The 71434-nt window shown below is 46.1% G+C and overlaps 2 protein-coding genes across 2 annotated transcripts; both read right to left on the reverse strand.

Annotated features, from left to right (window-relative positions):
• Positions 1-1451: 1451 nt before the first annotated feature.
• LOC135506606 (homeobox protein HMX3-A-like) lies at positions 1452-4240 on the reverse strand. The gene is made up of 3 exons (XM_064925935.1): positions 4141-4240; positions 3320-3820; positions 1452-1654 (listed from the first exon to the last, which is right to left on the reverse strand). Exons 1-3 carry the CDS (start codon positions 4238-4240, stop codon positions 1452-1454), a joined length of 804 nt encoding a protein of 267 aa, XP_064782007.1.
• Positions 4241-8737: 4497 nt separating this feature from the next.
• Positions 8738-20702, reverse strand: LOC135506607 (homeobox protein HMX1-like). The gene is made up of 2 exons (XM_064925936.1): positions 20351-20702; positions 8738-9357 (listed from the first exon to the last, which is right to left on the reverse strand). The coding sequence occupies exons 1-2, from the start codon at positions 20700-20702 to the stop codon at positions 8738-8740; spliced, it is 972 nt and encodes a 323-aa protein (XP_064782008.1).
• Between the last annotated feature and the right edge of the window lie 50732 nt (positions 20703-71434).

Raw genomic sequence — 71434 nt, forward strand, 5'->3', positions numbered from 1 at the left:
ACTAATCACATTAGCCTACTTTAGCTCAACCTCATACTAATCACATTAGCCTACGTTAGCTCAACCTCATACTAATCACATTAGCCTACTTTAGCTCAACCTCATACAAATCACATTAGCCTACTTTAGCTCAACCTCATACTAATCACATTAGCCTACGTTAGCTCAACCTCATACTAATCACATTAGCCTACGTTAGCTCAACCTCATACTAATCCCATTAGCCTACTTTAGCTCAACCTCATACTAATCACATTAGCCTACGTTAGCTCAACCTCATACTAATCACATTAGCCTACGTTAGCTCAACCTCATGCTAATCACATTAGCCTACGTTAGCTCAACCTCATACTAATCACATTAGCCTACGTTAGCTCAACCTCATACTAATCACATTAGCCTACGTTAGCTCAACCTCATACTAATCACATTAGCCTACATTAGCTCAACCTCATACTAATCACATTAGCCTACTTTATCTCAACCTCATACCAATCACATTAGCCTACTTTATCTCAACCTCATACTAATCACATTAGCCTACGTTAGCTCAACCTCATACTAATCACATTAGCCTACGTTAGCTCAACCTCATACTAATCACATTAGCCTACTTTAGCTCAACCTCATACTAATCACATTAGCCTACGTTAGCTCAACCTCATACTAATCACATTAGCCTACTTTAGCTCAACCTCATACTAATCACATTAGCCTACGTTAGCTCAACCTCATACTAATCACATTAGCCTACTTTAGCTCAACCTCATACAAATCACATTAGCCTACTTTAGCTCAACCTCATACTAATCACATTAGCCTACGTTAGCTCAACCTCATACTAATCACATTAGCCTACGTTAGCTCAACCTCATACTAATCACATTAGCCTACATTAGCTCAACCTCATACTAATCACATTAGCCTACGTTAGCTCAACCTCATACTAATCACATTAGCCTACTTTAGCTCAACCTCATACTAATCACATTAGCCTACGTTAGCTCAACCTCATACTAATCACATTAGCCTACTTTAGCTCAACCTCATACTAATCACATTAGCCTACGTTAGCTCAACCTCATACTAATCACATTAGCCTACTTTAGCTCAACCTCATACAAATCACATTAGCCTACTTTAGCTCAACCTCATACTAATCACATTAGCCTACGTTAGCTCAACCTCATACTAATCACATTAGCCTACGTTAGCTCAACTTTCCCTACCATCCTGTAGAGGTTTTAAGTCAATGTAATGATTAAATGTCTTATCCCATGTCAAAATAATAAACTGCTCACATTTCAAAGGATCAAACCTTATTAGAGCCAATGTCTTTTTTTTGCGTTCCCATTTTACATTTAGTCACCTTAGTACACACCTGACATAGCCCTCCCTGTGTAGGTTGGCCTTTAAAAGAAAAACATCTTGGCCAAATACAGAGGTCGTTATTAATTGATGGTGAAAGTGCGCAGGCGCGTTCCCATGGGAGGCCCTTGGGCGTCGAGCAGATATAGCGGACAGGGGCGGATAACCCGCGCGGACCTATAGTGCGCCCTCGGCCAGGGCTCGAGCAGCTCCATCTGATCGCCGTTTCCCTGCGTGGAGACTGCGGCGCAAGGCGTTTTAACCAAGACTGTGAATGACGAGGCTTCTAGGCAGAGAATTAGAACGTCACGGCTACGTTCTGATCGTTCTAATTCTACAACTACGTGGCTAAATGAATGTGCGCTGGTGAAATTGACACTCCTTGTTGTAACATCCTGCTGTTTTGATTAAACTTAGCCAATTTGTTTGTGCATAAAAGTGCATCTATGGGGCCTCACTCGGGCACATTATACATGTCAAATGAATTAAATACAGACCATATTGTGTTCGCTGAATTTAGCCAGCTCTCCTTGTAGAATAGTTTACAGCGTAATTGTATATTAAGGTAGTATAATTGGAGGGCGGAATACATCTCTCTCTCTCTCACGTCGTTGCCGATAATCAGATTCACATGCTGTGTCTTGAGATTAGTTACACGCCAAGCGTAGTGAAAAATAGTGAAAAATGCCACATTCATCACGTGTTTCTGGAACCGTACTAACAGTTAGCACACATGTTGTTATTTGATTGTGTGACATTTTTGACATCTCTACATGAAACGGTGTTTAATAAGAGTAAATGCGGTTTGTAAAACAACTCCAAACTGCATTTATACATCCGTTCCCCATATATCCTACAACTGAAGGCTTTAAGGCGCAGCAACACATAGTTTACATAAACCTTTGGTACAAACAATGTTTTTTTATATATACAGAAAAACATATATTTTTTTAATGACAGATTCAGTCAATTTTATAGTGTTGGGAAGAAATAAGAATGTTATACTTCTAATTGAAATAAAGTTTAAACATGCGTAAAAAAAATCATTACATTCATTTTAAATACATAGTTAATTTATACATTATAATACAGTACATGCATGCAAATATTTAATTTTATTTTACTAGGCAAGTCAGTTAAGAACGAATTCTTATTTTCAATGACGGCCTAGGAACAGTGGGTTAAATGCCTGTTCAGGGGCAGAACGACAGATTTGTACCTTGTCAGCTCGGGGAGTCAAACTTGCAACCTTTCGGTTACTCGTCCAACGCTCTAACCACCCGGCTACCCATCTTTGGCCGTGTTTAGACTGCTGGAAAAAGCTGTTGTTAATAACAAGTTCATAATAATAATAATAATAATTTAATAAATGATTATTAGACCCACGGTTTTAGGCCTACGCTGGTACTCTGCGTACAGAAACAACTATCTATTATTATAACATAAAACTCAATATGGAGTTATTCTGCATGTCTTTGTGTGATAGGATATTCTGCAAATTTGGTTTTATTTGTAGTATTGTTTTCTTTTGGTTTATATCAACATTGTTGATGTCTGTCAATAAATGCAATTGGCGCAGGCTATCGATGTGACAAGTAGGCTTGAGCGGGGCCTTAGTAGGTCAACAGGCTATCCTTACAAGTAGCCTTTTTAAAGGCCTACATGGGCCAGACTCGACCTTACGTTTTTTAACACAATGATGATAGGGGGGGAAAAAACGCTAAATGCGGAAGCTGAAATTGGCATGATATATCACTTTGTAAACAGTGTCTTTTTGGCGATGATGCTAACCCTACGCCTCCTTCGAACAGACTCGGTCGGGTTTAAATAGGACTACGCCACAATAGGACTACGCCACACAGTCGCCACACAGTCTACTACAGGACAACGTCTCCCTCGAATAGACTAAAGTATTTGCTGGCATTGGAAAAACATAAATAATGCGTGCTACTGCCAGGGTATACGATGGGCAGGGGCATCGGCATCAAGCATCTCCCCAGCAGGTTATTGTCTTTGTACAAGGCCGGGAGCTGCAGAGCCTTCCCCGGACCCGCGTCGGAGAAATCACCGTTGGGACCATCTAGTGCTGTTGAAATCTGTCTTTTCAATTTATTCCTTCGGTTCTGGAACCAGATTTTGACCTGCGTTTCCGTTAACTGGAGAGAACTGGCGAGGCAGGCGCGCTCGGCGCTGCTAAGGTACCGCTTCATATCGAAAGTAGATTCCAACTGAAAGATCTGTCTCTTGGAGAAGATTGTGCGAGTTTTTTTCTTGGTTATTAACAGTTGTTTTTTCTTGCCGCTGCTATCACCGTCTCCGGTGTGATGCGTCGAGGAGCAGTCGTCGCCGCTGTCCCCGCTTTCGAAGCATTTGTCGGTGATCTGTAACGAGTCTTCCCGGGTGATAGCGACGGCCTTGGGTCCTCCGGTTGGGCTACAGTCGTTATCCGGCTCTGAGAACAGAAATGGGACAGAAATTGTATTCCGCAATATATATATAGCTTGACGCTGACAGTTTATCAGGCTACAATATTATGCTACACATATAAATGCATTAGGCCCGATGTGTTGAATCAGGCTACAAAAGCGCAGTTTCGTCTGCTACAGTGCAGTGTTTAACATTCATATTATACCATATTAGGCAACAGTTGCCTACCTGCATCGTGTAGCCTTGTGGCGGGGTCTATTCTCCGTTGATGGTCATCGAACCAGAACAGTCCCGTGCTATTCTGTAGCCTGCTACCGGAATGACAGCTGTCAACTGTCTTCCTACCGTTGTTACCGCTCGAGTATGTCTGCAGGTTCAGAATATTGTCTATGGTGAATTTGAGAGACGCGGCAGTCGGCTTGCATGACGCGTCCACTTTGCTCATCATTTTAGAGAAATTGTCTCTTTTCTCCCGCAAGGGATTTTGGAACCAAATGTTCCTGCGCTCTAGAAGTGGAACTTGGAACTCTCTTTCTCTCTTCCTAACGACGTCTTGACGCTCCACGCACCATTTGCTCCATGCGAGGATGATGAGGGGATTGGACTGGGGCTTTCACGGCGCGCCTCTCCCTCTCTCTGCCTCGCCTGTCACTTCCACGGGCCGGATGGAACGTTGGTGCGCCCTCGTCCATTGGACAAGAGGAGTGTCTGCGAGGGGCCAATTGCATCAAGGGGAGGGGAAGAGAGAGAGGGGAGTAGAATGTTATCGTTTCCCCCTTCTTTTCTTGAGCCTGGCATCTGGTATAAAGGCTACGAAATGAAGAATGGAAATGATTCATTAGAAATAATTTAATTTGAGGTGTTCTGCATTTGAGGAATTAGCCTATTTTATTTTTCCGCAGACATGGCTTTGGGTTGGTGAATATATAATGTCTAGCTATAGACCCTGCAGTTCTGCCTTAGAAGGTAGGCTACCTAATACATCCTTTTTTAGACTTAACACCTGGTGCTGACCCGATCAAACCCGACCGGGTCCACCAGAAGGTTTTGTCGTTGGGAGAAGCGGAGGTGGATTACGGGGTTTCAGCGTTTTCCTTTTTTTTTCAATAACTGGTACGCGTTTTAATGAAGTTCACGTTTTAATGAGGCCTTTTCGACGAGCTGTAGTTTTCAAAGTAAAAAAAACCAAGAGAAACACCAATATAAATATATTATAAATAGTATTGACATGAATGTAACTGGAATAACATATTGAACACAACATTTACTGTAAATTAAAATAGCCTAGCTCCATTTCTATGTGTAACCGTTTCCATTCCATGTAGGGCTGCATTGCAATTCATTAACGCATATTTATTTCTTTGCATCTTATAAACTCGTTAACTGATAGAAGGGAACGAATAGAATGGAACCCACCAGGCTTCTATATTCAGCCCGAGGTGGATAAAGTCCCCAAACGTCATACTTGAGTCATAGTAAAAAAAATATACCTTCATAGAAAATTACTCGAGTAAAATTAAAAGTCACCCAGTAAAATACTACTTGAGTACAAGTCTAAAAGTATTTGGTTTTAAATATACTTAAATAGGAAAAGTTATTGTAATTGATAAAATAGACGTATGTATTGAAAGTAAAAGTATAAATCATTTCAAATTCATTTTACTAAGCAAACCAGACGGCACCATTTAATTATTATTATTATTTTTTACAGATAGCCACGGGGCCACTCAAACACTCAGACATATTTTACAAGCGAAGCATTGGTGGTTAGTGAGTCCTCCAGATCAGAGGCAGTAGGGATGACCAGAGATGTTCTCTGTTTAGTGAGTCCTCCAGATCAGAGGCAGTAGGGAGGACCAGGGATGTTCTCTGTTTAGTGAGTCCTCCAGATCAGAGTCAGTAGGGAGGACCAGGGATGTTCTCTGTTTAGAGAGTCCATCAGATCAGAGGCAGTAGGGAGGACCAGGGATATTCTCTGTTTAGAGAGTCCATCAGATCAGAGGCAGTAGGGATGAGCGGGGATATTCTCTGTTTAGAGAGTCCACCAGATCAGAGGCAGTAGTGATGACCAGGGATGTTCTCTGTTTAGAGAGTCCATCAGATCAGAGGCAGTAGGGATGAGCGGGGATATTCTCTGTTTAGAGAGTCCATCAGATCAGAGGCAGTAGGGATGAGCGGGGATATTCTCTGTTTAGAGAGTCCATCAGATCAGAGGCAGTAGGGATGAGCGGGGATATTCTCTGTTTAGAGAGTCCACCAGATCAGAGGCAGTAGGGATGAGCGGGGATATTCTCTGTTTAGAGAGTCCACCAGATCAGAGGCAGTAGTGATGACCGGGGATGTTCTCTTGATAAGTGTGTGAATTGGACCATTTTCCTGTCCCGCTAAACATTCAAAATGTAACAAGTACTTTTGGGTGTCAGGGGAAAATGTATGGAGTTAAACGTCCATTATTTCCATTAGGAATGTAGTCAAGTAAAAATCGAAGTGATCAATAATATAAATAGTAAAGTGAAGTACAGAAACCTCCCCAAAATAAATACTTAAGTAGTACTTTAACGTATTTTTACGCCATTGTGTTTTTGCACAAGGCAATGAGGCCTATAATCAATATGATGACTGAAGGAGTACACGCTGTAGTGGAGAACAGAGGCCTGTTTAACTCGGCCTGTACATCATTATTTACAATGGCAGCCTACAAACCCGGACGACGCCGGGCCAATTGTTCGCCGCCTTACGGGACTCCCGATCACGGCCTGTTGTGATACAGCCTAGACTCAAACCAGGATGTCTGTAGTGACGCCTCTAGCACTGAGATGCAGTGCCTTAGACCGCTGCGCCACTTATTCATATAGACCTAGACTGTGTTTAGGGTAGGCTATTGTTATCCACATGATGTTGAGCGTTATATTGATGACTGTTTATCGTCCGGAATAAAGTTAGAACCTTCTATTGTGTTGTTTGTTGAGATGATGATCGTGACCATATTTTTGTTGTTGTCCGTTTTACAGATAAAATCATAGCAAGACGGAATTTGAATTCGTGTACGTTATTTTACCCAGGAAACCCCACGGCCACACGTTCTCCCAAATGCAAAACGTCTATCGTCTTCGATAAGGATGTGGTTGTGAGGAATATAGTTAGCAATGTGTTGTTTTACTCCTAAATATGTGTTGTCCTCGAACGTTATCTCAAGTATCCTTCTCCCGAATGAATGGCGGCTCCCACGTACAGGCAGAGGCTACTGAATGTTTAATAATAATAAATACATATTTATGACAACGAAGTAAAAGCGTTGTTAAATATAAATAGTTATAAATATAAATATTTATAAGCTATAATCCTATTAGTTCGGATTATAAGAGAGGCTACTTTGGTGGGTCCGTGAATCCTCTGAATAAAACGTCTCCCTGTGTTGTAAATAAATAACATATTATCATAGTTTTATTTATATGTATTTCACCTTTATTTAACCAGGTAGGCCAGTTGACAACAAGTTCTCATTTACAACTGCAACCTGGTCATAGTAGCCTACTATGCAGTGTTGCAAGTTCAAATTCCCGAGCTGACAAGGTACAAATCTGTCGTTCTGCCCCTGAACAGGCAGTTAACCCACTGTTCCCTAGTAGGCCGTCATTGGAAAATAAGAATTGGTTCTTAACTGACTTGCCTAGTTAAATAAAGGTAAAACTACCGTATAGGTCTATTAACCAACTAACTATATGGTTCAACTGTTTCTTATACAGTCGTCTCGTCTACTGAGGCTCACAATCACAACTTGCCAGCTGCCAGCCAGCTCAGACCTGGTGTTGCAGTAGCTTAAGGTCATATTTATGTAATAGTGCCTATAATTCATTTGTTCTCACCAACGTCCTGTCGGTGACCCCGTGTGTTTTATAAATATGAATGATGACATCAGAGCATATTTCCTCTAATGGAGAGACGCGTGTTCCCAGGTCAGATGCAGGGCAGAGAGCATGTTAGGCCTGCATGCCGGGCAAGGCCATGTTCAAAATAATTCAATGAAGTCAAATGTTTTTTTCCCCATGGAAACGTGTCGCGAGCTTCTTATATATATATATATATATTTTTTTTTCAAATAGGCATTTTGTTTTTTCTTCTCCGCTCCCCTACTACTTTCGGCTACACATTTCATTTTTTAACTTTTACAATGAACTTGTGTTAAGAAATGAAGATCTATACGCTGATATGTGTGAGAACTATCGCTGGCCGGACGGAGGACTTGTGCAGTTCGCTGCACACTACGGCTTCTGTCCTCGTCCGTGTCTATTTGACGGAAGTAAAACTGGCGAAATAAAATATACTAGTCTATATTTGTAGCTTATAGTCAGGGAGGAGCCAATATATTGGGTAAATTCAGATCAAATTACTTACAATTGCACGTGGATTAATCAACTGTAGGCTACAGATTCAATCGAATCTCATGCAGGTTCAACTCTGGACTTTAGTCGAAATAGCTCGAAAATTGACCCCGAAGCACGTTGCCCGAGGACACACAGGACAACAGCAGACAGACACACACACACACACACCACATCACTCATATCTTGTGATTAGTTTATTTAGAGCTATATTGTGGGGGAAAAAAGTTACGTTAGAAACGGGCTTTGAATATAAAATTATTTGCACAAATAAATGTATATTAAAAAAACATAGCAATGTGGACCGGCATAAACACTATCATTATCTAGTGTGGCGATAATATAATAAGAGTAGCTATGTAAAGTAGTACATTTACAACATTTAAAAAAACACCGCGATCAATTGAAAATCTAAAGGCCATGTCTTCAAACTGTTTTACTTGTATAGTTTTCTGCGGTCATTGCAGTTATTGTTATTGCACGATTCGCTATCTTCAATAATTGAATAAATTAATGACATGACGTGAACAAAAAAAGTAGTGGAAGCTCGGTGACGGTCTTTACACCAACCCGGTGATTTGCGAGCGTAGTAAACTCATGGAGTGCGCAAAGGAGGAGAAGGGATAGTTCACAGGGTTTGAGAAACTCATCAAAGGTGGGGAGACCTGGGACACGTTGACGTTGAAACCCAACGTCGAGGGCGTGGAGCTTTCGTGATATAGAATCGGAACTCGTACTATCCGTTGGGACGAGTGGGAAACGTTTACGGCCTCTAGATCCGCCGCCATCTGTCTCTTCCATTTGTTCCGTCGATTCTGGAACCAGATTTTCACCTGCGTTTCCGTTAGCTGGAGAGAGGCCGCGAGACCTGCCCGTTCAGAACTGCTCAGGTACCGTTTCATATCGAACGTCGACTCCAACTGAAACACCTGACTCCGACTGAAAACGGTTCTAGTTTTCTTCTTCCGGATAGAGCTCGGGTCCAGAGGGGCTTCCAGGTCCGACTGGTCGTCAAACGCGTTCTGCGTCTCGTCGTTGTCTTCGGTCAGGCTGCTTTCTGCCGTTTTCCGTCCCGTTTTGTCGCTGCCTTCAGTGGATTCTTCTGACACGGCGGAAGAGACGGAGTCTCGGTCGCTGGCTGAGTGGGAGCAGCAACGGCCCTCTGAGCATCTCCCGTCCTCTTTGGGATCAGTGGGGAAAAAATACAACATGAATTAAATGTGAATCGAATATGGACACATGGCATCAAACTCTGAATGATTTCAATAGGCTGTTGCTGAGGAACAAAAGTTGGCCATAAAAACAGAGTTAAAATATAGGCCTGTACCTATAGTTAATCTTTGAGCTTAAAGAGTAATGTAAAGATAACTGATGCAGAGATAACTGATGCAGAGATAATATGATGGAGAGAGAACTGATGAAGAGATAATAGGATGGAGAGAGAACTGATGAAGAGATAATAGGATGGAGAGAACTGATGAAGAGATAATATGATGTAAAGATAACTGATGTAAAGATAACATGATGGAGAGATAACATGATGGAGAGATAACATGATGGAGATATAACATGATGGAGAGATAACATGATGGAGAGATAACATGATGGAGAGATAACATGATGGAGAGATAACATGATGGAGAGATAACAGGATGTAGAGATAATAGGATGTAGAGATAATAGGATGTAGAGATAATAGGATGTAGAGATACCTGATGGAGAGTTAACAGGATGTAGAGATACCTGATGGAGAGATAACTGGTGGAGAGATAACCAAGCTGGCTAAGGTGGTCAGGGTGCCTACCCATTCTGAATAGTAGAATGCGCTCAAAACGGGCACCCTATTCCCTAAATAGTGCACTACTTTTGACCTAGGGCCCTATGCAATATATAATGAACTACTTCTGACCTAGGGCCCTATGCACTATATAGTGAACTACTTCTGATCGAGGGCCATATTCACTATATAATGAACTACTTCTGACCTAGGGCCCTATTCACTATATAGTGAACAACTTCTGACCTAGGGCCCTATTCCCTAAATAGTGAACTACTTCTGACCTAGGGCCCTATTCCCTAAATAGTGAACTACTTCTGACCTAGGGCCCTATTCCCTAAATAGTGAACTACCTTTGACCTAGAGCCCTATTCACTATATAATGAACTACTTCTGACCTAGGGCCCTATTCCCTATATAATGAACTACTTCTGAACTAGGGCCCTATTCCCTATATAATGAACTACTTCTGACCTAGGGCCCTATTCCCTAAATAGTGAACTACTTTTGACCTAGGGCCCTATTCCCTATCTAATGAACTACTTCTGACCTAGGGCCCTATGCACTATATAATGAACTACTTCTGACCTAGGGCCCTATTCCCTAAATAGTGAACTACTTTTGACCTATGGCCCTATTCCCTATATAATGAACTACTTCTGACCTAGGGCCCTATGCACTATATAATGAACTACAAAGACCTGACGAAACAGTGTCATCCAAACATGAACAAAGTTAACAACAACCCTCCTAACCAGGACTTGAAGACCTTCAAATGGCACCCTATTCCCTATAGAGTGAACTACTAGTGACCAGAGCCCTATTCCCTATATAGTGAACTAATTTAGACCAGAGCCCTATTCCCTATAGAGTGAACTACTAGTGACCAGAGCCCTATTCCCTATAGAGTGAACTACTAGTATCCAGAGCCCTATTCCCTATATAGTGAACTACTAGTGACCAGAGCCCTATTCCCTATATAGTGAACTACTAGTGACCAGGGCCCTATTCCCTATATAGTGAACTACTAGTGACCAGGGCCCTATTCCCTATATAGTGAACTACTAGTGACCAGGGCCCTATTCCCTATGTAATGAACTACTTCTGAACTAGGGCCCTATTCTCTATATAATGAACTACTTCTGACCTAGGGCCCTATTCCCTATATAATGAACTACTTCTGACCTAGGGCCCTATTCCCTATATAATGAACTACTTCTGACCTAGGGCCCTATGCACTATATAATGAACTACAAAGACCTGACGAAACAGTGTCATCCAAACATGAACAAAGTTAACTAACAACAACCCTCCTAACCAGGACTTGAAGACCTTCAAATGGCACCCTATTCCCTATAGAGTGAACTACTAATGACCAGGGCCCTATTCCCTATATAGTGAACTACTAGTGAACAGAGCCCTATTCCCTATATAGTGAACTACTAGTGACCAGAGCCCTATTCCCTATATAGTGAACTACTAGTGACCAGAGCCCTATTCCCTATATAGTGAACTACTAGTGACCAGAGCCCTATTCCCTATATAGTGAACTACTAGTGACCAGAGCCCTATTCCCTATATAGTGAACTACTAGTGACCAGAGCCCTATTCCCTATATAGTGAACTACTAGTGACCAGAGCCCTATTCCCTATATAGTGAACTACGAGTGACCAGAGCCCTATTCCCTATCTAGTGCATTATTTTAGACCAGGGCCCCATTCCCTATCTAGTGCATTATTTAAGACCAGAGCCCTATTCCCTATCTAGTGCATTATTTTAGACCAGGGCCCTATTCCCTATCTAGTGCATTATTTTAGACCAGGGCTCTATTCCCTATCTAGTGCATTATTTTAGACCAGGGCCCTATTCCCTATCTGGTGCATTATTTTAGACCAGGGCTCTATTCCCTATCTAGTGCATTATTTTAGACCAGGGCCCTATTCCCTATCTAGTGCATTATTTTAGACCAGGGCCCTATTCCCTATCTAGTGCATTATTTTAGACCAGAGCCCTATTCCCTATCTAGTGCATTATTTTAGACCAGAGCCCTATTCCCTATCTAGTGCATTATTTTAGACCAGGGCCCTATTCCCTATCTAGTGCATTATTTTAGACCAGGGCCCTATTCCCTATCTAGTGCATTATTTTAGACCAGGGCCCTATTCCCTATCTAGTGCATTATTTTAGACCAGGGCCCTATTCCCTATCTAGTGCATTATTTTAGACCAGGGCCATATTCCCTATCTAGTGCATTATTTTAGACCAGAGCCCTATTCCCTATCTAGTGCATTATTTTAGACCAGAGCCCTATTCCCTATCTAGTGCATTATTTTAGACCAGGGCCCTATTCCCTATCTAGTGCATTATTTTAGACCAGGGCCCTATTCCCTATATAGTGCATTATTTTAGACCAGGGCCCTATTCCCTATCTAGTGCACTACTTTAGACCAGGGCCCTATTCCCTATGTAGTGCACTACTTTAGACCAAGGCCATAGGACTCCAACGTAGAGGGAAAGGGTTCCATGGGATATGACCTTGTGCCTGTACGGCTGTACTGAAGACACCAAGACCCCTGTTCCCTGGGGTCATCCACTCGGACAAACTCATTGCACTCTTGAGCCTTTAATGAGTTTGGCTGCAGAGAGAGAGGAGGGAAAGAGAGAGAGAGAGAGGGGGAGGGAAGAGAGAGAGAGAGAAAGAGAGAGAGGGGGAAGAGAGAGAGGGGGGGGAGGGAAGAGAGAGGGGGAGGGAAGAGAGGGGGGGAGGGAAGAGAGGGGGGAGGGAAGAGAGGGGGGGGGAGGGAAGAGAGAGGGGGAGGGAAGAGAGAGGGGGAGGGAAGAGAGGGGGGAGGGAGAGAGAGGGGGGGAGGGAAGAGAGAGGGGGAGGGAAGAGAGAGGGGGAGGGAAGAGAGAGGGGGAGGGAAGAGAGAGGGGAGGGAGAGAGAGAGGGGGAGGGAAGAGAGAGGGGGAGGGAAGAGAGAGAGAGAAAGAAAGAGAGAGAAAGAAAGAGAGAGAGAGAAAGAAAGAGAGAGAGAGAGAGAGAGAAAGAGAACGAGAGAAAGAGAGAGAGAGAAAGAGAAAGAGAGAAAGAGAGAGAGAGAGACTCCAAACATGAGCTCACTGCTTCTGTTAGTTTTACCAAATGAAGCAAACAGGGGGCCTCGTTGACCCTCCAGAGGACACTTCCCTCTATCAGTAGACTGGCTGACCAGACAGGACCAGGGGACACTTCCCTCTATCAGTAGACTGGCTGACCAGACAGGACCAGAGGACATTTCCCTCTATCAGTAGACTGGCTGACCAGACAGGACCAGAGGACACTTCCCTCTATCAGTAGACTGGCTGACCAGACAGGACCAGGGGACACTTCCCTCTATCAGTAGACTGACTGACCAGACAGGACCAGAGGACACTTCCCTCTATCAGTAGACTGGCTGACCAGACAGGACCAGAGGACACTTCCCTCTATCAGTAGACTGGCTGACCAGACCAGAGGACACTTCCCTCTATCAGTAGACTGGCTGACCAGACAGGACCAGAGGACACTTCCCTCTATCAGTAGACTGGCTGACCAGACCAGGGGACACTTCCATCTATCAGTAGACTGACTGACCAGACAGGACCAGGGGACACTTCCCTCTATCAGTAGACTGGCTGACCAGACCAGAGGACACTTCCCTCTATCAGTAGACTGGCTGACCAGACAGGACCAGAGGACACTTCCCTCTATCAGTAGACTGGCTGACCAGACCAGGGGACACTTCTCTCTATCAGTAGACTGGCTGACCAGACAGGACCAGAGGACACTTCCCTCTATCAGTAGACTGACTGACCAGACCAGGGGACACTTCCCTCTATCAGTAGACTGACTGACCAGACCAGGGGACACTTCCATCTATCAGTAGACTGACTGACCAGACCAGGGGACACTTCCCTCTATCAGTAGACTGGCTGACCAGACCAGAGGACACTTCCCTCTATCAGTAGACTGGCTGACCAGACCAGGGGACACTTCTCTCTATCAGTAGACTGGCTGACCAGACAGGACCAGAGGACACTTCCCTCTATCAGTAGACTGGCTGACCAGACAGGACCAGAGGACACTTCCCTCTATCAGTAGACTGGCTGACCAGACCAGGGGACACTTCCCTCTATCAGTAGACTGGCTGACCAGACCAGGGGACACTTCCCTCTATCAGTAGACTGGCTGACCAGACAGGACCAGGGGACACTTCCCTCTATCAGTAGACTGGCTGACCAGACCAGAGGACACTTCCCTCTATCAGTAGACTGACTGACCAGACAGGACCAGGGGACACTTCCCTCTATCAGTAGACTGGCTGACCAGACAGGACCAGAGGACACTTCCCTCTATCAGTAGACTGACTGACCAGACAGGACCAGGGGACACTTCCCTCTATCAGTAGACTGGCTGACCAGACCAGGGGACACTTCCCTCTATCAGTAGACTGGCTGACCAGACAGGACCAGAGGACACTTCCCTCTATCAGTAGACTGGCTCACCAGACAGGACCAGGGGACACTTCCCTCTATCAGTAGACTGGCTCACCAGACAGGACCAGGGGACACTTCCCTCTATCAGTAGACTGACTGACCAGACAGGACCAGAGGACACTTCCCTCTATCAGTAGACTGGCTGACCAGACAGGACCAGAGGACACTTCCCTCTATCAGTAGACTGGCTGACCAGACAGGACCAGAGGACACTTCCCTCTATCAGTAGACTGACTGACCAGACCAGGGGACACTTCCCTCTATCAGTAGACTGGCTGACCAGACAGGACCAGAGGACACTTCCCTCTATCAGTAGACTGACTGACCAGACCAGGGGACACTTCCCTCTATCAGTAGACTGACTGACCAGACAGGACCAGAGGACACTTCCCTCTATCAGTAGACTGGCTGACCAGACCAGGGGACACTTCCCTCTATCAGTAGACTGGCTGACCAGACAGGACCAGAGGACACTTCCCTCTATCAGTAGACTGGCTGACCAGACCAGAGGACACTTCCCTCTATCAGTAGACTGGCTGACTAGACAGGACCAGAGGACACTTCCCTCTATCAGTAGACTGGCTGACCAGACCAGGGGACACTTCCCTCTATCAGTAGACTGGCTGACCAGACAGGACCAGAGGACACTTCCCTCTATCAGTAGACTGGCTGACCAGACAGGACCAGAGGACACTTCCCTCTATCAGTAGACTGGCTGACCAGACAGGACCAGAGGACACTTCCCTCTATCAGTAGACTGGCTGACCAGACAGGACCAGAGGACACTTCCCTCTATCAGTAGACTGGCTGACCAGACCAGAGGACACTTCCCTCTATCAGTAGACTGACTGACCAGACCAGAGGACACTTCCCTCTATCAGTAGACTGGCTGACCAGACCAGAGGACACTTCCCTCTATCAGTAGACTGACTGACCAGACAGGACCAGAGGACACTTCCCTCTATCAGTAGACTGGCTGACCAGACAGGACCAGAGGACACTTCCCTCTATCAGTAGACTGGCTGACCAGACAGGACCAGAGGACACTTCCCTCTATCAGTAGACTGACTGACCAGACCAGAGGACACTTCCCTCTATCAGTAGACTGGCTGACCAGACCAGAGGACACTTCCCTCTATCAGTAGACTGACTGACCAGACCAGAGGACACTTCCCTCTATCAGTAGACTGGCTGACCAGACCAGAGGACACTTCCCTCTATCAGTAGACTGGCTGACCAGACAGGACCAGAGGACACTTCCCTCTATCAGTAGACTGGCTGACCAGACAGGACCAGGGGACACTTCCCTCTATCAGTAGACTGACTGACCAGACCAGAGGACACTTCCCTCTATCAGTAGACTGACTGACCAGACAGGACCAGGGGACACTTCCCTCTATCAGTAGACTGGCTGACCAGACAGGACCAGAGGACACTTCCCTCTATCCGTAGACTGGCTGACCAGACAGGACCAGAGGACACTTCCCTCTATCAGTAGACTGACTGACCAGACAGGACCAGAGGACACTTCCCTCTATCAGTAGACTGGCTGACCAGACAGGACCAGAGGACACTTCCCTCTATCAGTAGACTGGCTGACCAGACAGGACCAGAGGACACTTCCCTCTATCAGTAGACTGGCTGACCAGACAGGACCAGAGGACACTTCCCTCTATCAGTAGAATGGCTGACCAGAGGACACTTCCCTCTATCAGTAGAATGGCTGACCAGAGGACACTTCCCTCTATCAGTAGACTGGCTGACCAGACAGGACCAGAGGACACTTCCCTCTATCAGTAGACTGACTGACCAGACCAGAGGACACTTCCCTCTATCAGTAGACTGGCTGACCAGACCAGAGGACACTTCCCTCTATCAGTAGACTGACTGACCAGACCAGAGGACACTTCCCTCTATCAGTAGACTGGCTGACCAGACCAGAGGACACTTCCCTCTATCAGTAGACTGGCTGACCAGACAGGACCAGAGGACACTTCCCTCTATCAGTAGACTGGCTGACCAGACAGGACCAGGGGACACTTCCCTCTATCAGTAGACTGACTGACCAGACCAGAGGACACTTCCCTCTATCAGTAGACTGACTGACCAGACAGGACCAGGGGACACTTCCCTCTATCAGTAGACTGGCTGACCAGACAGGACCAGAGGACACTTCCCTCTATCCGTAGACTGGCTGACCAGACAGGACCAGAGGACACTTCCCTCTATCAGTAGACTGACTGACCAGACAGGACAAGAGGACACTTCCCTCTATCAGTAGACTGGCTGACCAGACAGGACCAGAGGACACTTCCCTCTATCAGTAGACTGGCTGACCAGACAGGACCAGAGGACACTTCCCTCTATCAGTAGACTGGCTGACCAGACAGGACCAGAGGACACTTCCCTCTATCAGTAGAATGGCTGACCAGAGGACACTTCCCTCTATCAGTAGAATGGCTGACCAGAGGACACTTCCCTCTATCAGTAGACTGGCTGACCAGACAGGACCAGAGGACACTTCCCTCTATCAGTAGACTGGCTGACCAGACAGGACCAGAGGACACTTCCCTCTATCAGTAGAATGGCTGACCAGAGGACACTTCCCTCTATCAGTAGAATGGCTGACCAGAGGACACTTCCCTCTATCAGTAGACTGGCTGACCAGACAGGACCAGAGGACACTTCCCTCTATCAGTAGACTGGCTGACCAGACAGGACCAGAGGACACTTCCCTCTATCAGTAGAATGGCTGACCAGAGGACACTTCCCTCTATCAGTAGAATGGCTGACCAGAGGACACTTCCCTCTATCAGTAGACTGGCTGACCAGACAGGACCAGAGGACACTTCCCTCTATCAGTAGACTGACTGACCAGACAGGACCAGAGGACACTTCCCTCTATCAGTAGACTGGCTGACCAGACAGGACCAGAGGACACTTCCCTCTATCAGTAGACTGGCTGACCAGACAGGACCAGAGGACACTTCCCTCTATCAGTGGACTGGCTGACCAGACAGGACCAGAGGACACTTCTCTCTATCAGTAGACTGACTGACCAGACAGGACCAGAGGACACTTCCCTCTATCAGTAGACTGGCTGACCAGACAGGACCAGGGGACACTTCCCTCTATCAGTAGACTGACTGACCAGACCAGGGGACACTTCCCTCTATCAGTAGACTGGCTGACCAGACCAGGGGACACTTCCCTCTATCAGTAGACTGACTGACCAGACAGGACCAGAGGACACTTCCCTCTATCAGTAGACTGGCTGACCAGACAGGACCAGAGGACACTTCCCTCTATCAGTAGACTGGCTGACCAGACAGGACCAGAGGACACTTCCCTCTATCAGTAGACTGGCTGACCAGACAGGACCAGAGGACACTTCCCTCTATCAGTAGACTGACTGACCAGACAGGACCAGAGGACACTTCCCTCTATCAGTAGACTGGCTGACCAGACAGGACCAGAGGACACTTCCCTCTATCAGTAGACTGGCTGACCAGACAGGACCAGGGGACACTTCCCTCTATCAGTAGACTGGCTGACCAGACCAGGGGACACTTCCCTCTATCAGTAGACTGGCTGACCAGACAGGACCAGGGGACACTTCCCTCTATCAGTAGACTGGCTGACCAGACCAGGGGACACTTCCCTCTATCAGTAGACTGACTGACCAGACAGGACCAGAGGACACTTCCCTCTATCAGTAGACTGGCTGACCAGACAGGACCAGGGGACACTTCCCTCTATCAGTAGACTGACTGACCAGACAGGACCAATATGGCACCCTATTCCCTATATAGTGCACTACTTTCAACCAGGGCCTATGACACCGAGTTTGGTCTAACGTAACAGGTCAGGTCGCAGTTCTAAATGAGAACTTGTTCTCAACTGGCCTTCCTGGTTAAATCAAGGTGAGAAGAAAAAAATGAATAGAGCTGACAGGGGCCCATTGGGCTCTGGTCTAAAGTAGTGCACCGTTTAGGGAATAGGGCTCTGGTCTAAAGTAGTGCACCGTATAGGGCTCTGGTCTAAAGTAGTGCACCGTGTAGGGAATAGGGCTCTGGTCTAAAGTAGTGCACCGTGTAGGGAATAGGGCTCTGGTCTAAAGTAGTGCACCGTGTAGGGAATAGGGCTCTGGTCTAAAGTAGTGCACTCCATAGGGAATAGGGCTCTGGTCTAAAGTAGTGCACCGTGTAGGGAATAGGGCTCTGGTCTAATTAGTGCACTCCATAGGGAATAGGGCTCTGGTCTAAAGTAGTGCACCGTGTAGGGAATAGGGCTCTGGTCTAAAGTAGTGCACCGTGTAGAGAATAGGGCTCTGGTCTAAAGTAGTGCACTCCATAGGGAATAGGGCTCTGGTCTAAAGTAGTGCACCGTGTAGGGAATAGAGCTCTGGTCTAAAGTAGTGCACCGTGTAGGGAATAGGGCTCTGGTCTAAAGTAGTGCACCGTGTAGGGAATAGGGCTCTGGTCTAAAGTAGTGCACCGTGTAGGGAATAGAGCTCTGGTCTAAAGTAGTGCACCGTGTAGGGAATAGGGCTCTGGTCTACAGTAGTGCACTATATAGGGAATAGGGCTCTGGTCTAAAGTAGTGCACCGTGTAGGGAATAGGGCTCTGGTCTACAGTAGTGCACTATATAGGGAATAGGGCTCTGGTCTAAAAGAGTGCACTATTTAGGGAATAGGGCTCTGGTCTAAAGTAGTGCACTCCATAGGGAATAGGGCTCTGGTCTAAAGTAGTGCACTCCATAGGGAATAGGGTTCGGGTCTAAAGTAGTGTACTATATAGGGAATAGGGTTCTGGTCTAAAGTAGTGCACTATATAGGGAATAGGGTTCCATAGGGCTCTGGTCTAAAGTTGTGCACTATATAGGGAATAGGGCTCCATAGGGCTCTGGTCTAAAGTAGTGCACTATATAGGGAATAGGGTTCTGGTCTAAAGTAGTGCACTATATAGGGAATAGGGTTCTGGTCTAAAGTAGTGCACTATATAGGGAATAGGGTTCCATAGGGCTCTGGTCTAAAGTAGTGCACTATATAGGGAATAGGTCTCTGGTCTAAAGTAGTGCACTATATAGGGAATAGGGCCCTGGTCTAAAGTAGTGCACTATATAGGGAATAGGGTTCTGGTCTAAAATAGTGCACTATATAGGGAATAGGGTTCTGGTCTAAAGTAGTGCACTATTTAGGGAATAGGGCTCTGGTCTAAAGTAGTGCACCGTATAGGGAATAGGGCCCTGATCTAAAGTAGTGCACTATATAGGGAATAGGGTTCCATTTGCTATCCGCCCTATAGTGACAGGCAGTGTGCGTAATTAGAGATATAGACTTGTCATGATGCAGGATAGGACTATCACGACACACGATATAGACGTAACATATAACACATGTCGGCGTAACATGATACGCCGACATGCATGGCGACATGTGGTCAAACCTCATTGGCAAGTCTCCCTGGAAAAAAAATAGTTTTTTTGTTTTTACCTCAATGGGACTGATTCAATTATGGTTATTGTGAGATGTTCTTGGCCCTTGATGTAGACTACAGGCCTAAAAAAAACTCGTGTTGTTATAGCCTAATATAACTGGGCCATTCAAACCCTTCGATCGCAATGAGATGCTGTTTTTTTATATACACAACATAGACTATCCTACCAGCTTCGCTCATGCAGTCAAATATAATTACAGGAATGTTTATCTAACGGAATACAGGCATATTAATGCATTGTCCATACAGTCACATGTAAACGACGGCTCTTTTGGGCATTTTGTTTACAATGGAACTCATACAGTAGATACGATTATGCAGTTCATAAAAACAATTAAACACAACTATTTATCCAATAAAATAAAGACATAGGCAACTTACTGTTGGACCTTTTGAGACTGAGTGGTTTGACGTTAACGGCTGCGGCTCCTCTGTTCCGTTCTAACAGCGAGTCTCTCCGGGAGGAACCCTCGGCGCCGTGGCCGGAGCAGGCTGCCACTTGACCCGCCACTTGGCTGGGATGTCCCGCTAAGACTCGGCGAGGGTAGACCATGTCATTCCGCTCCATACTCTCCTCCGCGGTTCTGCTACTATACTGGCTGTTGTTGTTGTTGACCTGTCGGTTGAAATACGTTGACTCGCCATTCTTCCTCGAGCCGAGTAGGTTTTCGATGTAAAACGAGGAGACTTTTGACGGTGTCGAAGCCTTAGTGTCTGTCGCCTTGTCGTGCATGATGTTTTTAAATGAAAAACATATGCAAATCCGTGGCCACTCAAACAAAACAATCCTCCTGCGTCGGTGACGACGAGCGCGCGTGTTCTGTTACTCCGCACAACAAAACTGTTATTTTCGTTGTTGTTGTTGATGTGTGTCCCGGTCGGATCTTAAAAGCACCATCTCAACCGGGTTTCTCCATTCTCCCCTGTTTATAAATGATACATCCTCACCGAAACGCGGAAATCGTTACCAGGGCGAACCCTGGAGCTCCGTGGCGCCAGCACAGCACCGGGCAGAGACCGGAGAGGTTGTAGCCTACAGCGGGGAAGCGAGTCAAGGCAAACGGTTTGACGAGCGGAGGGTATCCTCTGATTGGACAAGCCACAATATCAAATGGGATGACTCCAGGAGAGAGAGGTTTCCGTCGTAAATGGCACTCTATCCCTTAGACAGTGCACTACTTTTGACCCTAGCCCTACAGATCCTGGTCAAATGCACTAGAAAAGGAATAGGGTACCATTTGGGACGGGACCGAGAATTACTCTGACGGGGACTCGCCTCTCGCCTCCCCTCAGCTACTGCTGCAGGCGCGCGTGTGTGTGCCTGCGAGCCCGCGTGCACCACCGGGGCCAGGGAGACCCCCCCCTCCCCCCAGTCATTCAGTGAACGAGCCTTTATTTGGGTCAATTAGGAGGCAAATGAAAATACAGGAAGAGAGAGAGAGAACACAGTCCTCCTCCTCCTCGCGGGTCCCGTATGGTTCCACGTTCCACAGCGCTGCACGCGGAAAGGAAGAGCCGTGTGTATCTCCTACTGTACACACACCACCGCCTATTGGCTAACCGGGGAAATGCAGTACGCTACTTGACCTGTTGGCTCTATAAAAAAAAGGGACTCCAAAATCATCATAGTTAAAAAATAAACAACAACTTAGAGCCCATTTTCTTGTAGACGAAAAATGCGCTGCGTGTATCTCTGCGTAAAGCGTTAATAGGTTCTATTGTAGAGCTGGGACCATAAACAGCTAATGATCGACACAAACCAACCTGATCATTTATCGCTGGTATTTAGCTGATCGCATTCCTTACAGATAAGACGTCTTCACTAGAGAAATGATAGGAGTGATAATATGAATTACTAGTAGTAGATAATACATATTTTATAAAAGCTGTAGTGTGTATTAACGTTATAAACGTATCGTTATATTCATCATTATCGCTTCAATTCAGGCAATTTACCGCAATATGGATTTTTGGTCAATATTTTCCAGCTCTATAGGCTAATTAATGTTGGCTTACCGTGTGCGCTTTTCTGTGGGAGTAGATAAGTAAAGGCTAATTAATGTTGGCTTACCGTGTGCGCTTTTCTGTGGGAGTAGATAAGTAAAGGCTAATTAATGTAGGCTTACCGTGTGCGCTTTTCTGTGGGAGTAGATAAGTAAAGGCTAATTAATGTAGGCTTACCGTGTGCGCTTTTCTGTGGGAGTAGATAAGTAAAGGCTAATTAATGTAGGCTTACCGTGTGCGCTTTTCTGTGGGAGTAGATAAGTAAAGGCTAATTAATGTAGGCTTACCGTGTGCGCTTTTCTGTGGGAGTAGATAAGTAAAGGCTAATTAATGTAGGCTTACCGTGTGCGCTTTTCTGTGGGAGTAGATAAGTAAAGGCTAATTAATGTAGGCTTACCGTGTGCGCTTTTCTGTGGGAGTAGATAAGTAAAGACTAATTAATGTAGGCTTACCGTGTGCGCTTTTCTGTGGGAGTAGATAAGTAAAGGCTAATTAATGTAGGCTTACCGTGTGCGCTTTTCTGTGGGAGTAGATAAGTAAAGGCTAATTAATGTAGGCTTACCGTGTGCGCTTTTCTGTGGGAGTAGATAAGTAAAGGCAATTATTTATTTTTTTTGTTGAATTTTACCCCTCTTTTCTCCCCAATTTCGTGGTATCCAATTGTTGTAGTAGCTGCTATCTTGTCTCATCTAAAGACACTGCATTTCAGTGCACGAGACGTCACTAGAGTCCCTGATTCGAATCCAGGCTGCATCACATCAAGGCCGTGATTGAGAGTCCCATAGGGTGGCGCACAATTGTCCCGGTTTGTTTTCGGTGTAGGTCGTCATTGTAAATAATATATTTTTTTTTTAACTGACTGGCCTAGTTAAATAAAGAAAACATACTATCACAATGTAAAGTCTTATTATAGTGTAAGAGTTATGGTCTATGGGCCTATCGCCCATTGCTTTGCTTTCAACTTCGGCCCGACAATACATCCAACATCATTTGGATTTTATATTGGTCTGGACACGGAAAATAACGGTATGCAAGACCTATACCCGACACTGGCCTGTATTACATACACATTACAGACAAAACACCTTTAAAACACGAGTTCAATAAAACCAGTAGGTCTTACAAACCCTCGCCCGGGATCGGAAGGAGAGGAATTATGTTTGGAAGCAGCAGGTCGTCTGGCGGATCGAATCCCTGTAGACAACGAGGTGGAAAAATCTGTTGATGTGCCCTGGAGCAAGACACTAACCCTATTTGAATTGCCCCTGTTAAGCCACTCTGTATACGAGCGTTTGCTAAATGACTGAATATAAAATTATGTTACAATACGCAGTCAAGAACAGCCGAGATCGCCTATAATTTATTTTAATTAACACAGAATATGTTTAGACTTTTCCGTGTATGTAATCCAGCTCATCGAGTGGCCTGTGTTCTGAGCTATCCATGTTATTGTGCATTAATTATGGTTCAAGTTAATATTGACTTTCCTAATGAAATAACAGTTTCATCATCCTCCATAGAAATATTAAAATGATCGCTGACGTCCGCTTTTACCCTTCTGGGTGGCATGGCAACCAGACACGCGTTTATTCTTTCTTCATTATTTCTTTCAATGGAGTCAGCAGCAGTGATGACCTTTACCGGGACCACTGGCTCTCCTCACCCCACTTCCCTCTCCCTCTATCTCTCCCCCTTACCCCCCCCCCCCCCTCTCTCTCCATCTCTCCCCCGCACCACCCCCCTCTCTCTCTCTCTCTGTCTCACTGTCTCTCTCTCTCTCTCTCTCTCATAGTACCTATAGGCCAAAGTTTGCCCTTGATCACGGATCAGAGAGCACGCTCCTCTTTACACGACACTCAATAACGTGAATGAAACGGTACTATGACCCCGTGCTTAAAGAGGTCACGCACCTGTCATGTCTGGTTGGAGTGAAGGCCGTAATAGCGCGTGGGGGGGGGGGGGACTTGTGGGTAGAAGGATAGATGGATTTTTGGGTCTCTTCTTAGTGCGTAGAAGGGTAGATAGATTTTTGGGTCTCTTCTTAGTGCGTAGAAGAATAGATGGATTTTTGGGTCTCTTCTTAGTGCGTAGAAGGGTAGATGGATTTTTGGGTCTCTTCTTAGTGCGTAGAAGGGTAGATGGATTTTTGGGTCTCTTCTTAGTGCGTAGAAGGGTAGATGGATTTTTGGGTCTCCTCTTAGTGGGTAGAAGGGTAGATAGATTTTTGGGTCTCTTAATCTTTGTTCTACAAATGGAAGAAAAACAAAACAAATTATCCGATAAAATTGTAATTACGTTATCTGATATATTTTATGAGTTACAGTATGAGTGAATTTATTTATTTTACTTTGGCTACTTTTATTTATTTTACTGAAGTATTGAAAGCCTGTTTTGGTGAACAAATGAAACGCTGCATTGTTCAAAACCTGAGCGCAAATTGATTAGACATACAATGTATGTCTTACATTGTTTATTAATGCAGCTCAAAAATACAACCCACAAATACATTGTCATATCGGCACACTGAACTTCCTCATCCTTTTTTATTTTAAACCGTATTTTGAGTTGACCATTAAAAATATCGTAAGAAATGAATGAGAATTTGTGACAATTTTTTTTTTTTTTTAAATCAAACCTTATGGAACAGAATTGGTTTATTTCGTCACATAGTCCAATTGATGCTATAATACTTTAAACTGAATTAATCCACAGAAAATATGAATAAACAAATAATTCAATAACAACAAAGAACAGTGCGACGTATTTATGGAATCCAACGCACACGTTCTCTCTGGGGCAAGGTTGTAAAAAAAAACATTCCCGCAGTCATGCCGCATTGAGACTATATTCGATAAAAACAATGTTGAATGTACTTCTTTTTTTTTTTCGTTGCCCGAATTAATCACATTGTTGATCGAAAAAAAATTATACTTGGCCTGTTTGTAGGTTTATTCTTTGTGCTAAATATTTGTAAAAACGTTACGGTTTCGTCAGGTCGGATTTGTCATTTCATGCGTAGCCTAACGACGTCTAATAATTTACGAGCGGAGAAACCTGTCCGGTGTCCTTGATAGAAGACGCATTGTTTCACTCCTTTAGATCTTAATAAAATAAACTTGCTAGGAATTATGGTTATGCCGTTATCACTCGAAGTACCTTTAATTTCAATGTTGAAAACAACCACGTAGTCTAGCCTGAGTCATTTAAGAGGCGGACGAGTCATCCGTCGTATCCGCCCTGGGCAAAAACGGGTTGAATTAAAGTTTGTTTCCACGTCATTTCAACCAAATAAATGAAACTGAAGACGGTGAATCAACGTGGACAACCCATTGGATTTGTACAAAATCATCAAGGTAAGTTCATTTCCTATTTTTTTTTTTTTAACCTAAATCCAATGACATGGTGATTCTTTGTTGTTGCTGTTTCACATCGAAATCACAATAGTTGGAAAGTTCAAACGTAAATCAAAATTAGACGTTGAAATGACGTCTGTGCCCAGTGGGATCTCTTGATTAAGAATATATTTTATTGTAATTCGTTCAAAATATATTTTAGGTTTAATCATCGTTCCCATACAGGCCTGCACTCAAACAAACAACATAATAATGGCCAGTGTTAATTTAAAGTCATTAACTTATCGGATCCAATGTAACGGGAAGTCGTTGAGCTTGAACACAACACTATAACCGAACCCGCACTCACCGAACCAAGGTAATGAACGCGCCCCAAATGACACCCGAGGCACGGCTGTTGGTGGATGTTGTATAAATTATTCCTGAACAATTCCAATAATTGTTTTCAGCTTCGGCTTTTGGTGTGTTGGTGTGTGATCTATTCCAGAGCCCTAATGGAGCCCTGTTCCCTGTATAGTAGACCAGAGCCCTGTTCCCTGTATAGTAGACCAGAGCCCTAATGTTAACCTGTTCCCTGTATAGTAGACCAGAGCCCTGTTCCCTGTATAGTAGACCAGAGCCCTGTTCCCTGTATAGTAGACCAGAGCCCTGTTCCCTGTATAGTAGACCAGAGCCCTAATGTTAACCTGTTCCCTGTATAGTAGACCAGAGCCCTGTTCCCTGTATAGTAGACCAGAGCCCTGTTCCCTGTATAGTAGACCAGAGCCCTGTTCCCTGTATAGTAGACCAGAGCCCTAATGTTAACCTGTTCCCTGTATAGTAGACCAGAGCCCTGTTCCATGTATAGTAGACCAGAGCCCTAATGTTAACCTGTTCCCTGTATAGTAGACCAGAGCCCTGTTCCCTGTATAGTAGACCAGAGCCCTGTTCCCTGTATAGTAGACCAGAGCCCTGTTCCCTGTATAGTAGACCAGAGCCCTGTTCCCTGTATAGTAGACCAGAGCCCTGTTCCCTGTATAGTAGACCAGAGCCCTGTTCCCTGTATAGTAGACCAGAGCCCTGTTCCCTGTATTGTTGACCAGAGCCCTAATGTTAACCTGTTCCCTGTATAGTAGACCAGAGCCCTAATGTTAACCTGTTCCCTGTATAGTAGACCAGAGCCCTGTTCCCTGTATAGTAGACCAGAGCCCTAATGTTAACCTGTTCCCTGTATAGTAGACCAGAGCCCTAATGTTAACCTGTTCCCTGTATAGTAGACCAGAGCCCTGTTCCCTGTATAGTAGACCAGAGCCCTGTTCCCTGTATAGTAGACCAGAGCCCTAATGTTAACTTGTTCCCTGTATAGTAGACCAGAGCCCTGTTCCCTGTATAGTAGACCAGAGCCCTAATGTTAACCTGTTCCCTGTATAGTAGACCAGAGCCCTGTTCCCTGTACAGTAGACCAGAGCCCTAATGTTAACCTGTTCCCTGTATAGTAGACCAGAGCCCTAATGTTAACCTGTTCCCTGTATAGTAGACCAGAGCCCTGTTCCCTGTATAGTAGACCAGAGCCCTGTTCCCTGTATAGTAGACCAGAGCCCTGTTCCCTGTATAGTAGACCAGAGCCTTGTTCCCTGTATAGTAGACCAGAGCCCTGTTCCCTGTATAGTAGACCAGAGCCCTAATGTTAACCTGTTCCCTGTATAGTAGACCAGAGCCCTGTTCCCTGTATAGTAGACCAGAGCCCTGTTCCCTGTATAGTAGACCAGAGCCCTGTTCCCTGTATAGTAGACCAGAGCCCTGTTCCCTGTATAGTAGACCAGAGCCCTGTTCCCTGTATAGTAGACCAGAGCCCTAATGTTAACCTGTTCCCTGTATAGTAGACCAGAGCCCTGTTCCCTGTATAGTAGACCAGAGCCCTGTTCCCTGTATAGTAGACCAGAGCCCTAATGTTAACTTGTTCCCTGTATAGTAGACCAGAGCCCTGTTCCCTGTATAGTAGACCAGAGCCCTAATGTTAACTTGTTCCCTGTATAGTAGACCAGAGCCCTGTTCCCTGTATAGTAGACCAGAGCCCTGTTCCCTGTATAGTAGACCAGAGCCCTGTTCCCTGTATAGTAGACCAGAGCCCTGTTCCCTGTATAGTAGACCAGAGCCCTGTTCCCTGTATAGTAGACCAGAGCCCTGTTCCCTGTATAGTAGACCAGAGCCCTGTTCCCTGTACAGTAGACCAGAGCCCTAATGTTAACTTGTTCCCTGTATTGTAGACCAGAGCCCTAATGTTAACCTGTTCCCTGTATAGTAGACCAGAGCCCTGTTCCCTGTATAGTAGACCAGAGCCCTGTTCCCTGTACAGTAGACCAGAGCCCTAATGTTAACCTGTTCCCTGTATAGTAGACCAGAGCCCTGTTCCCTGTATAGTAGACCAGAGCCCTAATGTTAACCTGTTCCCTGTATAGTAGACCAGAGCCCTGTTCCCTGTACAGTAGACCAGAGCCCTAATGTTAACTTGTTCCCTGTATAGTAGACCAGAGCCCTAATGTTAACCTGTTCCCTGTATAGTAGACCAGAGCCCTAATGTTAACTTGTTCCCTGTATAGTAGACCAGAGCCCTAATTTTAACCTGTTCCCTGTATAGTAGACCAGAGCCCTAATGTTAACCTGTTCCCTGTATAGTAGACCAGAGCCCTGTTCCCTGTATAGTAGACCAGAGCCCTAATGTTAACCTGTTCCCTGTATAGTAGACCAGAGCCCTAATGTTAACCTGTTCCCTGTATAGTAGACCAGAGCCCTAATGTTAACCTGTTCCCTGTATAGTAGACCAGAGCCCTAATGTTAACCTGTTCCCTGTATAGTAGACCAGAGCCCTGTTCCCTGTATAGTAGACCAGAGCCCTAATGTTAACCTGTTCCCTGTATAGTAGACCAGAGCCCTAATGTTAACCTGTTCCCTGTATAGTAGACCAGAGCCCTGTTCCCTGTTCAGTAGACCAGAGCCCTAATGTTAACCTGTTCCCTGTTCAGTAGACCAGAGCCCTAATGTTAACCTGTTCCCTGTATAGTAGACCAGAGCCCTAATGGAGCCCTGTTCCCTGTATAGTAGACCAGAGCCCTAATGGAGCCCTGTTCCCTGTATAGTAGACCAGAGCCCTGTTCCCTGTATAGTAGACCAGAGCCCTGTTCCCTGTATAGTAGACCAGAGCCCTGTTCCCTGTATAGTAGACCAGAGCCCTAATGTTAACCTGTTCCCTGTATAGTAGACCAGAACCTTAATGTTAACCTGTTCCCTGTATAGTAGACCAGAGCCCTAATGTTAACCTGTTCCCTGTATAGTAGACCAGAGCCCTGTTCCCTGTATAGTAGACCAGAGCCCTGTTCCCTGTATAGTAGACCAGAGCCCTGTTCCCTGTATAGTAGACCAGAGCCCTGTTCCCTGTATAGTAGACCAGAGCCCTGTTCCCTGTATAGTAGAACAGAGCCCTGTTCCCTGTATAGTAGACCAGAACCCTAATGTTAACCTGTTCCCTGTATAGTAGACCAGAGCCCTGTTCCCTGTATAGTAGACCAGAGCCCTGTACAGTAGACCAGAGCCCTGTTCCCTGTATAGTAGACCAGAGCCCTGTTCCCTGTATAGTAGACCAGAGCCCTGTTCCCTGTATAGTAGACCAGAGCCCTGTTCCCTGTATAGTAGACCAGAGCCCTGTTCCCTGTATAGTAGACCAGAGCCCTGTTCCCTGTATAGTAGACAAGAGCCCTGTTCCCTGTATAGTAGACCAGAGCCCTGTTCCCTGTATAGTAGACCAGAGCCCTGTTCCCTGTATAGTAGACCAGAGCCCTGTTCCCTGTATAGTAGACCAGAGCCCTAATGTTAACCTGTTCCCTGTATAGTAGACCAGAGCCCTAATGTTAACCTGTTCCCTGTATAGTAGACCAGAGCCCTGTTCCCTGTATAGTAGACCAGAACCTTAATGTTAACCTGTTCCCTGTATAGTAGACCAGAGCCCTAATGTTAACCTGTTCCCTGTATAGTAGACCAGAGCCCTGTTCCCTGTATAGTAGACCAGAACCCTAATGTTAACCTGTTCCCTGTATAGTAGACCAGAGCCCTGTTCCCTGTATAGTAGACCAGAACCTTAATGTTAACCTGTTCCCTGTATAGTAGACCAGAGCCCTAATGTTAACATGTTCCCTGTATAGTAGACCAGAGCCCTAATGTTAACTTGTTCCCTGTTCAGTAGACCAGAACCCTAATGTTAATCTGTTCCCTGTATAGTAGACCAGAGCCCTGTTCCCTGTATAGTAGACCAGAGCCCTGTTCCCTGTATAGTAGACCAGAGCCCTGTTCCCTGTATAGTAGACCAGAGCCCTAATGTTAACCTGTTCCCTGTATAGTAGACCAGAGCCCTAATGTTAACTTGTTCCCTGTATAGTAGACCAGAGCCTTGTTCCCTGTATAGTAGACCAGAGCCCTAATGTCTGTTTTAAGTCTGTGTGTGTTGTCTGTTTTAAGACTGTGTGTGTTGTTGTCTGTTTTTAGACTGTGTGTGTTGCTCTCTGTTTTAAGTCTGTGTGTGTTGCTGTCTGTTTTTAGACTGTGTGTGTTGCTCTCTGTTTTAAGACTGTGTGTGTTGTTGTCTGTTTTGAGACTGTGTGTGTTGGTCTGTTTTAAGACTGTGTGTGTTGCTCTCTGTTTTAAGACTGTGTGTGTTGCTCTCTGTTTTAAGACTGTGTGTGTTGGTCTGTTTTAAGACTGTGTGTTGTTGTCTGTTTTGAGACTGTGTGTGTTGCTCTCTGTTTTAAGACTGTGTGTGTTGGTCTGTTTTAAGACTGTGTGTGTTGGTCTGTTTTAAGACTGTGTGTGTTGGTCTGTTTTAAGACTGTGTGTGTTGCTCTCTGTTTTAAGACTGTGTGTGTTGCTCTCTGTTTTAAGACTGTGTGTGTTGGTCTGTTTTAAGACTGTGTGTGTTGCTCTCTGTTTTAAGACTGTGTGTTGGTCTGTTTTAAGACTGTGTGTGTTGGTCTGTTTTAAGACTGTGTGTGTTGGTCTGTTTTAAGACTGTGTGTGTTGCTCTCTGTTTTAAGACTGTGTGTGTTGGTCTATTTTAAGACTGTGTGTGTTGGTCTGTTTTAAGACTGTGTGTGTTGCTGTCGGTTTTAAGACTGTGTGTGTTGGTCTGTTTTAAGACTGTGTGTGTTGCTCTCTGTTTTAAGACTGTGTGTTGGTCTGTTTTGAGACTGTGTGTGTTGGTCTGTTTTAAGACTGTGTGTGTTGCTCTGTTTTGAGACTGTGTGTGTGTTGGTCTGTTTTAAGACTGTGTGTGTTGCTCTCTGTTTTAAGACTGTGTGTGTTGGTCTGTTTTGAGACTGTGTGTGTTGCTCTCTGTTTTAAGACTGTGTGTGTTGGTCTGTTTTAAGACTGTGTGTGTTGGTCTGTTTTAAGACTGTGTGTGTTGGTCTGTTTTAAGACTGTGTGTGTTGCTCTCTGTTTTAAGACTGTGTGTGTTGGTCTATTTTAAGACTGTGTGTGTTGCTGTCTGTTTTAAGACTGTGTGTGTTGTTGTCTGTTTTAAGACTGTGTGTGTTGCTGTCTGTTTTGAGACTGTGTGTGTTGCTGTCTGTTTTGAGACTGTGTGTGTTGCTGTCTGTTTTAAGTCTGTGTTGCTCTCTGTTTTAATTCTGTGTTGTTGTCTGTTTTAAGTCTGTGTGTGTTGCTGTCTGTTTTAAGACTGTGTGTTGCTGTCTGTTTTGAGACTGTGTGTATTGCTGTCTGTTTTGAGACTGTGTGTATTGCTCTCTGTTCTAAGTCTGTGTGTGTTGCTGTCTGTTTTAAGACTGTGTGTGTTGCTGTCTGTTTTAAGACTGTGTTGTTGTCTGTTTTAAGATTGTGTGTGTTGCTGTCTGTTTTAAGACTGTGTGTGTTGCTGTCTGTTTTAAGACTGTGTGTTTGGTCTATTTTAAGACTGTGTGTGTTGGTCTGTTTTAAGTCTGTGTTGCTCTCTGTTTTAAGACTGTGTGTGTTGCTGTCTGTTTTAATTCTGTGTGTGTTGCTGTCTGTTTTAAGACTGTGTGTGTTGCTGTCTGTTTTAAGACTGTGTGTGTTGCTGTCTGTTTTAAGACTGTGTGTTTGGTCTATTTTAAGACTGTGTGTGTTGGTCTGTTTTAAGTCTGTGTTGCTCTCTGTTTTAAGACTGTGTGTGTTGCTGTCTGTTTTAATTCTGTGTGTGTTGCTGTCTGTTTTGAGACTGTGTGTGTTGCTGTCTGTTTTAAGACTGTGTGTGTTGGTCTCTGTTCTAAGTCTGTGTGTGTTGCTGTCTGTTTTTAGACTGTGTGTGTTGCTGTCTGTTTTAAGACTGTGTGTGTTGGTCTCTGTTCTAAGACTGTGTGTGTTGCTGTCTGTTTTTAGACTGTGTGTGTTGGTCTGTTCTAAGACTGTGTGTGTTGGTCTGTTCTAAGACTGTGTGTGTTGGTCTCTGTTTTAAGACTGTGTGTGTTGGTGTCTGTTTTGAGACTGTGTGTGTTGGTCTCTGTTTTAAGACTGTGTGTGTTGGTGTCTGTTTTAAGACTGTGTGTTGGTCTGTTTTAAGATTGTGTGTGTTGCTCTCTGTTTTAAGACTGTGTGTGTTGCTGTCTGTTCTAAGACTGTGTGTGTTGGTGTCTGTTTTGAGACTGTGTGTGTTGGTCTCTGTTTTAAGACTGTGTGTTGGTCTGTTTTAAGACTGTGTGTGTTGCTCTCTGTTTTGAGACTGTGTGTGTTGCTCTGTTTTAAGACTGTGTGTGTTGCTCTCTGTTTTAAGACTGTGTGTGTTGGTCTGTTTTAAGTCTGTGTTACTGTGTGTGTTGGTCTCTGTTTTTGGGCTCCCGAGTGGCTCAGCGGTCTAAGGCTCTGCATCTCAGTTCAAGAGGCGTCACTACAGTTCCTGGTTTGAATCCAGGCTGTATCACATCCGGCCGTGATTGGGAGTCCCATAGTGCGACGCTCAATTGGCTTAGGGTCATCCGGGTTAGGGTTTGGCCGTGGGTAGGCCGTCATTGTAAATAAGAATCTGTTCTTAACTGACTTGCTTAGTTAAATAAAATAAAGGTTAAATATATACATTTTTTTAAAGTCTGTGTTTCTGTATGTCATAAGTCTGTGTTTCTGCCTCTCTTGGTCTGTGAGTGTTTCTGTCTCTCTTGGTCTGTGAGTGTTTCTGTCTCTCTTGGTCTGTGAGTGTTTCTGTCTCTTGGTCTGTGAGTGTTTCTGTCTCTTGGTCTGTGAGTGTTTCTGTCTCTTGGTCTGTGAGTGTTTCTGTCTCTTGGTCTGTGAGTGTTTCTGTCTCTCTTGGTCTGTGAGTGTTTCTGTCTCTCTTGGTCTGTGAGTGTTTCTGTCTCTCTTGGTCTGTGAGTGTTTCTGTCTCTCTTGGTCTGTGAGTGTTTCTGTCTCTTGGTCTGTGAGTGTTTCTGTCTCTTGGTCTGTGAGTGTTTCTGTCTCTTGGTCTGTGAGTGTTTCTGTCTCTTGGTCTGTGAGTGTTTCTGTCTCTTGGTCTGTGAGTGTTTCTGTCTCTTGGTCTGTGAGTGTTTCTGTCTCTTGATCTGTGAGTGTTTCTGCCTCTCTTGTTCTGTGAGTGTTTCTGTCTCTCTTGGTCTGTGAGTGTTTCTGTCTCTTGGTCTGTGAGTGTTTCTGTCTCTTGGTCTGTGAGTGTTTCTGTCTTGGTCTGTGAGTGTTTCTGTCTCTTGATCTGTGAGTGTTTCTGCCTCTCTTGTTCTGTGAGTGTTTCTGTCTCTCTTGGTCTGTGAGTGTTTCTGTCTCTCTTGGTCTGTGAGTGTTTCTGTCTCTCTTGGTCTGTGAGTGTTTCTGTCTCTCTTGGTCTGTGAGTGTTTCTGTCTCTCTTGGTCTGTGAGTGTTTCTGTCTCTCTTGGTCTGTTGGTGTTTCTGCCTCTCTTGGCCTGTGAGTGTTTCTGTTTCTTGGTGTGTGAGTGTTTCTTGGTCTGTGAGTGTTTCTGTCTCTTGGTCTGTGAGTGTTTCTGTCTCTCTTGGTCTGTGAGTGTTTCTGCCTCTCTTGGTCTGTGAGTGTTTCTGCCTCTCTTGGTCTGTGAGTGTTTCTGTCTCTCTTGGTCTGTGAGTGTTTCTGTTTCTTGGTCTGTGAGTGTTTCTGCCTCTCTTGGTCTGTGAGTGTTTCTGCCTCTCTTGGTCAGTGAGTGTTTCTGCCTCTCTTGGTCAGTGAGTGTTTCTGCCTCTTGGTCAGTGAGTGTTTCTGTCTCTTGGTCTGTGAGTGTTTCTGTCTCTTGGTCTGTGAGTGTTTCTGTCTCTTGGTCTGTGAGTGTTTCTGCCTCTCTTGGTCTGTGAGTGTTTCTGTCTCTCTTGGTCTGTGAGTGTTTCTGTCTCTCTTGGTCTGTGAGTGTTTCTGTCTCTCTTGGTCTGTTGGTGTTTCTGCCTCTCTTGGCCTGTGAGTGTTTCTGTTTCTTGGTGTGTGAGTGTTTCTTGGTCTGTGAGTGTTTCTGTCTCTTGGTCTGTGAGTGTTTCTGTCTCTCTTGGTCTGTGAGTGTTTCTGTCTCTTGGTCTGTGAGTGTTTCTGCCTCTCTTGGTCTGTGAGTGTTTCTGCCTCTCTTGGTCTGTGAGTGTTTCTGTCTCTCTTGGTCTGTGAGTGTTTCTGTCTCTCTTGGTCTGTGAGTGTTTCTGCCTCTCTTGGTCTGTGAGTGTTTCTGTCACTTGGTCTGTGAGTGTTCCTGTCTCTTTTGGTCTGTGAGTGTTTCTGTCTCTCTCGGTCTGTGAGTGTTTCTGTCTCTCTCGGTCTGTGAGTGTTTCTGTCTCTCTTGGTCTGTGCGTGTTTCTGTTTCTTGGTCTGTGAGTGTTTCTGTCTCTTGGTGTGAGTGTTTCTGTCTCTCTTGGTCTGAGTATTTCTGTCTCTTGGTCTGTGAGTGTTTCTGCCTCTCTTGGTCAGTGAGTGTTTCTGTCTCTTGGTCTGTGAGTGTTTCTGTCTCTTGGTCTGTGAGTGTTTCTGTCTCTTGGTCTGTGAGTGTTTCTGTCTCTTGGTCTGTGAGTGTTTCTGTCTCTCTTGGTCTGTGAGTGTTTCTGTCTCTCTTGGTCTGTGAGTGTTTCTGTCTCTCTTGGTCTGTGAGTGTTTCTGTCTCTCTTGGTCTGTGAGTGTTTCTGTCTCTCTTGGTCTGTGAGTGTTTCTGTCTCTCTTGGTCTGTGAGTGTTTCTGCCTCTCTTGGTCAGTGAGTGTTTCTGCCTCTCTTGGTCAGTGAGTGTTTCTGCCTCTCTTGGTCAGTGAGTGTTTCTGCCTCTCTTGGTCAGTGAGTGTTTCTGCCTCTCTTGGTCAGTGAGTGTTTCTGTCTCTTGGTCCGTGAGTGTTTCTGTCTCTCTTGGTCTGTGAGTGTTTCTGCCTCTCTTGGTCTGTGAGTGTTTCTGCCTCTCTTGGTCAGTGAGTGTTTCTGCCTCTTGGTCAGTGAGTGTTTCTGTCTCTTGGTCTGTGAGTGTTTCTGTCTCTTGGTCTGTGAGTGTTTCTGTCTCTTGGTCTGTGAGTGTTTCTGTCTCTCTTGGTCTGTGAGTGTTTCTGTCTCTCTTGGTCTGTGAGTGTTTCTGCCTCTCTTGGTCAGTGAGTGTTTCTGCCTCTTGGTCTGTGAGTGTTTCTGTCTCTTGGTCTGTGAGTGTTTCTGTCTCTTGGTCTGTGAGTGTTTCTGTCTCTTGGTCTGTGAGTGTTTCTGTCTCTCTTGGTCTGTGAGTGTTTCTGCCTCTCTTGGTCTGTGAGTGTTTCTGCCTCTCTTGGTCTGTGAGTGTTTCTGTCTCTCTTGGTCTGTGAGTGTTTCTGTCTCTCTTGGTCTGTGAGTGTTTCTGTCTCTCTTGGTCTGTGAGTGTTTCTGTCACTTGGTCTGTGAGTGTTTCTGTCTCTTTTGGTCTGTGAGTGTTTCTGTCTCTCTCGGTCTGTGAGTGTTTCTGTCTCTCTTGGTCTGTGAGTGTTTCTGTCTCTCTTGGTCTGTGAGTGTTTCTGTCTCTTGGTGTGAGTGTTTCTGTCTCTCTTGGTCTGAGTATTTCTGTCTCTTGGTCTGTGAGTGTTTCTGTCTCTTGGTCTGTGAGTGTTTCTGTCTCTCTTGGTCTGTGAGTGTTTCTGTCTCTTGGTCTGTGAGTGTTTCTGTCTCTTGGTCTGTGAGTGTTTCTGTCTCTTGGTCTGTGAGTGTTTCTGTCTCTCTTGGTCTGTGAGTGTTTCTGTCTCTCTTGGTCTGTGAGTGTTTCTGTCTCTCTTGGTCTGTGAGTGTTTCTGCCTCTCTTGGTCTGTGAGTGTTTCTGCCTCTCTTGGTCAGTGAGTGTTTCTGCCTCTCTTGGTCAGTGAGTGTTTCTGCCTCTCTTGGTCAGTGAGTGTTTCTGCCTCTCTTGGTCAGTGAGTGTTTCTGCCTCTCTTGGTCTGTGAGTGTTTCTGTCTCTCTTGGTCCGTGAGTGTTTCTGTCTCTCTTGGTCCGTGAGTGTTTCTGTCTCTCTTGGTCCGTGAGTGTTTCTGTCTCTCTTGGTCTGTGAGTGTTTCTGTCTCTCTTGGTCTGTGAGTGTTTCTGTCTCTCTTGGTCTGTGAGTGTTTCTGTCTCTCTTGGTCTGTGAGTGTTTCTGTCTCTCTTGGTCTGTGAGTGTTTCTGTCTCTCTTGGTCTGTGAGTGTTTCTGTCTCTCTTGGTCTGTTGGTGTTTCTGCCTCTCTTGGCCTGTGAGTGTTTCTGTTTCTTGGTGTGTGAGTGTTTCTTGGTCTGTGAGTGTTTCTGTCTCTTGGTCTGTGAGTGTTTCTGTCTCTCTTGGTCTGTGAGTGTTTCTGCCTCTCTTGATCTGTGAGTGTTTCTGCCTCTCTTGGTCTGTGAGTGTTTCTGTCTCTCTTGGTCTGTGAGTGTTTCTGTTTCTTGGTCTGTGAGTGTTTCTGCCTCTCTTGGTCTGTGAGTGTTTCTGCCTCTCTTGGTCAGTGAGTGTTTCTGCCTCTCTTGGTCAGTGAGTGTTTCTGCCTCTTGGTCAGTGAGTGTTTCTGTCTCTTGGTCTGTGAGTGTTTCTGTCTCTTGGTCTGTGAGTGTTTCTGTCTCTTGGTCTGTGAGTGTTTCTGCCTCTCTTGGTCTGTGAGTGTTTCTGTCTCTCTTGGTCTGTGAGTGTTTCTGTCTCTCTTGGTCTGTGAGTGTTTCTGTCTCTCTTGGTCTGTTGGTGTTTCTGCCTCTCTTGGCCTGTGAGTGTTTCTGTTTCTTGGTGTGTGAGTGTTTCTTGGTCTGTGAGTGTTTCTGTCTCTTGGTCTGTGAGTGTTTCTGTCTCTCTTGGTCTGTGAGTGTTTCTGTCTCTTGGTCTGTGAGTGTTTCTGCCTCTCTTGGTCTGTGAGTGTTTCTGCCTCTCTTGGTCTGTGAGTGTTTCTGTCTCTCTTGGTCTGTGAGTGTTTCTGTCTCTCTTGGTCTGTGAGTGTTTCTGCCTCTCTTGGTCTGTGAGTGTTTCTGTCACTTGGTCTGTGAGTGTTCCTGTCTCTTTTGGTCTGTGAGTGTTTCTGTCTCTCTCGGTCTGTGAGTGTTTCTGTCTCTCTCGGTCTGTGAGTGTTTCTGTCTCTCTTGGTCTGTGCGTGTTTCTGTTTCTTGGTCTGTGAGTGTTTCTGTCTCTTGGTGTGAGTGTTTCTGTCTCTCTTGGTCTGAGTATTTCTGTCTCTTGGTCTGTGAGTGTTTCTGCCTCTCTTGGTCAGTGAGTGTTTCTGTCTCTTGGTCTGTGAGTGTTTCTGTCTCTTGGTCTGTGAGTGTTTCTGTCTCTTGGTCTGTGAGTGTTTCTGTCTCTTGGTCTGTGAGTGTTTCTGTCTCTCTTGGTCTGTGAGTGTTTCTGTCTCTCTTGGTCTGTGAGTGTTTCTGTCTCTCTTGGTCTGTGAGTGTTTCTGTCTCTCTTGGTCTGTGAGTGTTTCTGTCTCTCTTGGTCTGTGAGTGTTTCTGCCTCTCTTGGTCAGTGAGTGTTTCTGCCTCTCTTGGTCAGTGAGTGTTTCTGCCTCTCTTGGTCAGTGAGTGTTTCTGCCTCTCTTGGTCAGTGAGTGTTTCTGCCTCTCTTGGTCAGTGAGTGTTTCTGTCTCTTGGTCCGTGAGTGTTTCTGTCTCTCTTGGTCTGTGAGTGTTTCTGCCTCTCTTGGTCTGTGAGTGTTTCTGCCTCTCTTGGTCAGTGAGTGTTTCTGCCTCTTGGTCAGTGAGTGTTTCTGTCTCTTGGTCTGTGAGTGTTTCTGTCTCTTGGTCTGTGAGTGTTTCTGTCTCTTGGTCTGTGAGTGTTTCTGTCTCTCTTGGTCTGTGAGTGTTTCTGTCTCTCTTGGTCTGTGAGTGTTTCTGCCTCTCTTGGTCAGTGAGTGTTTCTGCCTCTTGGTCTGTGAGTGTTTCTGTCTCTTGGTCTGTGAGTGTTTCTGTCTCTTGGTCTGTGAGTGTTTCTGTCTCTTGGTCTGTGAGTGTTTCTGTCTCTCTTGGTCTGTGAGTGTTTCTGCCTCTCTTGGTCTGTGAGTGTTTCTGCCTCTCTTGGTCTGTGAGTGTTTCTGTCTCTCTTGGTCTGTGAGTGTTTCTGTCTCTCTTGGTCTGTGAGTGTTTCTGCCTCTCTTGGTCTGTGAGTGTTTCTGTCTCTTGGTCTGTGAGTGTTTCTGTCTCTCTTGGTCTGTGAGTGTTTCTGTCACTTGGTCTGTGAGTGTTTCTGTCTCTTTTGGTCTGTGAGTGTTTCTGTCTCTCTCGGTCTGTGAGTGTTTCTGTCTCTCTTGGTCTGTGAGTGTTTCTGTCTCTCTTGGTCTGTGAGTGTTTCTGTCTCTTGGTGTGAGTGTTTCTGTCTCTCTTGGTCTGAGTATTTCTGTCTCTTGGTCTGTGAGTGTTTCTGTCTCTTGGTCAGTGAGTGTTTCTGTCTCTCTTGGTCTGTGAGTGTTTCTGTCTCTTGGTCTGTGAGTGTTTCTGTCTCTTGGTCTGTGAGTGTTTCTGTCTCTTGGTCTGTGAGTGTTTCTGTCTCTCTTGGTCTGTGAGTGTTTCTGTCTCTCTTGGTCTGTGAGTGTTTCTGTCTCTCTTGGTCTGTGAGTGTTTCTGCCTCTCTTGGTCTGTGAGTGTTTCTGCCTCTCTTGGTCAGTGAGTGTTTCTGCCTCTCTTGGTCAGTGAGTGTTTCTGCCTCTCTTGGTCAGTGAGTGTTTCTGCCTCTCTTGGTCAGTGAGTGTTTCTGCCTCTCTTGGTCTGTGAGTGTTTCTGTCTCTCTTGGTCCGTGAGTGTTTCTGTCTCTCTTGGTCCGTGAGTGTTTCTGTCTCTCTTGGTCCGTGAGTGTTTCTGTCTCTCTTGGTCTGTGAGTGTTTCTGTCTCTCTTGGTCTGTGAGTGTTTCTGTCTCTCTTGGTCTGTGAGTGTTTCTGTCTCTCTTGGTCTGTGAGTGTTTCTGTCTCTCTTGGTCTGTTGGTGTTTCTGCCTCTCTTGGCCTGTGAGTGTTTCTGTTTCTTGGTGTGTGAGTGTTTCTTGGTCTGTGAGTGTTTCTGCCTCTCTTGATCTGTGAGTGTTTCTGCCTCTCTTGGCCTGTGAGTGTTTCTGTTTCTTGGTGTGTGAGTGTTTCTTGGTCTGTGAGTGTTTCTGCCTCTCTTGATCTGTGAGTGTTCTCGTCTCTCTTGGTCTGTGAGTGTTTCTGCCTCTCTTGGTCAGTGAGTGTTTCTGCCTCTTGGTCAGTGAGTGTTTCTGTCTCTCTTGGTCTGTGAGTGTTTCTGTCTCTCTTGGTCTGTGAGTGTTTCTGCCTCTCTTGGTCTGTGAGTGTTTCTGTCTCTCTTGGTCTGTGAGTGTTTCTGCCTCTCTTGATCTGTGAGTGTTCTCGTCTCTCTTGGTCTGTGAGTGTTTCTGTCTCTCTTGGTCTGTGAGTGTTTCTGCCTCTCTTGGTCTGTGAGTGTTTCTGTCTCTCTTGGTCTGTGAGTGTTTCTGTCTCTCTTGGTCTGTGAGTGTTTCTGCCTCTCTTGGTCTGTGAGTGTTTCTGCCTCTCTTGGTCTGTGAGTGTTTCTGTCTCTCTTGGTCTGTGAGTGTTTCTGTCTCTTGGTCTGTGAGTGTTTCTGTCTCTCTTGGTCTGTGAGTGTTTCTGTCTCTCTTGGTCTGTGAGTGTTTCTGTCTCTTGGTCTGTGAGTGTTTCTGTCTCTCTTGGTCTGTGAGTGTTTCTGTCTCTTGGTCTGTGAGTATTTCTGTCTCTTGGTCTGTGAGTGTTTCTGTCTCTCTTGGTCTGTGAGTGTTTCTGTCTCTTGGTCTGTGAGTGTTTCTGTCTCTTGGTCTGTGAGTGTTTCTGTCTCTTGGTCTGTGAGTGTTTCTGTCTCTTGGTCTGTGAGTGTTTCTGTCTCTTGGTCTGTGAGTATTTCTGTCTCTTGGTCTGTTAGTGTTTCTGTCTCTTGGTCTGTGAGTGTTTCTGTCTCTTGGTCTGTGAGTGTTTCTGCCTCTCTTGGTCTGTGAGTGTTTCTGCCTCTCTTGGTCTGTGAGTGTTTCTGTCTCTCTTGGTCTGTGAGTGTTTCTGTCTCTCTTGGTCTGTGAGTGTTTCTGCCTCTCTTGGTCTGTGAGTGTTTCTGTCTCTCTTGGTCTGTGAGTGTTTCTGTCTCTCTTGGTCTGTGAGTGTTTCTGTCTCTTGGTCTGTGAGTGTTTCTGCCTCTCTTGGTCTGTGAGTGTTTCTGTCTCTCTTGGTCTGTGAGTGTTTCTGTCTCTCTTGGTCTGTGAGTGTTTCTGTCTCTTGGTCTGTGAGTGTTTCTGTCTCTCTTGGTCTGTGAGTGTTTCTGTCTCTTGGTCTGTGAGTATTTCTGTCTCTTGGTCTGTGAGTGTTTCTGTCTCTCTTGGTCTGTGAGTGTTTCTGTCTCTTGGTCTGTGAGTGTTTCTGTCTCTTGGTCTGTGAGTGTTTCTGTCTCTTGGTCTGTGAGTGTTTCTGTCTCTTGGTCTGTGAGTGTTTCTGTCTCTTGGTCTGTGAGTATTTCTGTCTCTTGGTCTGTTAGTGTTTCTGTCTCTTGGTCTGTGAGTGTTTCTGTCTCTTGGTCTGTGAGTGTTTCTGCCTCTCTTGGTCTGTGAGTGTTTCTGCCTCTCTTGGTCTGTGAGTGTTTCTGTCTCTCTTGGTCTGTGAGTGTTTCTGTCTCTCTTGGTCTGTGAGTGTTTCTGCCTCTCTTGGTCTGTGAGTGTTTCTGTCTCTCTTGGTCTGTGAGTGTTTCTGTCTCTCTTGGTCTGTGAGTGTTTCTGTCTCTTGGTCTGTGAGTGTTTCTGCCTCTCTTGGTCTGTGAGTGTTTCTGCCTCTCTTGGTCTGTGAGTGTTTCTGTCTCTCTTGGTCTGTGAGTGTTTCTGTCTCTCTTGGTCTGTGAGTGTTTCTGCCTCTCTTGGTCTGTGAGTGTTTCTGTCTCTCTTGGTCTGTGAGTGTTTCTGTCTCTCTTGGTCTGTGAGTGTTTCTGCCTCTCTTGGTCTGTGAGTGTTTCTGCCTCTCTTGGTCTGTGAGTGTTTCTGCCTCTCTTGGTCTGTGAGTGTTTCTGCCTCTCTAGGTCTGTGAGTGTTTCTGCCTCTCTAGGTCTGTGAGTGTTTCTGCCTCTCTTGGTCTGTGAGTGTTTCTGTCTCTTGGTCTGTGAGTGTTTCTGTCTCTCTTGGTCTGTGAGTGTTTCTGTCTCTCTTGGTCTGTGTGTATTACCATACTACTTAGCTCATATTTCTCTGTGTACACTGGGCTGTCTCACCGATGTGGCACGTGGACCACCACCCCCTGCTCTGATGGCAGACAGCCCCAGCATCCCCTACTCTCCTCTGTTCTCTCTCTCAGGCTCCCCCTCTCTCCCTCTTCTCTCCATATTGTCTAGTCCCCTTCTCCCCAGCATTCTCCAGCCACTCTTAACCCCCTCAACCTGCTCTCTCTTCCCCCTCTCCCCTCTCCTCCCCCTCTCCCTCTCCTCCCTCTCCCCTCCCTCCCCCCCAACTTCTCCCATCTCTCCCCTTCTCCTCTCTCCCCTCTCTCCCCTCTCCTCCCTCCCCTCCTCCCTCTCTCCCCCTCTCCCTCTCTCCCCTCTCCTCCCCTCTCCCCTCTCTCCCCCCCTCTCCTCCCTCTCCTCCCCCTCTCCCCTCCCCTATCTATTCACCCTCTCTCTCTCACACACTCTTTTCCCTCTCTCCTCTCTCCCACTTCTCTATTCCCTCTCCCCTCCATCCCCCCACCTTCTCCCATCTCTCCCCTTCTCCTCTCTCCCCTCACTCTCTATTCACGCTCCCTACCCCCTCCCCTCTCCTCCCTCACTCCCTCCTCTCTCCCTCTCCCCCCCCCGTGATCCTCCCTGATCCTCATCCAGCCTGGCGTGTCCTTTACCTAGCCAGCCGGCCACCACAGGCAGTCCTCTTTACACTCTACCCTTACCAACAGGCCCCTTTCTACTCTGTCTACCCTTACCAACAGGCCCCTTTCTACTCTGTCTACCCTTACCAACAGGCCCCTTTCTACTCTGTCTACCCTTACCAACAGGCAGTCCTCTTTAAACTCTGCTCATCAATATCAAGCCTCAGAACGCCCTCTCTCTTCCACAGTCCTACAGAATAATCCCTCTCCCTATATCTTTCTACTCTGTCTACCCTTACCAACAGGCCCCTTTCTGCTCTGTCTACCCTTACCAACAGGCCCCTTTCTACTAATCTACCCTTACCAACAGGCCCATTTCTACTCTGTCTACCCTTACCAACAGGCCCCTTTCTACTCTGTCTACCCTTACCAACATGCCCCTTTCTACTCTGTCTACCCTTACCAACAGGCCCCTTTCTACTCTGTCTACCCTTACCAACAGGCCCCTTTCTGCTCTGTCTACCCTTACCAACAGGCCCCTTTCTACTCTGTCTACCCTTACCAACTGGCCCCTTTCTACTCTGTCTACCCTTACCAACAGGCCCCTTTCTACTCTGTCTACCCTTACCAACAGGCCCCTTTCTGCTCTGTCTACCCTTACCAACAGGCCCCTTTCTACTCTGTCTACCCTTACCAACAGGCCCCTTTCTACTCTGTCTACCCTTACCAACAGGCCCCTTTCTCCTCTGTCTACCCTTACCAACAGGCCCCTTTCTACTCTGTCTACCCTTACCAACAGGCCCCTTTCTACTCTGTCTACCCTTACCAACAGGCCCCTTTCTACTCTGGCTACCCTTACCAACAGGTCCCTTTCTACTCTGTCTACCCTTACCAACAGGCCCCTTTCTACTCTGTCTACCCTTACCAACAGGCCCCTTTCTACTCTGTCTACCCTTACCAACAGGCCCCTTTCCACTCTGTCTACCCTTACCAACAGGCCCCTTTCTACTAATCTACCCTAACCAACAGGCCCCTTTCTACTAATCTACCCTTACCAACAGGCCCCTTTCTACTCTGTCTACCCTTACCAACAGGCCCCTTTCTACTCTGTCTACCCTTACCAACAGGCCCCTTTCTACTCTGTCTACCCTTACCAACAGGCCCCTTTCTACTAATCTACCCTTACCAACAGGCCCCTTTCTACTCTGTCTACCCTTACCAACAGGCCCCTTTCTACTCTGTCTACCCGTACCAACAGGCCCCTTTCTGCTCTGTCTACCCTTACCAACAGGCCCCTTTCTACTCTGTCTACCCTTACCAACAGGCCCCTTTCTACTCTGTCTACCCTTACCAACAGGCCCCTATCTGCTCTGTCTACCCTTACCAACAGGCCCCTTTCTACTCTGTCTACCCTTACCAACAGGCCCCTTTCTGCTCTGTCTACCCTTACCAACAGGCCCCTTTCTGCTCTGTCTACCCTTACCAACAGGCCCCTTTCTGCTCTGTCTACCCTTACCAACAGGCCCCTTTCTACTCTGTCTACCCTTACCAACAGGCCCCTTTCTACTCTGTCTACCCTTACCAACAGGCCCCTTTCTACTCTGTCTACCCTTACCAACAGGCCCCTTTCTACTCTGTCTACCCTTACCAACAGGCCCCTTTCTACGCTGTCTACCCTTACCAACAGGCCCCTTTCTACTCTGTCTACCCTTACCAACAGGCCCCTTTCTACTAATCTACCATTACCAACAGGCCCTTTTCTATGCTGTCTACCCTTACCAACAGGCCCCTTTCTACTCTGTCTACCCTTACCAACAGGCCCCTTTCTACTCTGTCTAACCTTACCAATAGGGCCCCTTTATACTAATCTACCCTTACCAACAGGCCATTTTCTATGCTGTCTACCCTTACCAACAGGCCCCTTTCTACTAATCTAGCCTTACCAACAGTCCCCTTTCTACTCTGTCTACCCTTACCAACAGGCCCCTTTCTACTCTGTCTACCCTTACCAACAGGCCCCTTTCTACTCTGTCTACCCTTACAAACAGGCCCCTTTCTACTCTGTCTACCCTTACCAACAGCCCCCTTTCTACTCTGTCTACCCTTACCAACAGGCCCCTTTCTACTAATCTGCCCTTACCAACTGGCCCCTTTCTCCTCTGTCTACCCTTACCAACAGGCCCCTTTCTACTCTGGCTACCCTTACCAACAGGCCCCTTTCTACTCTGTCTACCCTTACCAACAGGCCCCTTTCTACTCTGTCTACCCTTACCAACAGGCCCCTTTCTACTCTGACTACCCTACCAACAGGCCCCTTTCTACTCTGTCTACCCTTACAAACAGGCCCCTTTCTACTCTGTCTACCCTTACCAACAGCCCCCTTTCTACTCTGTCTACCCTTACCAACAGGCCCCTTTCTACTAATCTGCCCTTACCAACTGGCCCCTTTCTCCTCTGTCTACCCTTACCAACAGGCCCCTTTCTACTCTGTCTACCCTTACCAACAGCCCCCTTTCTCCTCTGTCTACCCTTACCAACAGGCCCCTTTCTACTCTGTCTACCCTTACCAACAGGCCCCTTTCTACTCTGTCTACCCTTACCAACAGCCCCCTTTCTACTCTGTCTACCCTTACCAACAGCCCCCTTTCTACTCTGTCTACCCTTACCAACAGGCCCCTTTCTACTCTGTCTACCCTTACCAACAGGCCCCTTTCTACTCTGTCTACCCTTACCAACAGGCCCCTTTCTACTCTGTCTACCCTTACCAACAGGCCCCTTTCTACTCTGTCTACCCTTACCAACAGGCCCCTTTCTACTCTGTCTACCCTTACCAACAGGCCCCTTTCTACTCTGTCTACCCTTACCAACAGGCCCCTTTATACTAATCTACCCTTACCAACAGGCCCCTTTCTACTCTGTCTACCCTTACCAACAGGCCCCTTTCTACTTTCTATCTGCCAGTCAGTCAGTCAATCAGCCACATCTAAGTAAATAGCCTTGTACGAGCCAGAATGGCACAAAGGAGCATTGGAGTGAGACAGCTTGATGTACCAGGACACCCCCTGGACAGGACACTAGTCTATCTCCTGTTTCTGTAGGGAGGCAGCTTGATGTACCAAGACACCCCCTGGACAGGACACTAGTCTATTTCCTGTTTCTGTAGGGAGACAGCTTGATGTACCAGGACACCCCCTGGACAGGACACTAGTCTATCTCCTGTTTCTGTAGGGAGACAGCTTGATGTACCAAGACACCCCCTGGACAGGACACTAGTCTATCTCCTGTTTCTGTAGTGAGACAGCTTGATGTACCAGGACACCCCCTGGACAGGACACTAGTCTATCTCCTGCTTCTGTAGTGAGAGACAGGACACCTCCTGGATATGACACTAGTCTATCTCCTGCTGAGTTCCCAGCAGAGTTGCACGGGGACCCATTTTTACAGTCTTTGGTACGACTCGGCCCGGGGATCGAACTCTCAACCTTCCGATCTGAGTTAGTTAAGGTACCGTTTGGGGATGTACACCCAGGGCGACTAGGGGGGAAAACAGAGCTACTGAGAATACACTTTGACTGGGCAGACAGATGAAGGATACAGTCAACCTGTTCACACAGAGAGAGAGGTAGCGTCCCTAATGGCAACCTGTTCACACAGAGAGAGAGGTAGCGTCCCTAATGGCAACCTGTTCACACAGAGAGAGAGGTATCGTCCCTAATGGCAACCTGTTCACACAGAGAGAGAGGTAGCGTCCCTAATGGCAACCTGTTCACACAGAGAGAGAGGTAGCGTCCCTAATGGCAACCTGTTCACACAGAGAGAGGTAGCGTCCCTAATGGCAACCTGTTCACACAGAGAGAGGTAGCGTCCCTAATGGCAACCTGTTCACACAGAGAGAGAGGTAGCGTCCCTAATGGCAACCTGTTCACACAGAGAGAGGTAGCGTCCCTAATGGCAACCTGTTCACACAGAGAGAGAGGTAGCGTCCCTAATGGCAACCTGTTCACACAGAGAGAGAGGTAGCGTCCCTAATGGCAACCTGTTCACACACAGAGAGAGAGGTAGCGTCCCTAATGGCAACCTGTTCACACACAGAGAGAGAGGTAGCGTCCGTAATGGCAACCTGTTCGCACAGAGAGAGAGGTAGCGTCCCTCATGGCAACCTGTTCGCACAGAGAGAGAGAGGTAGCGTCCCTAATGGCAACCTGTTCACACAGAGAGAGAGAGGTAGCGTCCCTAATGGCAACCTGTTCACACAGAGAGAGAGAGGTAGCGTCCCTAATGGCAACCTGTTCCTTCGATAATGCCTAATAATAATTTTAGACCATGGTCAACCGTAGTGCACTACAAAGGGAATGGGGTATAGGGCATAGAGTAGATTGTATATAGTATAGGGAATACTTTAACATTTTTTTTTTTACCTTTATTTAACTAGGCAAGTCAGTTAAGAACAAATTCTTATTTTCATTGACGGCCTAGGAACAGTGGGTTAACTGCCTGTTCATGGGCAGAATGACACATTTCTACCTTGTCAGCTCGGGGATTTGAACTTGCAACCTTCCGGTTAGTCCAACACTCTAACCACTAGGCTACCCTGCCGCCTCTACACTCTAACCACTAGGCTACCCTACCGCCTCTACACTCTAACCACTAGGCCACCCTACCACCTCTACACTCTAACCACTAGGCCACCCTGCCGCCTCCACACTCTAACCACTAGGCCACCCTGCCGCCTCTACACTCTAACCACTAGGCCACCCTGCCGCCTCTACACTCTAACCACTAGGCTACCCTACCACCTCTACACTCTAACCACTAGGCTACCCTGCCGCCTCTACACTCTAACCACTAGGCTACCCTACCACCTCTACACTCTAACCACTAGACTACCCTGCCACCTCTACACTCTAACCACTAGGCTACCCTGCCTCCTCTACACTCTAACCACTAGGCTACCTACCTCCTCTACATTCTAACCACTAGGCTACCCTTGCCGCCGGTATAGGGTATAGGGTATAGGGTATAAAGTATAGGGTATAGGGAATAGAGTATAGGGTATAGGGAATAGAGTATAGAGTATAGGGTATAGAGTATAGGGTATAGAGTATAGGGTATAGAGTATAGGGTATAGAGTATAGGGTATAGGGTATAGGATATAGAGTATAGGGTATAGGGTATAGGGAATAGAGTATAGGGTATAGAGTATAGGGTATAGGGAATAGAGTATAGGGTATAGGGAATAGAGTTTAGGGTATAGGGTATAGGGAATAGAGTATAGAGTATAGGGAAAAGAGTATAGGGTATAGAGTATAGGGAATAGAGTATAGGGAATGGTGAATAGAGTATAGGGAATAGAGTATAAGGAATAGGGAATAGGGAATAGAGTATAGGGAATAGAGTATAGGGAATAGAGTATAGGGAATAGAGTATAGGGAATAGGGAATAGAGTATAGGGAATAGAGTATAGGGAATAGAGTATAGGGAATAGAGTATAGGGAATAGAGTATAGGGAATAGAGTATAGGGAATAGAGTATAGGGAATAGAGTATAGGGAATAGAGTATAGGGAATAGAGTATAGGGTATAGGGTATAGGGTATAGGGAATAGAGTATAGGGTATAGGGAATAGAGTATAGAGTATAGGGAATAGAGTATAGGGAATAGAGTATAGGAAATAGAGTATAGGGTATAGGGTATAGAGTATAGGATATAGAGTATATGGTATAGGGTATAAAGTATAGAGTATAGAGTATAGAGTATAGGGTATAAAGTATAGAGTATAGAGTATAGAGTATAGAGTATAGAGCATAGGGTATAGGGAATAGGGTATAGAGTATAGGGAATAGGGAATAGAGTATAGGGTATAGAGAATAGGGTATAGAGTATAGGGAATAGGGTATAGAGTATAAAGAATAGGGTATAGGGAATAGGGCATAGAGTATAGGGCATAGAGTATAGGGCATAGAGTATAGGGAATAGGGTATAGAGTATAGAGTATAGGGAATAGGGTATAGGGAATAGGGTATAGAGTATAGGGAATAGAGTATAAGGAATAGAGTATAGGGAATAGAGTATAGGGAATAGGGTATAGAGTATAGGGAATAGGGTATAGAGTATAGTGAATAGGTTATAGGGGATATGGTATAGGGAATACAGAATAGAGTATAGGGTATAGGGAATAGGGAATAGAGTATAGGGTATAGGGTATAGAGTATAGGGAATAGGGAATAGAGTATAGAGTATAGAGTATAGGGTATAGAGTATAGGGTATAGGGAATAGAGTATAGGGTATAGAGTATAGGGTATAGAGTATAGGGTATAGGGAATAGGGAATAGAGTATAGGGTATAGAGTATAGAGTATAGGGTATAGGGAATAGGGAATAGAGTATAGGGTATAGAGTATAGGGGATATGGTATAGGGAATAGAGTATAGGGTATAGAGTATAGGGAATAGGGAATAGAGTATAGGGTATAGAGTATAGGGGATATGGTATAGGGAATAGAGTATAGGGTATAGAGTATAGGGAATAGGGAATAGAGTATAGGGGATATGGTATAGGGTATAGAGTATAGGGTATAGAGTATAGGGTATAGGGAATAGGGAATAGAGTATAGGGTATAGAGTATAGGGTATAGGGAATAGGGTATAGAGTATAGGGGATATGGTATAGGGAATAGAGTATAGGGTATAGGGAATAGGGTATAGGGAATAGAGTATAGGGTATAGGGAATAGAGTATAGGGTATAGGGTATAGGGTATAGGGAATAGGGGATATGGTATAGGGAATAGAGTATAGAGTATAGGGTATAGAGTATAGGGTATAGAGTATAGGGTATAGAGTATAGGGTATAGGGAATAGGGTATAGAGTATAGGGGATATGGTATAGGGAATAGAGTATAGGGTATATGGTATAGGGAATATGGTATAGGGTATAGGGTATAGAGTATAGGGTATAGGGTATAGAGTATAGGGTATAGGGTATAGAGTATAGGGTATAGAGTATAGGGTATAGGGAATAGGGAATAGAGTATAGGGTATAGAGTATAGGGGATATGGTATAGGGAATAGAGTATAGGGTATAGAGTATAGGGTATAGAGTATAGGGAATAGAGTATAGGGGATATGGTATATGGAATAGGGAATACAGAATAGGGAATATGGTATAGGGTATAGGTTATAGAGTATAGGGTATAGAGTATAGGGTATAGAGTATAGAGTATAGGGTATAGGGTATAGAGTATAGGGTATATAGTATAGGGTATAGAGTATAGGGTATAGAGTATAGGGTATAGAGTATAGGGTATAGGGTATAGAGTATAGGGTATAGAGTATAGGGTATAGAGTATAGGGTATAGGGTATAGAGTATAGGGTATAGGGTATAGAGTATAGGGTATAGAGTATAGGGTATAGAGTATAGGGTATAGAGTATAGGGTATAGAGTATAGGGTATAGAGTATAGGGTATAGAGTATAGGGTATAGGGTATAGAGTATAGGGTATAGAGTATAGGGTATAGGGTATAGAGTATAGGGTATAGAGTATAGGGTATAAAGTATAGGGTATAGGGTATAGAGTATAGGGTATAGGGTATAGAGTATAGGGTATAGGGTATAGAGTATAGGGTATAGAGTATAGGGTATAGAGTATAGGGTATAGGGTATAGGGTATAGAGTATAGGGTATAGAGTATAGGGTATAGAGTATAGGGTATAGAGTATAGGGTATAGAGTATAGGGTATAGAGTATAGGGTATAGGGTATAGAGTATAGGGTATATAGTATAGGGTATAGAGTATAGGGGATAAAGTATAGGGTATAGGGTATAGGGTATAGAGTATAGGGTATAGGGTATAGGGTATAGAGTATAGGGTATAGGGTATAGAGTATAGGGTATAGGGTATAGAGTATAGGGTATAGAGTATAGGGTATAGGGTATAGAGTATAGGGTATAAAGTATAGGGTATAGAGTATAGGGTATAAAGTATAGGGTATAGAGTATAGGGTATAAAGTATAGGGTATAGAGTATAGAGTATAGGGAATAGAGTATAGAGTATAGTATCAACACTTACAAAAAATGTTCCATTAATTATAATCCACCTAATAATTCACATTTCCCGTTGCTGTAGTAAACGGGCTCGAATTAAGATCCCACATCTGTTGAGCCACTCCATAGTTGTGTCTCTCTCTATCTGTCGGAGGGATTAAAATGCTAACGAACGTTTGTTTAACCTCCTCATGGTACGTTGACCCCCTGTCAGGACCCGGCTCGTCACGGGGACAAAGGGGTGAGAAACAGGGACTTTTAACCCCCTCCTACCCCCACCCCCCCCCTTTCCCCAATCTCTGATCCCCTCTCTCACTTTTTAAGCTGACATCTTCAGGTCAGGGTACACCAAGGTAAGTCAGGACACTAAAGTGTTGTGCTGAGTAGTGTACAATTTGTTTCAAATAGTTAGGTTGAGATATTAGTGTGTACGAAAGGTGATTTTCAAAGGACTATGAATGTCATGGTTGAGATGGTAACTATATTCAGAGACATATCCACTATTCTGCTGTTAGTCATTATGTCCTAACTACTCAGAGACATATCCACTATTCTGTTGTTAATCATTATGTCCTAACTACTCAGAGACATATCCACTATTCTGTTGTTAATCATTATGTCCTAACTACTCAGAGACATATCCACTATTCTGTTGTTAATCATTATGTCCTAACTATACTCAGAGACATATCCACTATTCTGTTGTTAATCAGTATGAGATGGTACTAGACCCCCATGGTTAGAGTCAGGAAGGGGTACTAGTCTACTACCCTGACAGCAGACCAGAGCCCCATGGTTAGAGTCAGGAAGGGGTACTAGTCTACTACCCCGACAGCAGACCAGAGCCCCATGGTTAGAGTCAGGAAGGGGTACTAGTCTACTACCCTGACAGCAGACCAGAGCCCCATGGTTAGAGTCAGGAAGGGGTACTAGTCTACTACCCTGACAGCAGACCAGAGCCCCATGGTTAGAGTCAGGAAGGGGTACTAGTCTACTACCCCGACAGCAGACCAGAGCCCCATGGTTAGAGTCAGGAAGGGGTACTAGTCTACTACCCTGACAGCAGACCAGAGCCCCATGGTTAGAGTCAGGAAGGGGTACTAGTCTACTACCCTGACAGCAGACCAGAGCCCCATGGTTAGAGTTAGGAAGGGGTACTAGTCTACTACCCCGACAGCAGACCAGACCCCAATGGTTAGAGTCAGGAAGGGGTACTAGTCTACTACCCCGACAGCAGACCAGAGCCCCATGGTTAGAGTCAGGAAGGGGTACTAGTCTACTACCCTGACAGCAGACCAGAGCCCCATGGTTAGAGTCAGGAAGGGGTACTAGTCTACTACCCTGACAGCAGACCAGAGCCCCATGGTTAGAGTCAGGAAGGGGTACTAGTCTACTACCCTGACAGCAGACCAGAGCCCCATGGTTAGAGTCAGGAAGGGGTACTAGTCTACTACCCTGACAGCAGACCAGAGCCCCATGGTTAGAGTCAGGTAGGGGTACTAGTCTACTACCCTGACAGCAGACCAGAGCCCCATGGTTAGAGTCAGGAAGGGGTACTAGTCTACTACCCTGACAGCAGACCAGAGCCCCATGGTTAGAGTCAGGAAGGGGTACTAGTCTACTACCCTGACAGCAGACCAGAGCCCCATGGTTAGAGTCCGGTAGGGGTACTAGTCTACTACCCTGACAGCAGACCAGAGCCCCATGGTTAGAGTCAGGAAGGGGTACTAGTCTACTACCCTGACAGCAGACCAGAGCCCCATGGTTAGAGTCAGGAAGGGGTACTAGTCTACTACCCTGACAGCAGACCAGAGCCCCATGGTTAGAGTCCGGTAGGGGTACTAGTCTACTACCCTGACAGCAGACCAGAGCCCCATGGTTAGAGTCAGGAAGGGGTACTAGTCTACTACCCTGACAGCAGACCAGACCCCCATGGTTAGAGTCAGGTAGGGGTACTAGTCTACTACCCTGACAGCAGACCAGAGCCCCATGGTTAGAGTCAGGAAGGGGTACTAGTCTACTACCCTGACAGCAGACCAGAGCCCCATGGTTAGAGTCAGGAAGGGGTACTAGTCTACTACCCTGACAGCAGACCAGAGCCCCATGGTTAGAGTCAGGAAGGGGTACTAGTCTACTACCCCGACAGCAGACCAGACCCCCATGGTTAGAGTCAGGAAGGGGTTCTAGTCTACTACCCTGACAGCAGACCAGAGCCCCATTGTTAGAGTCAGGAAGGGGTACTAGTCTACTACCCCGACAGCAGACCAGAGCCCCATGGTTAGAGTCAGGAAGGGGTACTAGTCTACTACCCTGACAGCAGACCAGAGCCCCATGGTTAGAGTCAGGACGGGGTACTAGTCTACTACCCTGACAGCAGACCAGAGCCCCATGGTTAGAGTCAGGAAGGGGTACTAGTCTACTACCCTGACAGCAGACCAGAGCCCCATGGTTAGAGTCAGGAAGGGGTACTAGTCTACTACCCCGACAGCAGACCAGAGCCCCATGGTTAGAGTCAGAAAGGGGTACTAGTCTACTACCCCGACAGCAGACCAGAGCCCCATGGTAAGAGTCAGGAAGGGGTACTAGTCTACTACCCCGACAGCAGACCAGAGCCCCATGGTTAGAGTCAGGAAGGGGTACTAGTCTACTACCCTGACAGCAGACCAGAGCCCCATGGTTAGAGTCAGGAAGGGGTACTAGTCTACTACCCTGACAGCAGACCAGAGCCCCATGGTTAGAGTCAGGAAGGGGTACTAGTCTACTACCCTGACAGCAGACCAGAGCCCCATGGTTAGAGTCAGGAAGGGGTACTAGTCTACTACCCTGACAGCAGACCAGAGCCCCATGGTTAGAGTCAGGAAGGGGTACTAGTCTACTACCCTGACAGCAGACCAGAGCCCCATGGTTAGAGTCAGGAAGGGGTACTAGTCTACTACCTCGACAGCAGACCAGAGCCCCATGGTTAGAGTCAGGAAGGGGTACTAGTCTACTACCCTAACTGCAGACCAGACCCCAATGGTTAGAGTCAGGAAGAGGTACTAGTCTACTACCCCGACAGCAGACCAGACCCCAATGGTTAGAGTCAGGAAGGGGTACTAGTCTACTACCCTGACAGCAGACCAGAGCCCCATGGTTAGAGTCAGGAAGGGGTACTAGTCTACTACCCCGACAGCAGACCAGAGCCCCATGGTTAGAGTCAGGAAGGGGTACTAGTCTACTACCCTGACAGCAGACCAGAGCCCCATGGTTAGAGTCAGGAAGGGGTACTAGTCTACTACCCTGACAGCAGACCAGAGCCCCATGGTTAGAGTCAGGAAGGGGTACTAGTCTACTACCCTGACAGCAGACCAGAGCCCCATGGTTAGAGTCAGGAAGGGGTACTAGTCTACTACCCTGACAGCAGACCAGAGCCCCATGGTTAGAGTCAGGAAGGGGTACTAGTCTACTACCCCGACAGCAGACCAGAGCCCCATGGTTAGAGTCAGGAAGGGGTACTAGTCTACTACCCGACAGCAGACCAGAGCCCCATGGTTAGAGTCAGGAAGGGGTACTAGTCTACTACCCTGACAGCAGACCAGAGCCCCATGGTTAGAGTCAGGAAGGGGTACTAGTCTACTACCCTGACAGCAGACCAGAGCCCCATGGTTAGAGTCAGGAAGGGGTACTAGTCTACTACCCTGACAGCAGACCAGAGCCCCATGGTTAGAGTCAGGAAGGGGTACTAGTCTACTACCCCGACAGCAGACCAGAGCCCCATGGTTAGAGTCAGGAAGGGGTACTAGTCTACTACCCCGACAGCAGACCAGAGCCCCATGGTTAGAGTCAGGAAGGGGTACTAGTCTACTACCCTGACAGCAGACCAGAGCCCCATGGTTAGAGTCAGGAAGGGGTACTAGTCTACTACCCTGACAGCAGACCAGAGCCCCATGGTTAGAGTCAGGAAGGGGTACTAGTCTACTACCCTGACAGCAGACCAGAGCCCCATGGTTAGAGTCAGGAAGGGGTACTAGTCTACTACCCTGACAGCAGACCAGAGCCCCATGGTTAGAGTCAGGAAGGGGTACTAGTCTACTACCCCGACAGCAGACCAGAGCCCCATGGTTAGAGTCAGGAAGGGGTACTAGTCTACTACCCCGACAGCAGACCAGAGCCCCATGGTTAGTCAGGAAGGGGTACTAGTCTACTACCCTGACAGCAGACCAGAGCCCCATGGTTAGAGTCAGGAAGGGGTACTAGTCTACTACCCTGACAGCAGACCAGAGCCCCATGGTTAGAGTCAGGAAGGGGTACTAGTCTACTACCCTGACAGCAGACCAGAGCCCCATGGTTAGAGTCAGGAAGGGGTACTAGTCTACTACCCTGACAGCAGACCAGAGCCCCATGGTTAGAGTCCGGAAGGGGTACTAGTCTACTACCCTGACAGCAGACCAGAGCCCCATGGTTAGAGTCAGGAAGGGGTACTAGTCTACTACCCTGACAGCAGACCAGAGCCCCATGGTTAGAGTCAGGAAGGGGTACTAGTCTACTACCCCGACAGCAGACCAGAGCCACATGGTTAGAGTCAGGAAGGGGTACTAGTCTACTACCCCGACAGCAGACCAGAGCCCCATGGTAAGAGTCAGGAAGGGGTACTAGTCTACTACCCCGACAGCAGACCAGAGCCCCATGGTTAGAGTCAGGAAGGGGTACTAGTCTACTACCCCGACAGCAGACCAGACCCCCATGGTTAGAGTCAGGAAGGGGTACTAGTCTACTACCCTGACAGCAGACCAGAGCCCCATGGTTAGAGTCAGGAAGGGGTACTAGTCTACTACCCTGACAGCAGACCAGAGCCCCATGGTTAGAGTCAGGAAGGGGTACTAGTCTACTACCCTGACAGCAGACCAGAGCCCCATGGTTAGAGTCAGGTAGGGGTACTAGTCGTCTAGTCTAGGGGGATACCTAGTCAGTTGTACAACAGAAAGGGGGATACCTAGTCAGTTGTACAACAGAAAGGGGGATACCTAGTCAGTTGTACAACAGAAAGGGGGATACCTAGTCAGTTTTTCAAAAGAAAGTGAAAGGGGGGTACCTTTTTGTGTGTGTGTGTGTGTGTGTGTGTGTGTGTGTGTAGGTAAGTATAGAAATAAAACGACAGCAAAAATACCTTTGAAAAAAGCAGAATTAAGACTATATAGAGTAGAGGGGCTATATACAGTAGAGGGGCTATATACAGTAGAGGGGCTATATACAGTAGAGGGGCTATATACAGTAGAGGGGCTATATACAGTAGAGGGGCTATATACAGTAGAGGGGCTATATACAGTAGAGAGGCTCTCAATGTATATGGTAACATTGAGGACATGGGGCCTGGTCTAAAGTAGTGCACTATCTAGGGGATATGGTAACATTGAGGACATGGGCCCTGGTCTAAAGTAGTGCACTATCTAGGGGATATAGTAACACTGAGGACATTGTCGTTGGTCTAAAGTAGTGCACTATCTAGGGGATATGGTAACACTGAGGACATGGGCCCTGGTCTAAAGTAGTGCACTATCTAGGGGATATGTTAACACTGAGGACATGGGCCCTGGTCTAAAGTAGTGCACTATCTAGGGGATATGTTAACACTGAGGACATGGGCCCTGGTCTAAAGTAGTGCACTATCTAGGGGATATGTTAACACTGAGGACATGGGCCCTGGTCTAAAGTAGTGCACTATCTAGGGGATATGGTAACACTGAAGACACGAGCCCTGGTCTAAAGTAGTGCACTATCTAGGGGATATGATAACATTGAGGACAGTTGGTAATGATTACAACACTGGCCTGTCAGTTGGTAATGATTACAACACTGGCCTGTCAGTCGGTAATGATTACAACACTGGCCTGTCAGTCGGTAATGATTACAACACTGGCCTGTCAGTCGGTAATGATTACAACACTGGCCTGTCAGTTGGAAATGATTACAACACTGGCCTGTCAGTTGGTAATGATTACAACACTGGCCTGTCAGTTGGTAATGATTACAACACTGGCCTGTCAGTTGGTAATGATTAAAACACTGGCCTGTCAGTTGGTAATGATTACAACACTGGCCTGTCAGTTGGTAATGATTACAACACTGGCCTGTCAGTTGGTAATGATTACAACACTGGCCTGTCAGTTGGTAATGATTACAACACTGGCTTGTCAGTTGTTAATGGTTACAACACTGGCCTGTCAGTTGTTAATGGTTACAACACTGGCCTGTCAGTTGTAATGATTACAACACTGGCCTGTCAGTTGTAATGATTACAACACTGGCCTGTCAGTTGTAATGATTACAACACTGGCCTGTCAGTTGTTAATGATTACAACACTGGCCTGTCAGTTGGTAATGATTACAACACTGGCTTGTCAGTTGGTAATGATTACAACACTGGCCTGTCAGTTGGTAATGATTACAACACTGGGGAGGAGGTATGGTATGAGAGGAGGAGTAGAGATGGGATTAGGTATGGTGAGAGAGGAGATGAGGTATGGTAGGAGAGAGGGGATGAGGTATGGTGGGATGAGGTATGGTAGGAGAGGAGGAGGAGAGAGGGGATGAGGTATGGTGAGAGAGGGGATGAGGTATGGTGGGATGAGGTATGGTAGGAGAGCAGGAGGAAAGATGGGATGAGGTATGGTAGGAGAGGAGGAGGAGAGAGGGGATGAGGTATGGTAGGAGAGGAGGAGGAGAGAGGGGATGAGGTATGGTGAGAGAGGAGATGAGGTATGGTAGGAGAGGAGGAGGAGAGATGGGATTAGGTATGGTAGGAGAGGAGGAGGAGAGATGGAATGAGGTATGGTAGGAGAGGAGGAGGAGAGATGGAATGAGGTATGGTAGGAGAGGAGGAGGAGAGAGGGGATGAGGTATGGTGGGATGAGGTATGGTAGGAGAGCAGGAGGAAAGATGGGATGAGGTATGGTAGGAGAGGAGGAGGAGAGATGGAATGAGGTATGGTAGGAGAGGAGGAGGAGAGATGGAATGAGGTATGGTAGGAGAGGAGGAGGAGAGAGGGGATGAGGTATGGTGAGAGAGGAGGATGAGAAAGGGGATGAGTTATGGTGGGATGAGGTATGGTAGGAGATGAGGAGGATAGATGGGATGAGGTATGGTGGGAGAGGAGGAGGAGAGAGGGGATGAGGTATGGTAGGAGAGGAGGAGGAGAGAGGGGATGAGGTATGGTAGGAGAGGAGGAGGAGAGAGGGGATGAGGTATGGTAGGAGAGGAGGAGGAGAGAGGGGATTAGGTATGTTAGGAGAGGAGGAGGGGGAGAGATGGGATGAGGTATGGTGGGAGAGGAGGAGGAGGAGGAGGAGAGAGGGGATGAGGTATGGTAGGAGAGGAGGAGGAGAAATGGGATTAGGTATGTTAGGAGAGGATGAGGAGGATAGATGGGATGAGGTATGGTGGGAGAGGAGGAGGAGGAGGAGGAGAGAGGGGATGAGGTATGGTAGGAGAGGAGGAGGAGAGATGGAATGAGGTATGGTAGGAGAGGAGGAGGAGAGAGGGGATGAGGTATGGTGAGAGAGGAGGATGAGAAAGGGGATGAGTTATGGTGGGATGAGGTATGGTAGGAGATGAGGAGGATAGATGGGATGAGGTATGGTGGGAGAGGAGGAGGAGGAGAGAGGGGATGAGGTATGGTAGGAGAGGAGGAGGAGAGAGGGGATGAGGTATGGTAGGAGAGGAGGAGGAGAGAGAGGATTAGGTATGTTAGGAGAGGAGGAGGGGGAGAGATGGGATGAGGTATGGTAGGAGAGGAGGGGGAGAGAGGGGATGAGGTATGGTAGGAGAGGAGGGGGAGAGAGGGGATGAGGTATGGTAGGAGAGGAGGAGGAGAAATGGGATTAGGTATGTTAGGAGAGGATGAGGAGGATAGATGGGATGAGGTATGGTGGGAGAGGAGGAGGAGGAGGAGAGAGGGGATGAGGTATGGTAGGAGAGGAGGAGGAGAGAGGGGATGAGGTATGGTAGGAGAGGAGGAGGAGAGAGGGGATTAGGTATGTTAGGAGAGGAGGAGGGGGAGAGAGGGGATGAGGTATGGTAGGAGAGGAGGAGGAGAGAGGGGATGAGGTATGGTGGGAGAGGAGGAGAGAGGGGATGAGGTATGGTAGGAGAGGAGGAGGAGAGAGGGGATGAGGTATGGTGGGAGAGGAGGAGGAGAGAGGGGATAAGGTACGGTAGGAGAGGTGGAGGAGAGAGGGGATGAGGTATGGTAGGAGAGGAGAGGGAGAGAGAGAGAGAGAGGATGAGGTATGGTAGGCGAGAGGGCAGAGAGAAGAGGGAGAGCTGGATAGCTTAGTGAACCCAAAGCAACATTAAAGTTCAGTGTGTGTGTCCTCGCAGTGTGTGTGACAGTGTGTGTGTGTGTGTGTATTCTGAGTGTGTGTCGGCAGGGCCCGCAGCGCTCTGTTTTCCTCCACTTTGTCACGCAACGTCTCTCCTCCCTCCTCCGTAGCTCCGCCCTTCACTCTCCACACACACAATCTCTTACTGTCTCTCACTGTCTCTCTTTCTCACTGTCTCTTGCTCTCTCACTCTCTCTCTCTCTCTCTCTCTCTCTGTCTCTCTAAACTATTATCATCTTTCCTCTCTTTCAAACACAACCTTTCTCTTTCTCTAAACAACTCTATATTTATCTATATTGATGTTCCTTTACCTCTCTGTTTACACTTCTATTGAGCCCTTAGAAACAGCATTTGAACTCGTCTCTCATCTGATCCTTTCTGGTAATGTTGCTTGCTTCACGTTCCCATGCCAGACTAGTGCCAGACTCGTGTTACACACTGCTTTCAGTTTACAACTGGACTCTGTAAGTGCATTCTAGAGCCATTCTGTATCCAGGGGCAACGTGCATTGTGATGCAGTCCCATTCCATGTGTCTCTCTGTGAGGTCATAAAGAGCTGATTAGATAGATGGAGAAGTGGTGCAGGGTGCTGATGTGTGTGTGTGTGTGTGTTTGCTCACTGATTAGCCTAATTGATATGAATTTAAACTCAACATTGAAAAAGTAATGGTCATGAATCTACTATTTGTGATGAAATACGCTGCATATTTATGTGTTTTGGTGCATTTTGGCAACACAAAATGAATCACATTATGTTGGGAGAAAAGTATCGTTCTTCATGTCCACTAGGTGTCACTAAAGCACATGTTTTTTTTTTTTTTTTTTTTTTTTTTTTTTACTTCACAAGGTTCCTTCTATACCAGGAAAATTGTGTATCAGGCTCGTGGGCTGGATGTTGCCCACCCCGTTCTGAAATCTGTGTTCCTTTAATAAACTTCCTTTAGACTTATGACACGACAGTTAGAAATGATATCAGTCTATTCATACCATGTTGGGATACCAGTCTGGTATTAACATGCATGGCTCTCTCTTCTCTACCAGGTTGTGCACTGACAACGACTGGCCACTAGATGTCACTGTTGTCAGGGTAATGATCTAAACAAAACCAGTTCTGGAATTTAAACCAGTTATTATTACATCATAAAGTTGGCATGGTAACGCTACAGATAGATTACTCACCGTGAGGACAAAAACGAATGCCTGATATCCATTAGCGTCCAGTCTTAGTTAAACTAGTATCAGATACCCATTAGGACCCAGCCTTAGTTAAATGAATGTCTATTATGAGTAGTGTACTACCTAGGGAATAGGGTGTAACAACCGTAGGCTGGCAAACCCATGCTAATTACTATACAGTCTCCCATGTAAAAGCCACAGGCTTGCTAACCCATGCTAATTACTGTACAGTCTCCCATGTAAAAGCCACAGGCTTGCTAACCCATGCTAATTACTGTACAGTCTCCCATGTAAAAGCCACAGGCTTGCTAACCCATGCTAATTACTGTACAGTCTCCCATGTAAAAGCCACAGGCTTGCTAACCCATGCTAATTACTTTACAGAGTACCATGTAACATCTGTCAGGGTTAAATGACTGACCTTTATATTAGCCATGTAATTGTGTGTGTGTGTGTTTGTCCTTGTTACATGAGCTCGTTAAAAGACGGTAATGAACCATTCTTGACTCTGCATAGTCAATGATGTCCAATCTGCTGTGTGTGTGTAGGTGCAACCTTGTGTGTATATATCTATCTCCCACTTCAAGAGAGTGCTAATTAGGAATGTTATCACTCTCCCTCTGTCCCTCTGTCCCTCTGTCCCTCTCTCTCTCTCTCTCTCTCTCTCTCTCTCTCTCTCTCTCTCTCTCTCTCTCTCTGTCTCTCTGTCTCTCTCTCTGTCTCTGTCTCTCTCTCTCAGCTCAAAAAGTCACAACTGCCAAAAGGGATGGGGGGGTCTCAATTTGTTGAATGTCAAGGAAGGAAGCCGATGGGCTTCTTCACTAATTCTGCTTCTGACTGGTTTCAAAGATGAACTAAATCTGAACCCGAAAAGGAGAGCAAATATCCAAACACCGTTTCTTTGAAGCCTTAATGCTTCTTACCCCCAAAGGTACATTGTGTTCTGGTAGAGCCCATTAAAGAACACCTTCTGAAGTTCTCTCCACTTTTGAGGAAATTGCCCCCAAGCTGGTGAGTAGCAGAAGATGGGGGGGTGAAAGTCACAGTGATGGAGTGGGGAGGGGGGTGGGTGGGTGGGGGGAGGCACATCAGTGAAGGAAAGTGGAACTGAGAGAGAGGGACAGACAGAAAACTGACAGAGAGACAGAATGTAAAACTGACAGGAAGACAGAATATAAAACTGACAGAATGTAAAACTGATAGGAAGACAGAATGTAAAACTGACAGAATGTAAAACTGACAGGAAGACAGAATGTAAAACTGACAAAATGTAAAACAGACAGAATGTAAAACTGACAGAATTTAAAACTGGCAGAGACAGAATGTAAAACTGACAGAATGTAAAACTGGCAGAGACAGAATGTAAAACTGACAGAATGTAAAACTGACAGAATGTAAAACTGACAGAGAGACAGAATGTAAAACTGACAGAATGTAAAACTGACAGAGAGACAGAATGTAAAACTGACAGAATGTAAACTGACAGAATGTAAAACTGGCAGAATGTAAAACTGGCAGAATGTAAAACTGACAGAATGTAAAACTGACAGAATGTAAAACTGACAGAATGTAAAATTGACAGGAAGACAGAATGTAAAACTGACAGGAAGACAGAATGTAAAACTGACAGGAAGACAGAATGTAAAACTGACAGGAAGACAGAATGTAAAACTGGCAGAATGTAAAACTGGCAGAATGTAAAACTGACAGAATGTAAAACTGACAGAATGTAAAACTGACAGAATGTAAAACTGACAGAGAGACAGAATGTAAAACTGGCAGAATGTAAAACTGGCAGAATGTAAAACTGGCAGAATGTAAAACTGGCAGAATGTAAAACTGACAGAATGTAAAACTGACAGAATGTAAAACTGACAGAATGTAAAACTGACAGAATTTAAAACTGACAGGAAGACAGAATGTAAAACTGGCAGAATGTAAAACTGACAGAATGTAAAACTGACAGAGAGACAGAATGTAAAACTGACAGAATGTAAAACTGGCAGAGAGACAGAATGTAAAACTGACAGAATGTAAAACTGACAGAATGTAAAACTGACAGAATGTAAAACTGACAGAATGTAAAACTGGCAGAATGTAAAACTGACAGAATGTAAAACTGACAGAATGTAAAATTGACAGGAAGACAGAATTTAAAACTGACAGAATGTAAAACTGACAGGAAGACAGAATGTAAAACTGACAGAATGTAAAACTGACAGAAAGACAGAATGTAAAACTGGCAGGAAGACAGAATTTAAAACTGACAGAATGTAAAACTGACAGAATGTAAAACTGACAGAGAGACAGAATGTAAAACTGACAGAGAGAAAACAGACAGATTGAGAGAAAGAGAGAAATTCATCCATCATGCAACAGAAATGTTGTTGTGTTCCTTCAGTCTCTAAAAGGATTATGGGTAATATCAAAACCGCACGGGAGTTTAATAACATCTAATGTTTTCTCATATCTGGACTGCGTCCCAAATGGAAACCACAGTATCAATGATGGGTGACTGTGATGGAGGTGGGGGCCCTCAACACATCTAGACATCATGAGGGACTGTGATGGAGGTGGGGGCCACAAAACATCTAGACATCATGAGGGACTGTGATGGAGGTGGGGGCCCTCAACACATCTAGACATCATGAGGGACTGTAATGGAGGTGGGGGCCCTCAACACATCTAGACATCATGAGGGACTGTGATGGAGGTGGGGGCCACAAAACATCTAGACATCATGAGGGACTGTGATGGAGGTGGGGGCCCTCAACACATCTAGACATCATGAGGGACTGTAATGGAGGTGGGGGCCCTCAACACATCTAGACATCATGAGGGACTGTGATGGAGGTGGGGGCCACAAAACATCTAGACATCATGAGGGACTGTGATGGAGGTGGGGGCCCTCAACACATCTAGACATCATGAGGGACTGTGATGGAGGTGGGGGCCACAAAACATCTAGACATCGTGAGGGACTGTGATGGAGGTGGGGGCCCTCAACACATCTAGACATCGTGAGGGACTGTGATGGAGGTGGGGGCCACAAAACATCTAGACATCATGAGGGACTGTGATGGAGGTGGGGGCCACAAAACATCTAGACATCATGAGGGACTGTGATGGAGGTGGGGGCCCTCAACACATCTAGACATCATGAGGGACTGTGATGGAGGTGGGGGCCCACAAAACATCTAGACATCATGAGGGACTGTGATGGGGGTGGGGGCCCACAAAACATCTAGACATCATGAGGGACTGTGATGGAGGTTGGGGCCTTCAACACATCTAGACATCATGAGGGACTGTGGTGGGGGGTGGGGGCCCACAACACATCTAAACATCATGAGGGACTGTGATGGAGGTGGGGGCCACAACACATCTAGACATCATGAGGGACTGTGGTGGGGGGTGGGGGCCCACAACACATCTAAACATCATGAGGGACTGTGATGGAGGTGGGGGCCACAACTCATCTAGACATCATGAGGGACTGTGATGGGGGGTGGGGGCCCTCAACACATCTAGACATCATGAGGGACTGTGATGGAGGTGGGGGCCCTCAACACATCTAGACATCATGAGGGACTGTGATGGAGGTGGGGGCCCTCAACACATCTAGACATCATGAGGGACTGTGATGGAGGTGGGGGCCCTCAACACATCTAGACATCATGAGGGACTGTGATGGGGGGTGGGGGCCCTCAACACATCTAGACATCATGAGGGACTGTGATGGAGTTGGGGGCCCTCAACACATCTAGACATCATGAGGGACTGTGATGCAGTTGGGGGCCCTCAACACATCTAGACATCATGAGGGACTGTGATGGAGGTGGGGGCCCTCAACACATCTAGACATCATGAGGGACTGTGATGGAGGTGGGGGCCCTCAACACATCTAGACATCATGAGGGACTGTGATGCAGGTGGGGGCCACAAAACATCTAGACATCATGAGGGACTGTGATGCAGTTGGGGGCCCTCAACACATCTAGACATCATGAGGGACTGTGATGGGGGGTGGGGACCCTCAACACATCTAGACATCATGAGGGACTGTGATGGAGGTGGGGGCCACAAAACATCTAGACATCAGGAGGGACTGTGATGGACGTGGGGACCCTCAACACATCTAGACATCATGAGGGACTGTGATGGAGTTGGGGGCCCTCAAAACTTCTAGACATCATGAGGGACTGTGATGGAGTTGGGGGCCCTCAAAACATCTAGACATCCTGAGGGACTGTGATGGAGGTGGGGGCCCTCAAAACATCTAGACATCATGAGGGACTGTGATGGGGGTTGGGGCCCTCAAAACATCTGGACTCATCATGAGGGGACTGTGGCTTGTTGGTCTCATACAGAGGGGCCCTGAGTGGCATTTTTTTGTGTGTGTGTAGGTGGGTGTGTGTAGGTGGGTGTGGGTGTGTGTGTTGAATCTACAGGTGACGTGAGGAGCATATTGACATAGTCCTTCATTTCTCAACTTCACACACACACACACACACACACACACACACACACACACACACACACACACACACACACACACACACACACACACACACACACACAACCTGTCAGAAGGTGCCTGCTGCTGTGGTTGCCATGGAGATCACGCAGTTGACAATTTGCAGCGGTAATTAGGTTTACCGTTACCGGCGGCCGGTAAACGAGCTGTGACGTTGGTGACCTGTCACCCCCAGGGGCGGGTCATTAATCTGACAGGAATATATACACCCTGGCAATTCTCATCCCAAACCCGTCAGCGGTTGATGGTTACCTTGGAAACCAAACCACCCAGAGACCAGACCCGTTGACTCAGACATGTTCACCTCATAGGAGAAGCTCTGGGTGAAGGTCGACTGACCCAAGTTTAGTGATCAAGAAATGTTCATCTGGCTGGAAATGTTCGGAGACATTTTTGCCTCCGGCACCTTCACCAATTGTTTCAGGTCTTAGATTCTGCCTGTTACCTACTAGGTTGTACAGTACTGTACATTATAAAAAACACAAACTAGACCATTTCATCTCAATCTCTTCATTGAAAATACTCAATCGTGGACACACTTACTGACAGTTGTGGCTGCTTCGTGTGATGTATTGTTGTCTCCACCTTCTTGCGCTGTTGTCTGTTCCCAATAATGTTCGTACCATATTTTTGTGCTGCAGCCATATTTTGTTGCTACCATGTTGTTGTTATGTTGTGTTGCTACCATGCTGTGTTGTCATGTGTTGCTGCCTTGGTATGTTGTCATGTGTTGCTGCCTTGCTGTGTTGTCATGTGTTGTTGCCTTGCTGTGTTGTCATGTGTTGTTGCCTTGCTGTGTTGTCATGTGTTGCTGCCTTGGTATGTTGTCATGTGTTGCTGCCTTGCTATGTTGTCATTTGTTGCTGCCTTGCTATGTTGTCATGTGTTGCTGCCTTGCTATGTTGTCATATATTGCTGCCTTGCTATGTTGTCATGTGTTGCTGCCTTGCTATGTTGTCATGTGTTGCTGCCTTGCTATGTTGTCATGTGTTGCTGCCTTGCTATGTTGTCATGTGTTGCTGCCTTGCTATGTTGTCATGTGTTGCTGCCTTGCTATGTTGTCATGTGTTGCTGCCTTGCTATGTTGTCATGTGTTGATGCCTTGCTATGTTGTCATGTGTTGATGCCTTGCTATGTTGTCATGTGTTGCTGCCTTGCTGTGTTGTCACGTGTTGTTGCCTTGCTATGTTGTCATGTGTTGATGCCTTGCTATGTTGTCATGTGTTGTTGCCTTGCTATGTTGTCATGCGTTGTTGCCTTGCTATGTTGTCATGCGTTGTTGCCTTGCTATGTTGTCATGCGTTGCTGCCTTGCTATCTTGTCATGCGTTGCTGCCTTGCTATGTTGTCACGCGTTGCTGCCTTGCTATGTTGTCACGCGTTGCTGCCTTGCTATGTTGTCACGTGTTGATGCCTTGCTGTGTTGTCACGTGTTGCTGCCTTGCTGTGTTGTCACGTGTTGCTGCCTTGCTGTGTTGTCACCTGTTGCTGCCTTGCTGTGTTGTCACGTGTTGCTGTGTTGTCACGTGTTGCTGCCTTGCTGTGTTGTCACGTGTTGCTGCCTTGCTGTGTTGTCACGTGTTGCTGCCTTGCTGTGTTGTCACGTGTTGCTGCCTTGCTGTGTTGTCACGTGTTGCTGCCTTGCTATGTTGTTATGTGTTGCTGCCTTGCTGTGTTGTCATGTGTTGCTACCATGCTGTGTTGTCATGTGTTGCTGCCTTGCTATGTTGTCATGTGTTGCTACCATGCTGTGTTGTCATGTGTTGCTGCCTTGCTATGTTGTCACGTGTTGCTGCCTTGCTGTGTTGTCACGTGTTGCTGCCTTGCTATGTTGTTATGTGTTGCTGCCTTGCTGTGTTGTCATGTGTTGCTACCATGCTGTGTTGTCATGTGTTGCTGCCTTGCTATGTTGTCATGTGTTGATACCATGCTGTGTTGTCATGTGTTGTTGCTTTGCTGTCTTGTCATGTGTTGTTTCTTGCTATGTTGTCATATGTTGATGCCCTGCTATGTTGTCATGTGTTGCTGCCTTGCTATGTTGTCATGTGTTGCTGCCTTGCTATGTTGTCATGTGTTGCTGCCTTGCTATGTTGTCATGTGTTGCTGCCTTGCTATGTTGTCATGTGTTGCTGCCTTGCTATGTTGTCATGTGTTGCTGCCTTGCTATGTTGTCATGTGTTGATGCCTTGCTATGTTGTCATGTGTTGATGCCCTGCTATGTTGTCATGTGTTGATGCCTTGCTATGTTGTCATGTGTTGCTGCCTTGCTATGTTGTTGTCTTAGGTCTCTCTTTATGTGTGTTGTGTCTCTGTTGTCGTGATGTGTGTTTTGTCCTATTTAATTTTTAATTGTAATTTTTAACACCAGCCCCCGCAGGATCCTTTTTCCCTTTTGGGAGGCCGTCATTGTACATAAGAATCTGTTCTTAACTGACTTGCCTAGTTAAATAAATGTTAAAATAAAATAAATAACCTTGACTGTATTCCAAGTGGTCAAACGTAGTCTACTATAAAGGGAACATGACTGTATTCCAAGTGGTCAAACGTAGTCTACTATAAAGGGAACATGACTGTATTCCAAGTGGTCAAACGTAGTCTACTATAAAGGGAACATGACTGTATTCCAAGTGGTCAAACGTAGTCTACTATAAAGGGAACATGACTGTATTCCAAGTGGTCAAACGTAGTCTACTATAAAGGGAACATGACTGTATTCCAAGTGGTCAAACGTAGTCTACTATAAAGGGAACATGACTGTATTCCAAGTGGTCAAACGTAGTCTACTATAAAGGGAACATGACTGTATTCCAAGTGGTCAAACGTAGTCTACTATAAAGGGAACATGACTGTATTCCAAGTGGTCAAACGTAGTCTACTATAAAGGGAACATGACTGTATTCCAAGTGGTCAAACGTAGTCTACTATAAAGGGAACATGACTGTATTCCAAGTGGTCAAACGCAGTGTTCTATGAAGGGAACATGACTGTATTCCAAGTGGTCAAACGCAGTGTACTATAAAGGGAACATGACTGTATTCCAAGTGGTCAAACGTAGTGTACTATAAAGGGAACATGACTGTATTCCAAGTGGTCAAACGTAGTCTACTATAAATGGAACATGACTGTATTCCAAGTGGTCAAACGCAGTGTACTATAAAGGGAACATGACTGTATTCCAAGTGGTCAAACGCAGTGTACTATAAAGGGAACATGACTGTATTCCAAGTGGTCAAACGCAGTGTACTATAAAGGGAACATGACTGTATTCCAAGTGGTCAAACGCAGTGTACTATAAAGGGAACATGACTGTATTCCAAGTGGTCAAACGTAGTGTACTATAAAGGGAACATGACTGTATTCCAAGTGGTCAAACGCAGTGTACTATAAAGGGAACATGACTGTATTCCAAGTGGTCAAACGCAGTGTACTATAAAGGGAACATGCTTCATCTACACAAGTGGCACAATTCTGATCTTTGTATCACTAATTTGTCTTTTGACCAATCAGATCAACTCTGAAAATTATGTGATGTGATTGGTCAAAAGACCAACTAGTGGGGGAAAAAAATATATGAATTGTCCTGCCTGTGTATATCCAATGATGCCTCAACTTCAGCAGCTGCATCGGGTCCTGATTGAACCGCACTGCGTTCCTGTGATCGCCCTCAAGGCCGGTGTCATTACGCTGCTAGTGCAACGCACCGGGGGGGACTGCCCTTTGTTCACCGTGGCCTTGGCGATTATTGTTCCAATGTCCGTTGGTTCGTGTGAGTATCTGTGTCACGTTGTTTTGGTCTTTCGTGGCACATATATTGTGCAGATGATTACGGGTCTCGTCCCGTGTGTTAATCATTGTGTTATTTATTCGAGGTTCTACTCGCTCTTTTGTTTTGGGTTGCAACCCTGTGTTTTGCGTACGTGTTTGTTTGGTTTTCGTCCCCATGCCTTTTCACGGCACACTATAATTTGGGAAATAAAAACCCCTATTACGCACTCCTGCACCTGTCTCGCGACACATTTATACCAGCATGACAATTATGGATAATTGTGTGTAGATTGATGAGGGGGGGAGAATAATTTACTACATTTTTGAATAATGCTGCTAATGTAACAACATGTGGAAAAAGTCAATGGGTCTGAATACTGAATAGTATTTCTGTCTGGTCTGTATTGAGACAGTCTATAACTGACTGGTCTGTATTGAGACAGTCTATAACTGACTGGTCTGTATTGAGACAGTCTATAACTGACAGGTCTGTATTGAGACAGTCTATAACTGACTGGTCGGTATTGAGACAGTCTATAACTGACTGGTCGGTATTGAGACAGTCTATAACTGACTGGTCTGTATTGAGACAGTCTATAACTGACTGGTCTGTATAGAGACAGTCTATAACTGACTGGTCTGTATTGAGACAGTCTATAACTGACTGGTCTGTATTGAGACAGTCTATAACTGACTGGTCTGTATTGAGACAGTCTATAACTGACTGGTCTGTATTGAGACAGTCTATAACTGACTGGTCTGTATAGAGACAGTCTATAACTGTCTGGTCGGTATTGAGACAGTCTATAACTGTCTGGTCGGTATTGAGACAGTCTATAACTGACTGGTCTGTATTGAGACAGTCTATAACTGACTGGTCGGACAGTCTATAACTGACTGGTTTGTATTGAGACAGTCTATAACTGACTGGTTTGTATTGAGACAGTCTTTAACTGACTGGTCGGTATTGAGACAGTCTATAACTGACTGGTCGGTATTGAGACAGTCTATAACTGACTGGTCGGTATTGAGACAGTCTATAACTGACTGGTCGGTATTGAGACAGTCTATAACTGACTGGTCTGTATTGAGACAGTCTATAACTGACTGGTCTGTATTGAGACAGTCTATAACTGACTGGTCTGTATTGAGACAGTCTATAACTGACTGGTCTGTATTGAGACAGTCTATAACTGACTGGTCTGTATTGAGACAGTCTATAACTGACTGGTCTGTATTGAGACAGTCTATAACTGACTGGTCTGTATTGAGACATCTATAACTGACTGGTCGGACAGTCTATAACTGACTGGTCGGTATTGAGACAGTCTATAACTGTCTGGTCTGTATTGAGACAGTCTATAACTGTCTGGTCTGTATTGAGACAGTCTATAACTGACTGGTCTGTATTGAGACAGTCTATAACTGACTGGTCTGTATTGAGACAGTCTATAACTGACTGGTCTGTATTGAGACATCTATAACTGACTGGTCGGACAGTCTATAACTGACTGGTCAGTATTGAGACAGTCTATAACTGTCTGGTCTGTATTGAGACAGTCTATAACTGTCTGGTCTGTATTGAGACAGTCTATAACTGTCTGGTCTGTATTGAGACAGTCAATAACTGACTGGTCGGACAGTCTATAACTCACTGGTCGGTATTGAGACAGTCTATAACTGACTGGTCGGACAGTCTATAACTCACTGGTCGGTATTGAGACAGTCTATAACTGACTGGTCGGACAGTCTATAACTGTCTGGTCGGTATTGAGACATCTATAACTGACTGGTTTGTATTGTGACAGTCTATAACTGACTGGTCGGTATTGAGACAGTCTATAACTGTCTGGTTTGCATTGAGACAGACTATGACTCTCTGGTCGGTATTGAGACATCTATAACTGTCTGGTCGGTATTGAGACAGTCAATAACTGACTGGTCAGACAGTCTATAACTCACTGGTCGGTATTGAGACAGTCTATAACTGACTGGTCGGACAGTCTATAACTCACTGGTCGGTATTGAGACAGTCTATAACTGACTGGTCGGACAGTCTATAACTGTCTGGTCGGTATTGAGACATCTATAACTGACTGTTCGGACAGTCTATAACTGTCTGGTCGGTATTGAGACATCTATAACTGACTGGTTTGTATTGTGACAGTCTATGACTCTCTGGTCGGTATTGAGACATCTATAACTGTCTGGTCGGTATTGAGACAGTCAATAACTGACTGGTCGGACAGTCTATAACTCACTGGTCGGTATTGAGACAGTCTATAACTGACTGGTCGGACAGTCTATAACTCACTGGTCGGTATTGAGACAGTCTATAACTGACTGGTCGGACAGTCTATAACTGTCTGGTCTGTATTGAGACAGTCTATAACTGACTGGTCGGTATTGAGACAGTCTATAACTGACTGGTCGGTATTGAGACAGTCTGTAACTGACTGGTCGGTATTGAGACAGTCTGTAACTGACTGGTCGGTATTGAGACAGTCTGTAACCGACTGGTCGGTATTGAGACAGTCTGTAACCGACTGGTCGGTATTGAGACAGTCTGTAACCGACTGGTTTTTATTGTGACAGTCTATAACTCACTGGTCGGTATTGAGACAGTCTATAACTGACTGGTCGGACAGTCTATAACTGTCTGGTCGGTATTGAGACATCTATAACTGACTGGTTTGTATTGTGACAGTCTATGACTCTCTGGTCGGTATTGAGACATCTATAACTGTCTGGTCGGTATTGAGACAGTCAATAACTGACTGGTCGGACAGTCTATAACTCACTGGTCGGTATTGAGACAGTCTATAACTGACTGGTCGGACAGTCTATAACTCACTGGTCGGTATTGAGACAGTCTATAACTGACTGGTCGGACAGTCTATAACTGTCTGGTCTGTATTGAGACAGTCTGTAACCGACTGGTCGGTATTGAGACAGTCTGTAACCGACTGGTCGGTATTGAGACAGTCTGTAACCGACTGGTCGGTATTGAGACAGTCTGTAACCGACTGGTCGGTATTGAGACAGTCTGTAACTGACTGGTCGGTATTGAGACAGTCTATAACTGACTGGTCGGACAGTCTATAACTGTCTGGTCTGTATTGAGACAGTCTGTAACCGACTGGTCGGTATTGAGACAGTCTGTAACCGACTGGTCGGTATTGAGACAGTCTGTAACCGACTGGTCGGTATTGAGACAGTCTGTAACTGACTGGTCGGTATTGAGACAGTCTATAACTGACTGGTCGGACAGTCTATAACTCACTGGTCAGTATTGAGACAGTCTATAACCGTCTGGTCGGTATTGAGACAGTCTGTAACCGACTGGTCGGTATTGAGAGAGTCTGTAACCGACTGGTCGGTATTGAGACAGTCTGTAACCGACTGGTCGGTATTGAGACAGTCTGTAACCGACTGGTCGGTATTGAGACAGTCTGTAACCGACTGGTCGGTATTGAGACAGTCTGTAACCGACTGGTCGGTATTGAGACAGTCTGTAACCGACTGGTCGGTATTGAGACAGTCTGTAACCGACTGGTCGGTATTGAGACAGTCTGTAACCGACTGGTCGGTATTGAGACAGTCTGTAACCGACTGGTCGGTATTGAGACAGTCTGTAACCGACTGGTCGGTATTGAGACAGTCTGTAACTCACTGGTCGGTATTGAGACAGTCTGTAACTGACTGGTCGGACAGTCTATAACTGTCTGGTCGGTATTGAGACATCTATAACTGACTGGTTTGTATTGTGACAGTCTATGACTCTCTGGTCGGTATTGAGACATCTATAACTGTCTGGTCGGTATTGAGACAGTCAATAACTGACTGGTCGGACAGTCTATAACTCACTGGTCGGTATTGAGACAGTCTATAACTGACTGGTCGGACAGTCTATAACTCACTGGTCGGTATTGAGACAGTCTATAACTGACTGGTCGGACAGTCTATAACTGTCTGGTCTGTATTGAGACAGTCTGTAACCGACTGGTCGGTATTGAGACAGTCTGTAACCGACTGGTC

Source organism: Oncorhynchus masou, chromosome 20, assembly GCF_036934945.1.
Source record: "Oncorhynchus masou masou isolate Uvic2021 chromosome 20, UVic_Omas_1.1, whole genome shotgun sequence".
Taxonomy (NCBI): domain Eukaryota; kingdom Metazoa; phylum Chordata; class Actinopteri; order Salmoniformes; family Salmonidae; genus Oncorhynchus; species Oncorhynchus masou.

What these genes read in the sequence shown, in the direction of transcription:
- LOC135506606 (XM_064925935.1), bottom strand. Translation starts at nt 4,240, where the DNA reads ATGAGCAAAGTGGACGCGTCATGCAAGCCGACTGCCGCGTCTCTCAAA. An exon ending in ATACTCGAGCGGTAACAACG is followed by an intron (nt 3,821 to 4,140) that starts GTAGGAAGACAG and finishes TTCTGTTCTCAG; the next exon opens with AGCCGGATAACGACTGTAGC. An exon ending in GCCCATCGTATACCCTGGCA is followed by an intron (nt 1,655 to 3,319) that starts GTAGCACGCATT and finishes TTCTCTGCCTAG; the next exon opens with AAGCCTCGTCATTCACAGTC.
- LOC135506607 (XM_064925936.1), bottom strand. Translation starts at nt 20,702, where the DNA reads ATGCACGACAAGGCGACAGACACTAAGGCTTCGACACCGTCAAAAGTC. An exon ending in CAGTCTCAAAAGGTCCAACA is followed by an intron (nt 9,358 to 20,350) that starts GTAAGTTGCCTA and finishes CTGATCCCAAAG; the next exon opens with AGGACGGGAGATGCTCAGAG.